Below are 65,000 nucleotides of genomic sequence, written 5' to 3'. Positions count from 1 at the left end.
TTAACTATTAGCCCCTTTTCACTCATTTTTGCTCCAGCCCTTATTCCTGACTATTCTCAGTGGGTTGTTTTGTTTTTTTGGTTGTATTTTAAAAAAAAAGAGAGAGAGAGAAATCACCTAAAAGAAAAAACTAGCTACATCAGAAGAACAGTATCTGAAATCTTTAATAAATAGGAAAAAATCCAGGCAAGACCTGACTTGGTACTTGAGAGCTGTATCTGGCCTTTCAGTTGGGCCATTTGATCTGTTTGCTTCATCAGAAATTGTGTCTGAGGAAGGGTGTCAGTCAAGAACCCATTCTTAAGGAAGGGAAGCAGTGAGAAAAGGCTGTCTGCTGGAGTGATGAATTCAAATTTTACATTTTTGATTCAAATCAGTGTCCGTACATATAGATGACATCAGAAGAGCGGTACAGCGGTGTGTGTCTAGAGCCATCTATAAACATGGAAGAGGCTCTATCATGGTCTGGGTCTGCATTTCAGTCTGTAGTGTTGGGGGTCTCATAATTGAGGGAATTATCAATGCAGAAAAGTACCATCAGATTTTGACCTAATATGCAATGCCATCTGGAAAATCTAACAGAAAACAGCTTAATTTTTCAGCATCACAAAGATCGTGGACGTACTGCCTTGGCAAAAAAAGCATACCTGGATAGGAAGACTCACACTGGAACACTCCCCAGAACCATGGTCCTGGGTCCTGCCCAGCATTTTGTGAGAGTTTTGTTATATCCTAATTTGTTTTGGTTTTCTAGTTCCCTTTGTCCCTGTCTCCCGTGCATCTGCGGTCTTGTGTCTGTTTTGTCCTTTTGTTGTGACCCTCACCTCCTGTGTGTTGCGTTGTCGCCTATGATTCCCACTGCTGTGTTACTGTCCAGGTCTGTTTTCTTATATTTAGTTCTGGCACCTGTTCATCCCAGTACAGCTGTGTTCTTTTGTCCTACCTCAATAAACACCCTTCCAGCTCAGTTTTGCCTGTGAGTCCTGCATTTTGGGGCCTACCTGCTTCTGCCACACAGCGTAACATGACAGTCTGGACCTCAATGCTTTTGAAGCAGTTTGGGATCAGCTTGACAGGGAACTGCACAAACGGCAGTCAACATCCAAAGAAGAACTGAAGACTACAGGAAACTTTTTTTATGCAAAATATAAATAAACAAGGGGTGGCTCAAGGCTTTTGCACAATACTGTATTGCCACATTATTATTATATATTTATTATTTTTCCCAAAAGGAAAATTTATTTTTTATGGCAGCCAAAAATGAAAGAGAACCTATAACAAAACAGATTAAATAAGTAAATGTCTAGGTCAATAAAACCAACAACATAAGTCAAATATGTCAGTAAAATTCTAAAAAAAAAAAAAAAAAATGCATAAAAAATCTAAATACAGTATAGAATAAAATGATTTGAACTTGACTATAGTACTAGTATATTCCTTTATACCAATAGCTGTTGTATATACCCTGTTCTGTAATCACTGCAATGTGCATTTGTATATTTAATTGCAACAAATACAAAAATGGCATTTCAAATGTCTAAATTGAGATTATTTATTTTTTCATTTTTTGCTCTATAATGAATATATGCTCATCTGTAATTTGTTGCCAGCAGCACGTGCCAAAACACTTGTTTGTGAAGGTCCCATTAATGCTAAGTGATTTATACATCTGAAGTTTCTGTGACCATTATAGCCTGCCATTTAGGTAAGGAATTGCTTGTTTCAGCAAGAAAATGCTAAGGGACGATTTACAAATATCAATGTTTAACAGAACGTACAAAGCATTTTTTCGTGCCATTTAATTTCACCTGTCTCTTTGGTATTGTAATTTAATAGTAAGTATTAAAACTGTGGAACCCCACAAGGGACATGGGAGAAAAAAAAAGATTTACTTTTGCACGATCTTAAAAAAAGTTTTAATTTTAGGCCATGTGCTTCCACGGTAATGTTGATATGTCAGTGTCTGTCAGGATGTTGAAAGGATCGGTGTGAGATTGCCAGCAAAAGTTGCCTTTAATTTATAATTCAGCGGTTCGTGTTGGCCGTAACCACACCGAAAGTGTACCAACTGAACTGACAGTTAGGACTGAACCTGACTGTCTCGCTCTCACATCGTGACTGCTTTACTCGATCGCCACAAACGCGCACAGTGCTGCGCAGCCCCTTCTCCTCTCAGCCACTCAGCTGATAAACAACCACAGTGATGGAGGACACACAAATATTTATATATATATTAGGGGTGGGACTTTAATTCATTAATTTTGATTAATTAATTATGGGGAAAATAACGAATTAAAATTTTTAACGCATTTTAATCGCACTTTGCACCGTGGAACGTTTCTCAGTGCACGAGTTCCACGCATATAGATTATATCGACGCACAATGTCCAAATTCAAGGGCTGCATTGTTCAAAGGACCCGGCCCATGTCCTCCGCAGCCCACGAAGACCATAGACATGTATATATGTCTATGACGAAGACCGCAAAGGCTGGAAGTGAACAGCTAGCCTTCATATCAGCATCGCCTGCCCTCACCTCTGCTTAGCTCATGTCGCCTAGCAACATGAGTGCGAAGCACAGCTGTGGAAAAGCAGCTGGTTAAACGGAGAATGAACTTTTGCTCCTTTTAGTGGTTTAATTTTAATTCTTTTATTCAAAATAAGCTGTTAAAACAAGCATGACACATTTTATATAAGTTAGACATTAATGTTGACTAAAACTATCCAGTTATGATGCTTAACTTTAATTTCAGGAGTTAATGTCTTACTTAATATAGTTGGAAATTAATCATTCGCTCAGCTGTATTCCCTGATGTTGAAATGTGTTATGCTTGTGCTTGTGTTAAGCAGCAAATACTACAATGAGATGTCTATGTATTAAGAGTCCAAGTGCTAAACTAAAGGCTCAAGAAGAGAGGGACCTTGTGATGGTATTGCATACTAGTGTACATAATTTTGGTATCGTATACTAGTGATGGGAATTCCGGATCTTTTCAGAGAGCCGGCTCTTTAGGCTTGGCTTCCAAATAAGAGCCGGTTCTTTCGGCTCCCAAATGGCTCCTTAGATTTAAATTTTTTTTTAAAAGTGTAAAATGAATTACTAATGTAAAAACATACATTAGGCCTATCTCAAACATTTCTTTATATACTCAACATATAATAGTGCTCCAAATACAAATTATTAAACAAAAGATTGGAAATCAGAAAAAACAAGGGTCTTTGAGGAGTTGATCCTGTTTCTCCTGCCTGATGACCTGCCCTGTTTTGTTCTTCTAATTGCACTGAGGGATGAATATTCATATATGCCTGTGCAGGTTGTTTGTGGAGCCTGCTCAATATCAAATTTTAAATTTGCAGTCTACACTCTGCCTATCACATTAATCCTTTAACGCCAGTTGGCCGCTGCTGAATCACGGGTTTCCTGACCTTACTAGCCACGAACAGCTGATTAAGACATAGGGTATCACTCCAGAGTCAGCTGGTCAAAGGAACTTGATTTTAAATTTCGTTGTGCAACTTCTGTGTACAATGACAATAAAGATTCTGATTCTGATCAGCTGGCTTTTTACTGTAACTCCGCGACCATTCACGCTATAGAAAAAATTCAAATGGTTCCTGAAAGCTCAGAAAGTGCACTTCACAGTCATGTAGTGGTATTACGGTATTTGTTGCCGGAAGTCTGCAAACGCTGGCACGTTTGAAGTACGCTGTGTCTGCTTCCACATGTTCGGAGGTATAAGGCTAAAATGTGTCCAGTCTTTACTATGTTTTCCGTCACTCATTTTCTGCACTGTTCCCGCGCAGTCTCTATGTAATGCACAACTTCCTTTAGCTCTTTCCTGTCTCCGAGCACATTTTGCAGGATCCCCTCCCTCTCTGGTGTTTGTTTACTTACTGCGCAGTGTGTCCATGGACCCTCCCCCTCCCGCTCAGTGTAGACAATCATATGCTACCATTCATCCTAGCCACTCACATGCGGCTTCCACCAAAAAAAAAAAAATTAAAAGAAAAAAGAAAGAGCTCACTATCGGGAGCCGGCACCCATCGTTCACTTTAAAGAGCCGACTCTTAGAGACCGACCCATCACTATCGTATACATTATGTGATGGGACCAGTGAAGCCGAAGAATACATAGATTAGCAACATATGCCGCCAAACAGTATTTTATAAGCAATTTATTTCTATTTTACTTGTTTATTTCAGCAAGATAATGACAAACCAAACTATCCATCCATCCATTCTCTTCCACTTATCCTGTTCAGGGTCGTGGGGGGGCCTGGAGCCTATCCCAGCTGACATAGGGTGAGAGGCAGGGTACACCCTGTACAGGTCACCAGCCTGTCGCAGGGCTAAGGCACTCACACCTATGGGCAATTTAGAATCATCAATTAACCTAACCCCAGTAACTGCATGTCTTTGGACTATGGGAGTAAACCCACACAGACACAGGGAGAACATGCAAATTCCACATATAGTTATATAGTGCCAGATCACAAAAACGATCAACTCAAGGCACTTTAAACCACAAATAACATTCTTCATAAGTCGCTATAACAACATAGCTGAATTGTAAAAGAGTCTGGGTGCTAAATTGACTTGTCACCCAATGACAGATTTGGAGCTTTATGAAACAAAACTGCACAAAGAAAGCCTCAAACTGAACTGTTGAGTGGAACTCTTGTGTCATAGGTTTTAAATTAGTCATTACCTTTTTGAAAAGTGGGTTATAAATTGATATGTTATTTCAAAGTGATCACAAAACAGGGTATAATGTAATGTAATGATTTTTTGTATACTGAAACATTTAAAGCCCATTTCCACCAGAATTAGAAGCCTTTGTAATCAGACACAGGTGTTTGACACAATTGTGACTAGCTATTTTGTGCTGAATTATTTGTCATTTGTTGTGCTGGTACCAACATGGAGCCTGCAGTGTAAAAATTCCTAGCAGACCTGTATGACTGATCCAGGATCAGCTAAACACATTTACTGAAGAACAACATCAGTATAGAGAGCTTTGAAGTCTCAGTGCCATGGCAATGTTTACCGGTGAGATCATTTCTGGGATTATTTGCTCCAGTAAACAAGACACAGACTTCAGAAAGTCTCCCAAACCTGCAACCAAGTGCTTACCTTCAACACAATTATGATTAGCTTGAGTCCTCAGCTGATACTGTTTTCATGCCTACATCAGATTTAATCTGTTTCCACCAGGAACTCACTATTCTGTAGACTTAGTAATTCAATTGGTTTTAGTATCTTTCCTCCTCTACCATTTTTCTCCCTATCTCCCTTGCTGTTTCATGGTATTCATGCCATGTCTCTTTGCATTAATTTCTTGTTTGCCTTGCATTCTCTGAAGCACAGTCATTTTCCCCCAGTTGTATAAATAGACACAAACCTTGTCACAAGCATTTTGTATTTATCTTCTGTGATTTACCTTGAGTAGGGCTTTTTCAGTCTCATGACACTCATGAACGTGGAAGCAATTTAAATTCATTCTTTTCACTTTGTAGCTGATGGCTTTTTGACACGTACAACATCTTGACAACATAAAGAGAGAGGAAATCACAGAAGTCTACCTGTTGTATGTCTCTATAGGCTTTTTTTTTTTGAGAAACATCTTATACCTGAATATGGCCAGGTATTACTTAAAGGCAGTGGAGATTTTTTTTTCATCAATATGCATATTCTCAGAATCTCTCTATATCTGTCTGTTCAGTCTTTGTGCTCATAGCTCGTATACTGAGATATAAGCAGAAAATAAATCACTTTCAAATGAAAGAATGTGTTTGCTATGTGTCATGTTTTAGTCTGTGCTGTTATACTGCCACTTCCCACATGGAATATGTAGCATTCCTAATGGTAAATGGACTAGTTCTTATTAGGGCTGCAACGATTCATCGATTAACTCGATTAAATTGATTCTAAAAAATTATCGACACAAATTTACTGTGTCGATGCTTCGTTTAAACTTTGCAGCGCTCAGCTGTCTCGGTGTAAGCGGCGCTCCTCACTAGCATTAGTGCTAGTGAGTCTTTTTGTGGGTTTATTGGTGGCTGGCAAACCAACATAGAACTGCATTACCGCCACCTACTGGACTGGAGTGTGAATCACGCGCACACACACACACACACACACACACAGATTCTAAAAAGCTCTCCGTCGCTGCGATGGATTTCCTTTAACACAGAGTGGATCATCACTAGAGTTGCCACCTGTCTCGTAAAATACAGAACCCCGTATGTTACGGGACTCCGCGGAATACGGCTCCGTAACATGCGGGGTTCCGTACTTTACCGGACGGGTGGCAACTATCGCTGACATGCCACCTGTCTGTCTCCAGCAGACACGCCTGTAGGGAAAATTTGTCTATCTGATCAGCGAAGAAATAACAGAGCTATAAGAACGTTATTTCTAGATAACCGCACAACACGACCGGCTGTTATTCCATACTGGAATGGGTTTGTGGATGGGATACCATGGAGAAAGGTGTGGCTTCTCCCAAATACATATCTGATTACAAATAAAGTTAAAGAAGTCTCTTTTAAAATTATCCATAAGATATATCCTGCTAAATCTTATGTAAAAAGCAGATTCAAGAAAGATATAGATACTAACTGTAGCTTTTGTGATACATGTCCTGAAACTGTTGTTCACCTGTTTTGGTATTGCCCATTTGTTAATGCATTTTGGCAAGAACTGTGTGACTTTATTCACAGTAACATAGAAAAAAACTTTGTCTTATCGTGGAAGGCAGTACTGTTTGGTCTTGTTAAAAACTGTACACAGAGAAATAACTCTGGCTACTTGATAAACCTTATGTTGTTAATGTCAAAATATCATATTCATTGTTGCAAATACTCTGGAAGGAAACCACTTTTTATTGCTTTTCACAATGAGGTCAAGCAATACATTCGGACAATCAAAGACTCAGACAAACAAAAGGCACTTCGAACCATTGAGGAATGTACTGCTTTGAATGTTTTCTTATGATCCTGAACCCCCCAGCATTCTCTTTTCTTTTTTGTTAAGTTAATTATCTCCTTGGACTGTGCAGTATGACTATTGTGTGTAGAATTGTTTTTTCTGATACTTACTGTATGCTATTTCTTTCTGTTTGTATCAGTAAACAGTCCGAATTAATTAAAAAAAAAAAAAAAATATATCGCTGACATGCATTTCCACGCCTCCACTGCTCTCTGTGTGTCTGTGTGTGTTGTGCTCGCTGACAATTTCAGCTGTTATTTTTGTCTTTACTTCAGCTGTAGCTAGCACAACTGGTTTGCTAGAGAGCGGGCCATTAGCACTAGCGATGGTTCGGTACCGGAAGGCCCGCCCCCCAGGACCGGGAGGCTCCGTCAAAATATATTTTTTTTAATCCCTTATTAGTGACTAAATATAGACCTGCAGTAGAAACGTATTTTTTGAGAATGCTTGTGAATACAAAGCATTACAACATTACTCACACATGCGCCATGGCTCCCGCAGCCACTAGTTTTTCAAAACACTCATAGCAGGCAGCGGTTTTAACTGCGCAAGCGCAAAGAGACGGTGAGCTCAAGTAGTGCAAAAGGAAATGTTTTTCCAGCGTCCAAAACAGCAGCTTTTTCTTTTAGTAACCACCATTAAAATCTTTACTGGGAAACAGCTGGAGGTCCTTCATCAAGCACCTGATCAGCAAGTGTTAAGGTGAAGAAAAGAGAACTTTGTAGCTGCTCCATCCACCGCTGTTTGTTCACACGGCGAAAAACTGCAGTATGGAAGTTAAAATATGCAGATAAACTGTTAATAAAAAAAGTATTTCTTATCCAATTACTCGATTAATCGATGGAATAATTGATAGAATACTCGATTACTAAAAAAATTGTTTTATGCAGCCCTAGTTCTTATAGAGCGCTTTTCTACTCTGAGCACTCAAAGCGCTTATTGCTGTTACCTTTAAATATTTCTGAGCTCCTTAAGAGTTGCATTATACCCCTATCTTGTTACATTTCCTAAGATGTGCAGCTCTGTAACAGTAGTGATTGTGGCAGGACAGTGACAGCACAGTGACTATGTACACTATATTGCCAGAAGTATGTGCTCATCTACCTTCACATGCATATAAACTTGAGTAAAATCTTAAGGGTTTAATATGATGTCAGCCCACCCTTTCCAGCTATAACTTCAACTCTTCTCGGAAGGCTTTATGAGTGTTTATGGGAACTTTGACCATTCTTCCAGAAGTGCATTTGTGAGGTCAGACACTGATGGTGGACGAGAAGGCCTGGCTCACAGTTTCTCTTCTAATTCATCCCAAAGGTGTTGTATCAAGTTGAGGTCAGGATTCTGTGTAGGCCAATCAAGTTCTTCCACACCAAATTCACTCATCCATGTCTTTATGGACTTTGCTTTGTACACTAGTGTGTAGTCATGTTGGAACAGGAGGGGGGCATCCCTAAACTGTTCCCAAAAAGTTGGGAGGATGAAATTGTCCAAGAGGTCTTGGTATGCTCAAGTATTAAGAGTTCCTATCACTGAAACTAAGGGACCTGAAAAGGAAATTGTCATTCCAAGTTGCTTCCACTTTGGATTAGGGCTGCAATGATTCTTCAAGATCAATGACGTCGACTACAAAAATGAGTCGACGTGGAATTTTAACGTTGATGTGTCATATTCTAAAACCCATACATCCATTTTCTTCCACTTATTTGATTTTGTAACTGAAATACACAATGGGAAGACATGGGGCAGTATTGCCTCCATTGTCTGCCAATAACAACAATACTAATGAAGAAGAATGTAACATGAACAACATAACAATGGTGGAACAGAGAGGAGGGTGGAGAACATGAAAGAAAATGGAGGCAGACTGTCAAAGGAGTGGGAGCATTTGACAGAATATAAAAATAAAGCTGAATGCAGACTGTGCAAAGCAGAACCTTCCTTCCATGGCAGCATCACTGCAATGCTGAGCGTTTAAAACGCCGGTACCCTGGAGGTGTGACGTCAGCTCTGATATTTATTGTGATGTCGCAATGTTAAAAATACATTTGATTAGTTTCAAACTTAGTTTTATTTTTATGGGTCATTTTAATTGTGAGAAGAGACAACAAGGTGATGTTAACAGGTGGGCAGGCTTGAACAGGTGAGGTAAGATTGAAATAATCGTTGATTAATCAACTAATTGATAAAATAATTGACAGATTAGTCAACTACCAAAATAATCTTTAGTTACAGCCCTGCTTTGGATGGGTGAGTAAATACCTTTCACAGTATAGTGTATATTTATTGTGAAGCCCAGGAAACTAGTTGTATATATTTGTCAGATGTCAGTGAAATCAGTAGCTTAGGTTCTGTGTTAATTTTACAAATTTATATGTAAACAACACTGATCACCAGATTTTGGTCCATTATGTAGACACAAGACTTTTATGTTTTAATTTATACCTGCTCTGTGGGCAGCTGCTAAATGAGGGGCCTGGGTGGTACTGTTTTGCCCTTGATTAAGTAGTTGACCTTCTGCAATTGTGTGAATAAGTTTCACAGTCTTTACAATCTGGGCATGCAGAGGGGCTTGGATCCCAGAGGGTGTCCAGATCAATGGATGCTCTCTCATTGCTGTTCAACTTGTGATAATTGTCTTTTGGCATGTCATGTCCATTTTACAGAGCATGTGGTCAGTTCAGGTTCCTGATTTCCATTTATTCTCTGTAATCCAAGCCCGTTATGTTCACACTGCAAGATTTTGAAAAAGTTCTTCAGAACCCAAAATTCATTGATCAGTGTAACACGTGAATACCAAAGTTATTTCTTCATTTTACAGCCATAAACTACATTTGCGAGTTAAAATACATTAGAAAATTATTTTTGGTACAAAAGGAATCACAGCTAGATGATGTGTATCAAAATGTAGGGCAAAACAAGACCTTTAATAATATAACTTGTTTTGACCAGCCACCCACATGATGATATGATCTTTGAAAGTTTACCCAATATGCATTTTTGAAGTTTTCTCCTGTGAATAATCAGAGAGTAGATATCAGAGCAAATATCTGGGGTACCAATGCTTGTTTCTGTTCCTCCATAACATAGACATAAACATTCAATTGGTGCAGTTTTACTAGTGAAACTATGATGCATCCCATGGTGATGGACAAAGAAGATTAAACATTAAATCACGCTGAGCAAAAATAAAATTTATGTTTTTTGATTGAAGTGGATATTAACTTGATTTGGTTCATAGCATCGCACGAGCCAGGGGACAGTGAACAGACCCAAAGCCCAGTAAAGGACACCAGCCAGTGCAACCAGGGCACCCAGGCACAGCTCCAGCAGCAGAGGCTGACCAGATCCACAGGATGCCCACCCAAGACCCCCCACACACACACCCCGCCCACCCCACCCCAGAGAGCCAGGGGCAGACCACGATCCTGCACCACACAGGCCAGCACAGCATGGGGGGGGGATAAAGGGAAGGATAGGGGAAAGGGAGAGTCACAAAGCCCAGCCAGGAAGACTACACTGTAAAACCCAATGAGTTAGTTCAACTCAAATTATTTGAGGAAACCGATTGCCTTGAATCAATTAAGTTCATTAACTCAAAAATTACTCATTATGAGTAAAAGTAACTCAGATATTTTGTGTTAAAGCAGCTTGGATGAATAAAGCCAAAAATGCTCTGATTTGATTAAAAGGAAACATAACATGGCTCACGAGTGCCTCTTTTTTAAAATCTAAAAATGTACTTATACAAACATTATTTGTTAAAATAGTGAATGTTCTGTGAATCAACTTAATTAATAGTTACTGATTTAATTATTCTATCTTTTTGATATGACCAACATCAAGTCTTTACACGTTGGGGATTGTTAACAATTATCTGCATAGATATTTTTGGTACTGTGTGATTATTTAAAAACTGAAATAGAAACAACAAATGAAAGATGAAGTCGTGGTTACATTTTTTTAATGATATAAGGTAAACTCCAAGAAAATGAGTCAGTAGAGCTAAGTGGAACTCAGTGGCGGATGCTGGTCTTTCAAGGAGGGGAAGCTCAATTTCGGCCTACATCATGAAATGTGTCGCTTTATTTATACAGCAGCACCCGCTGGACAGAAACTGCGATAGAAGTCAGAAAGAGTGATAGAAGTCAGTCTCCAAACAGAAGCAGCTACAAAAAAAACCCCACCAGAAATAGAAGCCCGATTTGTCTCTAGTCGTTTTTAACAAAGAAAATGCTGCTAAGAGGATTAGGAAAGTCAGAACAGAACGAAAATTTAAAAGTGCTCCCACGGATGTTTACACCAAAAGATCGCTGATTTGCTCATTTCGCTGTCAATCAAAAAGGGATTCAGCCTCAGACAGATCATCCAATCATCATGCAGAAGCTGAGCGTCCGGGCCAGCCGAGGCCAGCCCACTGCCCCATAGACCCCCAGAGACGCTGAGCGTCCGATGGGCGGGACAAAGCCCAGCATTTATCCAATGACTCGTCTCGTTTCGCTGCAGTCTTAGCTTCGCTATTGAACTCTGCGGACGCTCAGCGTCCACACTGTTTAAAGCACTGGGAAGCTGCGGGAATGAGTGAGAGGAAAGCCGCGTCGTTACCAGTGATAAGAAGCTGATTCTGAACAAAAGTTGAGCGCGTTGTAGCGCACATTTAGTCAATGACATGTACACACAACAGTATATATTTGACCACTTTTTTTTTTTTGACATTTTAGGGGAAGCTGAGCTTCCCTTGCAGTCTTAGAGCAATCGCCTCTGGTGGAACTATATTACCACAACTTAAATACTCAACAAATTTAAGTGTACTCAAAACAACTGAGTTAGAACTTCAACAATTCATTTTAATCCTATTTAATTCATGGAAATGAATGGCTACAACTTTTTCAGCAGATTAAGTTAAATGAAATTGCTTCTTTTATTACGATATACTGTTAGGTTTTACAGTGTACACAAGGTCTACACACGTGATAGAATGCGGCAAGGTCTCACAGTGGTTTCACCTGAAACCCCTAATGGTAATGACCCACGCCCTTTAATGTGATGATACACATGAACAATGGTGTTTAAGGGGTTTAAATACCTGGGACTCTCCACCATTTGGTTTTAGAACTGAAGAAGCCCCTTGGAGGAAAGAAGAAACGTCTTAAAAAAAGTCAAACCCCAGACTGACCTGGATGACTGAGAACCTACACAGATATGTGAGTGTCACTTTTTTTTTTTTAAACAATAACAACAATCAAAGCATGAAACCAACTAAAGCTGCAGCAGAAATATCTTTCCACGACTTTCTTTTTCTCTCTTAGGTTAAGCTGTCTACTCCCAGAAGTAGCTCTATCTCCCAACTTGTAAGGAGTATCGTGTTTATGTGTTTGCTTATGTATTTAATTATTTAATTTAACGCCGCATGTGGTCCTGATGCTGCATGCTCCCAGCCAGAAAAAGCCCCTTTGGAGTCTGAAGACCAATGACAGCGCTTATCAGACTTCCCATCCCGTCTCTCTGCGAAGCAACTGGCGCACTCTTTCACAACAGTCTCTCGACTCTCGCAGTCTTCTTCCTGCTTCTGACAGAAAGATGGCACCGTTCACAGAGCTTCCGACACGGGAACGAAAGCGTCCCTAATCGACTCTCAGCTGGACTTTTAAACTCATCATGCCGCGTTACACCAGGCTCCTGCTTATAGTTTTGTGTTTGATCCTCATCGGGGAATGCCGGAAACACAAAAGTAGAAAAAAGCGTTGGTCTGCACCGGTCGAGACTCACAAGCCAGGAAAGTAAGTCATCTTCGTTTTTGTTTTTAAAACAAACAAACAAAAAGCTTAAATTAAACAGCACTGTGACGTGTAGATATCGCTTAAGGAGAAAAATCTTGCACCACATCAAGGGAAATATTTCGTTTCAACCATTAACACCTGGAATAGACCACTAAGCACTCATATTAGTCTGACACCAAACAGTGGAAGGGCATTTAAGATTCAGTTGCGCTTATTAAGGAATATTTTAGATTTCCTCCGATTCCTTTCTAAGAATACATTGAATGACAGCATTAATGCGCAATTTCCCCGTGTCCAAACGCGTTTTTACCAATTTCCAGTCCAATTCATTTTTGAATGGCAACTAATGCAACAGACTAAATCACACTGCTATTCTGGGGGTTTCGGGTGTTATCGGAAACAAACCGTGCGTAAAAAGCAGTTAGAGCGCAGCAATCCGTTGTCCTTGAGCTGCATGAAATCATCTGCAGCAGAGCAAACCCATCCATCGAGATACAACGTGTCAGATGTTATTTTAGTTATCAGGACCGCTGTGAAGGGAGCAGGCAACACTCCAGAGGCACTGGGGGGAAACAGAATTTTCGGACTGATGTTTCAGCCTTTTGTTTGGCTGGTATTTCTTTGTCAGCTTTCTGCCATTCCCAACAACACTCCATGAATCCACAGTGTAGTGCAAGAAAAACCTGCATTTAATCTCTTTGGCTAACATGCTGAGCAAGTAGCAGACACTAATCACAGTCTCATGTTTCCTTTAGTTTCTTCAGCAATCATTCCGTTTTCTTGGTTATCTTTGATTTATTGCTGATTATTCCTCTTATCAGTGGGAATATTTCACAGGTAAATGAACACAAGTTTTGAATTCTAGTTTTACTGAAAGAGTATGGGGCTATTGTAGCAAAATTATCTGGTTTGTATCTCAATCCGCATGTGTATTTCAATTTATCAAAATCTGTGTGTATGTTCAGATCCGTGCACTCCAATTTGTAAATTTGTGCAGAGATTTGTGAATGTGAAGACAAAGCTGCAAATGTGCATTCAGAACGTGTATGTATCAGATTTGTAAATGTGTGAACACATCTGCAAGATAATAATGGTTGGAAAGTTTTGCTTGAATCATTGAAAATACACAGAAATACAGACATCAGTTACAAGGCACCCAGATTTTCAACTGGCTGTTTATTTTATTTATTTGTGGAGAAATTTGTCTGTAAGTCAGAGTTTGTTATCCCTGAACTCAGGCTCACAGGCCCAGGCTTTTTCCTATGCTCATTATGCACCACCAAGTGTCACAATTGTCAGCTGGTAATGGTGGTTGTGCTGGTGCAAGGCAAGCTCAGACAGACAAATCACAGTGGACTCACACATGCTTGCTGTCAGTAGTGTTTATGTTTGTTTGGTAGCACATATTGGAGCTGTGTAAAAATAAAATAAAATGTTATCTGTAACTGGAAACAGCTGTGATTTCTCAGCTTATGGTTCATCAACATGCTCTTAGATCAGCTGGCAGAAATGAACTAATTGAAGCAGTGAGCTAAAAAAACAAAACAAAACTGTATAGGCATCAGTGGAGGATTTGATCTTGAACTAGAAGACAGAATAATGGGCCTGAAACTGACAGTATAATCCTTACTGCAGAATACTGAAATTAATTTGAGTTGTCTTTGATGTGAACACCTCTGGCATATCATACAGCTGTAACAGCACGAATGGCAATAATAATAAAATAAATTTGCAGGCTACCTGGAACTACAAAAATAGATTAACTTATAGTAATTCTCTCTAACTACCGAGTTACCAGACTTTAATGTGAATAAGCAGAGTAACTATGTACGTACAAATACCTCTGTCTCCTAAGCCCATCACAGGAGGGGTGCCTCTCTGCAAGTCTGTTACCTCTTTCAGTAGTGACATGAGAATTTATTCAGTTATGAAAAATTACTAATAATACTCCAAAACTCCATTAAAAATATGAGTCTGACATTCAAAATCTACTTAAGTGTAAGTACGCATGTATTATCAGCAAAGTTTCAACAAGTAACCTTTATGAGTACTTGAGTATTTAGCAGCCTTATAATGTTACAACAGTGAATAGCACTGAATATGAAGTAAAAATGTGCATCTTGTTGATATAAATGATGGCTTTTTTTAAAGATATTTTTTGGCCTTTTTTAAATAGTGCACAGTGAAGAGAGACTAGAAAGTGGGGAGAGAGAGAGATAGGGGAAGACACGCAGAAAAAGGCCACAGGTTGAACACAAACCTGGGTTTCCTGCACAACAGGCACGTAGCATACATGGTCGCCTGCTCATCCACTGAGACACCCTGGCGCCTGATGGCTTAATTTTTAATGATCTGTTCCAAATCTCTTTCAGGTCTTTCTTAGGGAAAAATAAGTTTTGTAAACACACCACATCCATTATGCAGATTTTCCAGCTGCAGTTTGATTTCCTCAGTACTCCTGCAACTGTGAGCATGATCAGGTCAGATGTTTGTTTTCGTTTTCATAACTGTTTGACTTTAATGGTATTGCATGCACCAAGTTCACCTAACAAAGTTTTATCTTATCTTATCTTATCTTATCTTATCTTATCTTATCTTATCTTATCTTATCTTATGGCAAACACATTTTTCATAGTTTTCCCTTTATTTGTTTTCTGGTTTACATAAAATAACTTGTGTATACTTGTAGCACTAAAGTCAATTTTCACAGAATACATTTTGGCTTTGCACAGTTAAGAGATTGTTACATATTCTTTTAAATCAACCTGTACATTAACAGTTCTCTTCTTGTAAGTGGTTCTTGCATATGGCCTGCTGTTTTATATGACAAAAGGTACAGTCTGTTATGATATGAGCAAGTGCATCAGGACTTATTGTAGTAAAGGTTTCCATAAAAGTGTACTGTATCTGACCTGATCATGCTGAGCGCTTGACCTCCTTTTGAAGTGACGGTTGCAGGAGTAGGGAGGAAATCGAACAGCAGCTGGAATATCTACAAAATGTATTTTTTCCTAAGAAAGATCTGGAAGAAATTTGGGACAGATAATCAAAGATTAAGCAATAAATATGCCACTAATTACAAAAATGATCCTATTTTTGTACTTGGGAAGCTGGGAAATGGCAAACAGCTGACAATCAGGGAGAAATATCAGCCAGAAAACAGGCTGAAAGATCATTCCTAAAATCATTTCCCCAGTGCCTCCAGAGTCTTGCCTGCTCCCTTCACAGTGGTCCTAATGACTAAAAGTTGCTTAAAAATACTCATCAGAGTGCCAAATATTTATTATTTTGCAGCAAAAAATGAAGTGTCACACCCTATATAGGCGGCAGAAAGAAAAATCAACCAATTTATTAAATCCTAAAGTTAATGATACTAAGGGGATGTTGGGAGTACTTTTTGTCCATTCATACCACATCTGCCAGTGACTCTACAGTATCAAAGGTAGTCTGCGACAGCATTGCGATGTAAAATGTGTAATTTTGTTGCCAAAATTCAGAAATGTGCAGCCTTCAACCTTTGTATTGTACTTAACTGTGTGAACTTTCTATGGACAACTCTCTTCAACCTGGATAGATTCACCTTCTACAAGATTTCAGTGTAAAATCTCTTTTGAGTCAGACTTCTGTATTACTCAACACCTGTCTGTGTTGGTTAAAATCTTTTTTTTTTGTTGTTTTTGATCTATCCATCTACCACCAACCTTATCTTTATGTAGAGTTTGTGGCACTATAACTGTTTCCTGACTTCTTTCTTTGACTTTTACTAATGCATATGCCTCCTGAAGGTTTGTCATTTGAATGTAAATGTTTGTTTTTTAGGGAAATTGCTGGAAAGCCTGACACTGTTGCTGTTGGAAGGACAGCCTCAGAGACCAGGATGGTGGATGGGTGTGTAACACGTTTGCCTTTCATGCCAAGCATTTCAATTCTTTTACAATGTTACAATGTTGCAATTCATTCTTCACCTTTAACTGTGACTGCAATCTTTCCATAACTTAACCAGTAATTATTTATTATAATCACAAAAATACATTAGATATAATGTAGGAGTTCAGAATCATGAAAATACCAAAATGCCAACTCAATATGCTTCTGATATTTGTTAACAATAAACTATGAAATAACAAAAACTATGGAATAATAACCAGTAATTATCCTTTTAGGCTATATTTTATTGCCACAACAAGGTCACCATTTTTTAAGTCAGAAACTAGTGGGATACCCACATCAACATTCCCCTCTCAGGGTCTTATTCCTGATGCACTTTTAGTTATGGGTATCAAAATTCATAGTTAATATGAAACGTAAGCAGTATGAGAAAAGTCAAATGAAGATATAATGCAAGGAATTTTTAACATTTAATCTGGTCTTTGTTTCTTAGAACATTTACTGCATGTTGTTAATTTACAGCAAAATAAACTTAACTTTAGGTGTCCGATCAATTTTCAGTGATGAGTGAAAACATGATGTGAGTTAAACATGACAACCCCCAGTAGTCCTAATATGCTGTTTGTCTTTGATGTGCCCAACACTCTGTGGCCATTTAATCTTTTCTGTTCTTACCGGGAAAAGCACACATCTTTTCAAAGATTCTCCAGTCATCGTGCTATAACGGTTTGGCCCTTGTCACAGTTGTTCTTTTTTTTTTGCATTTTTGGCCACGGTGGCTTTTTGTGAGTGGAGAGAGACAGGAAATGGGGGAAAGATACAGGGGAAGACATGCAGGCAAGATGGCGACGGGGTTGGGACACGAGCCCGCGCCATCCGCACCACAACACGGCATATGTATGTGGTCGCTGGCTTCACCACTAAGCCACCGAGGCGCCCCACAATTGTTCACAGTTGTGTTGACCTGCTCCCATCCAACACATTTACTATAAAAAAAGAACTGTTCACTTACCATCTAATCAACAAGTACTTCAGCAAAATACTAATACACAATGTAACATAATTTTTCTTCATGTGTATTAAGTTTTATATCCTGATTACTTATGCCTCAAAGGTAAACATATATATTATTCTTTTTAAACCTTTATGACAAAATAATTGTATTTGTACATTTAATGACAAATTATTTACAAATTGATTATCAGTTACAAAAGCTACATCTGAAAAGATTAGTTGATCATTTTCTTTACATTTAAATAAAAAAAAACTTTTTTTCCCGATAGTGTAATAGTTGTTTGTTCCCACCAGAATGACCAATGTGAGCATTACTAAAACAAAATATACGAATGCCTGTCTTAGGAAACAGCACACAACTTTCAAACCGTGGTTCTAGTCTCATGTGGTGCTATTTTTTAAATTTCATGTTTACTCTCTGTTTACCTCGAGGACCAGGAGAATCATGCACACCAATATAAATAATTTTGTTTTTTTAATAATGAATAATGCATTGGTAAATTCATTTACCAAATATTTTCTTTTCTTTTACCTATGTAGACATTGGTAAAGTAATTTATCATTTGATCATTTAATGAACAATAAAAAAGTGAATTATAAATAAATATTTATAAATGAATATTTCAAATGGAAAATGGATTTAAAGAAAAAAAACATTAATCTCTCAATAAAAACCACATTTCAAAAGACAATTTTGAATCCCAAATTAAAAAAAAAAACAAAAACAAATTTCAATATCTAAAAAAATGCAATTTAAAAAGAGAAATGGATTCAAAAATTGGATTGGGAATACAGATTTATTTCTGACATTTAAAATGGCGATTCCAATTCTCCTTTTCAAGTAAATTTCCTCACTGCATTTATTTTCCTGCTATCTGTGGGATTAACTATCATATTAGCTGATGTATTAGCTTTGGGATTAACTACAGGATTATTTATGGATTAACTATCAGATTAGCTATCCCATTTTGCATTTCTGTGACTCTTTTGGTCCTTGGAGAAAAAGCAATTCAATGCAAGGGTCTCTCTGATTGGTTAGACAGACACAGGCTAGCACCTGAATTTTTTAACGTTACTGTTTGCAATAGGTTTCTGCTGCCAAGGAGACCTTTTTAAGAAGTGCTTATACAAAAGGCATTTTGCCTTGGTATCCGTACTCTATCCAACACGGATATATGAAGAATAAGGGACACTACAGTGAAATGGAGTGTGCACTTGTGGACTCTGGCTGACTACCTGTTGAAGGTAATGTGCTGACTTGGTTAATGCTAGTGCCACTGCATGTAGTCTCACTCTTTCAGGCTCAAGTTAGTTTGTGAAAATATCATGTCCCATTAGTTCTAGCTAGATACAATTTTTAGTAAGCTAACGTACGCTTCACAAATAGATTGATTTAGCTCAAATTGATAGAACAAACACCAAGCCTGCTTAGATTTATACAGTGTTAGAGCAATGTGGCTACAACCTACAGCCTTTACAATAATGATTAAAATGCTGTCTGTAAACATTATCAGTCCAGATGTTACCACATAACTTTATGAATTTTTACACTTGAGACAGGGTGATTAAAATGATAGCTGTCATTTCTGTAATGTTTTCTATTACAGCCCTCTGCCAAAACTAGAGATAAAATTACTGATTTAAGCTTATTTTTTTTAATTGCACAAGTACACATTTTTGGCCTCTTCAGAATCCTATATCTTAAATTGTTGAATCTAAACAGTGAATGCATTTAAAGCAGAACTGCACACAGCCATCAAAGGTTTGATAAAGTAACCTGAGCTCTGTAAAGTTTTGTAGGGTCCTTTTAAAAATTATTCATGCATCATATAACAACTGGCATATATATTTTGGTTTTATATATTACACCAGGGGTCTCAAACTCAAATGTCCTGGGGGCCACTGTTGCTTCTGTCATCTCAGCGGGGGGTCACTGTGTTATGTACTAACACAAGCACTTGTACTAATATATATACTATACCATATATATATATATATATATATATATATATATATATATATATATATATATATATATATATATATATATATATATATATATATATTAGGGGTGGGACTCGATTAAAAAAATTAATCGAATTAATTACAAGCTTTGTAATTAATTAATCGAAATTAATCGCATTTTAATCGCATTTCAATATTTGACATGAGAAATATTAATTTAAGTTTAGTTGATGAATGAATCAATATACATAAGCTTAAACTTCAAAATTTTGTTTATTTTCCCACCAGTCTACTACACAGACCAACGAAGGGTGGAAGTGCTCCTGTGATAAGCAAACTCCTGAAATTAAAGTTAAGCATCATAACTGGATAGTTTTATTCAACATTAATGTCTCACTTGTTATAGTTGGAAATTAATCATTCGCTCAGCTGTATTCCTTGATGTTGAAATGTGTTATGCTTGTTTTAACAGCTTATTTTGAATTAAAGACTTAAAATTAAACCTCAAAAAGGAGAAAAAGTTCGTTCTCCGTTTAACAGCTGCTTTTACACAGCTGTGCTTCGCACTCACGGTTGCTAGGCGACATGAGCTACGCAGAGGTGATGGCAGCTGATATGAAGGCTAGCCGCTCACTTCCGGCCTTTGCGGTCTTCGTGGGCTGCAAAAGACGTGGGCCTGGTCCTTCGCAGGATTCGGCCCCTAATTTGGACATTGTGTGTCAATATAATCTGTATGCCTGGAACTCGTGCACTGAGAAAAGTGTGATTAAAATGCGTTAAAATTTTTAACGCGTTAATTTCCCCGTAATTAATTAATCGAAATTAACGCGTTAAAGTCCCAGCACTAATATATATATATATATATATATATATATATATATACACACACTCTTACTTTATATATATATAATCAGTACAAGTGCTTGTGTGCTTGTGTACGTCTTTATTTGCACTTATTTACTTAAGTATAAATATGAAAGTAAAAAGTACAGGCTCTGAAATGTACTCAAAGTAAGAAGTGAAAGTAGCAGGTTGTATAAATGTTGAATTCACTGACTGAATCTCAGCATCAACAGCTTTGATTCAAGCTCTTTTCTGGTACACTGATGTAACCTGCAACTCTGACCATGAACACAGACACTGTGCACCAGTCCAACACAGAGCTTTACTGTAAATACAGTACAGCAAACTGACCTGTTTTCATACAATAGCTGAATTGCACAAAGTTAGCATACCTCAGTTTGTTTTGCCAGTCTTTACCTTTAAATCTAACCTCTTATTCCTCTCCTGTCCTCTTTCTTACATCTTTCTCTATCTGAGTGAACTTCTCTCTCTTTTCTTTCCCTGGAAATACAGCAGCTCTTCTTTTAGCTAGCAGACACACTGTGTAACATTGTATTATATTACTGTACTGTACTTTGACTGTATTTATTTTACTGTTCCTACATCACTGTTTATTCAGTGTATGGGTGCACGTTTCCCGCTATAAGTGCACATGTTGCTAAATGCAGTGATTTGATTGGTCAGATGTTTGTTTGCTTGTGAAAGTCAGAAAAATCAAACTTGATCCAAAAAATTAAATACCGCAAATTCGTCCTGTGAAATGACACAGTCGCTGTGAACGGCTGCATTGAAAACAGGTGAGTCCGAAAAATTTTTTTAACGCACGAAACATTTGCACAAAATTGGTACGGGAACCAGTGAAGATTGTGGCTTTAATTTTAGCAGCAACGTATCATGTGACCGAGACAAGGTTGTGACATGTGTCAAGAGTGAGTCACAGACGGATCTAACAGAGAGAATCCACCCAGTTTTCAAAATAAAACATCGTTAAGACTCATAATTAAAACAGAAATACCGTATTTTTCGGGCTATAAGGCGCACTTAAAATCGTTAAATTTTCTCAAAAATCAGCAGTGCGCCTTATAATCAAGTGCACCTTATGTATGAATTCTTGTTGCGCTTACTGACCTTGAACCAATTTTATGTGGTACACTACACTCAAAAATCTGTCAAAATGTTTTAGTGCAACTTCGGCACTAAAACAAGGGACGCTTAACAAATATCGACATTTTCCAGAGTGTACAACGCGTACACTCTGGAGGGGGGGGCAACACCCAGCATACACTTTTCAAATAGTTAGAAAATGTCGGTCAGTCTGTGTAATTTGAGCGCTGCCGTCTGACCGCCGATGGCCACAGCATCCGCACCACTGCACCATTGCGTGGTATGCAGCGATATGGCCTCAGGTCTGGTGGATCAGTTCAAAGGCCTCATTGAATTCTCTAAAATAGGCCATCATGGATTCACAAAATTACTCTATTGATGATATTAGACAGGAACAAGCTGTGAGTGCAGCGCAGCAGGTGTGGAAAGCAGCCAAAGCTGCCGGAGATAAATTCAACAAGAAGTGGAAGCATTGTTGCAAAAATAGAAACCATATGCAGTAAACCACAGAAAACGATGATGGATTTTATTCTACATGTTCCTGGACTATTTTCATCTATGCTGGCCCGGATATTTGTGCATAATCTTGCGATGGGCGGCCAGCACTGCTGCCAACTTTTGTGTAACAAAACTCCCTTTTGGCTGTCTCAAAAGTCGCTAGAAGTCCATAAAGGTTGAATCGAGGGCCGGGTGATGCCACAGCATATGAAGGGATGCAGAACGAGCGCTGTATGTACACAAAACACGGTGACAGTGGAGTTTTCATGTTTCCGATGTTGTGTCAAAAAGGGATGTCCTTTTTTTTTTTTTTTTAAATGTTTTTTTCTTTGCTTATATCGGTAAATATACTGGTGCACAGGATTTGTGAAGGGCTAATATATAAAATGGAGAAATGACTTGTTCTTACCCTCTTTAATAACGAATATATTGTAGCGTCTGTTAAGACGTTGAAGAAGATGGGGACAGATTACCAGCAAAAGTTGCCCTTTTTATTAACAATTAAAAGGTTGCTGTGTGCCGCAACCAAAACAAAACAGTAACAACCAGACTGACTGACAGACTGACTGATAATGACAGGAGGGAACCTGGAATGCTTGATGCCGAAATCACCCAACTGTTCAACTCAGACACTGAAGATGAGGAATTTGATGGATTTGTGGAAGATGAATTTGTTTCGTTCTACATAATGTTTTATCATGCGCCTTATAACTCGGTGCGCCTTATGTATGAAAATAGACCCATTCATTGATACTGCGCCTTATAATGCGGCGCGCCTTATGGTCTACAAAATACAGTAATTTATTTTTTCAGTGCAGCCCAGTACCAAATGACCTACGTGCTGGTACCTGGGGATATCTGATTTAAATTACATGACAAATGGTCTTAATTGAAGGGGAAAGGAAAAATTTAAAAAAGTAACTTAAAGGGCCAAATTGTATTATACTTTTGACATCAATTTGCGGGCCAGAAGCAGGGGGGGTTGGGGCAGGAAGTGGCCCTCGGGCCAGGAGTTTGAGACCCCTGTATCCCTCACGTCCATTCCGATAGTTTGAGCAGTCTCCCTCCAGGAATTTGCTGACATTTGTGAGTTCTTTTATTGATGGTTTGATTATCATTCCTGATTGTTATTATCTAAATGATAAAGTTGCTGGAAACGCACAAGGATGGAACAGGTTAATCACAACATTGCAGCTGTGTGGACCCGACAAGTAGTCACATTTCTCCAGAGGTGAACGTCAGGTTAGGTCAGTTCAGAGTAACTCTGCGGCTTTCTTGTGCACACGCACACACACAGCTGCCCAACGGTGCCCCCAGCTTAAACTTGGAGAGTGGAAAAATGATCAAACCACAAGGCTTTTAAATAAAATGGCAAATAAGAAAAGAAAGGTAATTTTATCTGTAATTTTAGTTAGTTTTAGTTAGTTTTTAAACTCACAATACAGTTTTAGTTAGTTATTGTTTTTTTTTCCTTTTAATTGTAGTTTTTATTTATTTCAGTTAACGACAATGTTTTTGCAATTTCAGTTTTCGTTATTTCGTTCGTTTTCGTTAACTATAATAACCCTGATGCCCACTAACAGGTGCCATGATAAAGCAATAATCAGTATTATTCAGTTCACCTCAGTGGTCATAATGTTATGCGTAATCGGTGTATACACACACACACACACACACACACAAATATACCTACACACACAGCAATAAGAAGTGAATGGGCTCTTTACAGCTTTACCACACAACACTCTAGTGGCCAAAATTGGTTTGTAATTACCTGTTGATCTGTTTTAAAAAATTTGCAATACATTTGAGATTTCAAGTACAACATAGTGTTAAAGTATTTAAAAAAACATACATTTGTGTGAATAACTTTACTTTTCTTAAATATAACTCATGAAACACAAAAAGCTGAAATGTATTACAGACGTTACAAACTTCCTTCTTAATAAGTTTACACAACTGTTTTGGAATGATTTTAATTGTGAGCTAAAGGAGAAAGAAATTAGCAGGTAAAGAGGATGCAGAGTCAAACATCCTTGAGGCAGCTTCTCTTGCATGAAGTCCAGGTTGCTGTTTTTTCTGTAGTGGTGCTTGGTAAACTGAGTCTGTAGATGAAAATCAAGTTAGTCTTGCTCTGGTGGCTTGTTTGTTAAACTTACTTGATATGGTTAAATAGTTCAACAACCACAGTTAAAACCAAGTTAATATATTGTAGTTGGTCACAAATGTTGGACAGAACAGAACAGTACATCATCCATCCATCCATCCATTTTTTTTCCCACTAAGCCTAAGCAGAGAAACCCAAACCTCAGTCTCCCCAGCCACCTCCTCCAGCTTATCAGGGGGGAACACCAAGGTGTTCTCAGACCAGCCGAAAGATGAGATATAATCTCTCCAGCCTGGATCTGCCCTGGGGCCTCCTCCCAGTAGGACATGCCCAGGACACCTCACCCAAGATGCATCCAGGAGGCATCCTAGAACCCAAACCAATCAACTGGTTCCTTTTGATGTGAAGGAGTAACGACTCTACTCTGAGCCCCTCTCGAATGACTGCACTCCTCACCCTATCTCTAAGACAAAGAGAGGTCAGCCACCCTTCAGAGGATGCTCATTTCCACTGCTTTAATCCGCCTTCTTGTTCTTTCAGTCACTGCCCAGAGTTCGTGACCATGGGCCCGTGGCCTCAGACTTAGAGATGCTAATTCTCATACCTACCACTTCACACTTGGCTGCGAATTGCTCCAAGTCCACAAAACACATGTAGACCAGATGGGCACACTCCCATGAACACTTGAATATCCTTTAGGGGATAAGGAGCTGGTCCAGCATTCTCTGACGGGACAAAAAAAATTAATTTTTCTTCTTAAATCCAAGGTTCGACTAACTGATAAACTTTCTTTTCTAGCACCCTGCCACAGGCTTTCCTGGAGAGGCTGAAGAGTATAATCCCCCAATGGTTAGAGCACACCCTCTGGTCTCCCTACTTGGAGATAGGAACCATCACCCCAGTTTGCCAATTCAGTGCACTGCCTCAGATCTCTACGCAACGTTGCAGATAGCCCTACAATATCCAGACCCTTCAGGAACTCAAGGCAAATCTCATCCACCCCAGGGGTCCTGCCCCCAAGGAGGTGTTTACCTATTTCAGTGACCTCGCCCCAGTCATGGGTGAGTCATCACCCATGTCCCCAGACTCTGCTTCCTCTACAGAGGGTGTGTCCGTGGAATTAAGGAGGTTGTTGAAGTATTCCTACTACCATCGACTATATCCTCAGTGGAAGTCAGCAGTGCCCCACCTGCGCTATATACCATGTGAGTATTTTTGTTTTTTGTTTTATTTTACCTTTATTTTACCAGGAAAATCCTATTCAAATTTAAAATCTCTTTTACAAGGGATTCCTGGCCAAGACTGGAAGGAATATACAGAGTTACATAAAAACAAACATAAAAACAGACATATACAATAACAGTTAACATAAAAGTGAATTAAAGTTGTTAGACTTGAAAAATTAAAATACATCCATATTTAACCAGAATATTCTATCAGTTAAGACACCTACAACCAGACATCTGTACCGCAACCTCTTTTTGGTCTTAAAAGCATTTAATGAGACCATCTCCTTCACATTCTGGTCAATTTGTAATTTATTCCATGAAGATGGAGCAGCAAACTGAAAAGATTTTTTCCCAAGCTCTGTCCAGACTTACTTACAGCAAACAAGATGTAGTCATTGGAGCAAAGAGAGTATCCTCCTGTGTATTTCTGATGGATGTATGTTAAAAGATAAGAATGGAGCAGACCCAGAACAGCCTTATACATAAGAATATGCCAGTGGACAAGGACAACAATTCAGCCCGGGCATACAACACACAGCGATGTGTCAAAGTTTTACAATTTGTGATAAAATGCACTGCTCCATGGTAGACAGAGAGTAGAGCATGACTTTCCCCTCCTGAGTCGCCTGACAGTTTGCCAGATTCACTTCAGTGAACTCCTCCCACCCCCGAGTTTTTGTTTTAGTCGCTGCCTGCGCTTCATTCTGTTTGGTCCACTGGTGCCCATCATCTGCCTCCTAAGTCTCACAGGCTAACCAAGCCCAAAAAGGACTTCTTCTTTAGCTTGATGGCTCTCTTCACCTCTGGTGTTCACCATCTGATTCTGGGATTATCACCACAACAGGCACCAACCACCATGCAGCTGTTGCTCACCACCAGGTGGTGAGCAGTTGACAGCTCAGCCTCTGTGTCCAGAACATACGGCTGAAGATCTGGTGATACAATTACAAAACTGTTCAACGACCTGAAACCTCGAGTGTCCTTGTGCCATATGCACCCATTCCCTGGCCCGAAGATGCAGGGAAACAACTCTCTTGTCCACCAGTGAACATTCAGATGTACAGGCAGCAAGCCGGCGGGATGCAAGGATACTCCCCTCCCTTGTTGCTACAGCCTCTGACGGGGACGGTCGCATTCTATCTCTCTCCCTGCCCTCCCTATCTTTCCTGCTTGCTGCTTGCTGTGAGAGCGTCTCTTGCACACTGTTCGAATAAGAATAAGATTGAGAGCAATATGGATTTGGCAAACTGGGCCTTCAAGACCACTGATCGAATTTTTTCCACTATGAGATCTGGGAAAGGGGAGCCTGCGTGTCCGAGTGGAACAGACCCGGTTGGATACGTCATCGATTCTTGGAGCTCGTGGAGACCTGTGTGCTTCTCGGCCCTTGAGGTGGAAGACGTGGAAGACGCTTACATATTTGGCTATCTGGTAGCGCTATCTTTTCTGTTTGGGCTCGGAGGATACCTGATTTACCGAGAAATCAAGAAAACCTGGATGGCAGTTCGACATCTGCAGAGGCTGCCGACCCAGGTGGATGGGCTGACCAGAACCGTACAGACTCAGACTCAAAGCCTGATGAACCTGAGCCGTAGACTTGGGGAGTAGCAGGTGAGAGGGGTTCGATCTGGAGATAAGGTACGGTTCTGCACAGTGAGGACGGTAACCAATGAATTTGGATTATTGGATTTATTGAATGGTTTCCCAGTGAGACTGAAGGCTGTTGAAAAAAACAAGCAGCCTGTTCCAAAACAACATCTGCATTATCAGAATTCGGCTCCCTAGCCGGCCTTGGCTGGCAATCATATCTCTCCAGAGCTATGCGTGACGGCCGCCCTCCCCCTCAGCCCTCTCTGTGATTTGTGAAGCTGGATCTGGTGTACCAAGGCCGCTGATGAACTTCCATCACTGTCAGCAAACTGTTTGGCTAGGAGCTGGCATCTGGGCTCCACAATGCCCCCCACCCTCTCGTCTCCGTCTGCATCCCCTCCTGACCCTGACCCTACCCACCATACTGCTATCCCGGCTTTATATGTGCAATATGCTTTTGCTGAGGTGTTTTTTGGAACCTCGTAAGGTGTTCTTTATGAACACAGTATGAGATGATTTTTTTGAACCTAACTATCCCAGTGTATCTCTTTCTGTCTTTCTGCTAAAGGTAGCGCCGTTGAGAAACAGCTGCATGACCTCAGACATCTGTCCCCCCCTGTCTGTGTTATGTTTATGCTTGTTTTGGATGGATGTTCTGTTAACTGCAATTTCCCCATTTGTGGGTCTAATAAAGGCATTCTTGATTCTCAGTCCACCGTTCTCAGTGAGGGCAACTGCAGACTGGACTCCAGCCCCTCTCCGGGAGAGGAGGTGACTCTGACTATATCTAGCTGGTATTTCTCAACCTCACGCACTAGCTCAGGCTCCTTTCCCACCAGAGAGGTGCTGTTCCATGTCCCAGTAGCCAGCCCATCAGTCCACCTGGGCTGCCCTTGGCTGTCATCCCACACACACTACAAGTGCTGGTCATAAAATTAGAATATCACGAACAAGTTGATTTATTTCAGTAATTCCGTTCAAAAAAGTAAACTTGTATATTATATTATATTAAATCATGATATATTTCAAATGTTTATTTCTTTTCATTTTGATGATCATAAGTGACAACTAATGAAAACCCCAAATTCAGTATCTCAGAAAATTAGTATATTACTTAAGACCAATACAAAAAAAGGGTTTTTAGAAATGTTGGTCAACTGAAAAGTATGAGCATGAAAAGTATGAGCATGTAGAGCACTAAATACTTAGTTGGGGCTCCTTCTGCCTGGATTACTGCAGCAATGCGACATGGCATGGAGGTACTGTGGCACTGCTCAGGTGTTATGAGAGCCCAGGTTGCTCTGATAGTGGCCTTCAGCTCTTCTGAATTGTTGGGTCTGGCGTATCGCATCTTCCTCTTCACAATACCCCATAGAAAATCTATGGGGTTAAGGTCAGGCGAGTTTGCTGGCCAATTAAGAACAGGGATACAATGGTCCTTAACCAGGTACTGGTAGCTTTGGCACTGTGTGTAGGTGCCAAGTCCTGTTGTAAAATGAAATCTGCATCTCCATAAAGTTGGTCAACAGCAGGAAGCATTGACGTGCTCTAAAACTTCCTGGAGATGGCTGCGTTGACCTTGGACCTCAGAAAACACAGTGGACCAACACCAGCAGATGACATGGCACCCCAAACCACTGACACTGACTGTGGAAACCTTACACTGGACCTCAAGCAATGTGGATTTTGTGCCTCTCCTCTCTTCCTCCAGACTCTGGGACCTTGATTTCCAAAGGAAATGCAAAATTTACTTTCATCAGAGAACATAACTTTGGAGCATTCAGCACCAGTCCAGTCCTTTTTGTCTTTAGCCCAGATGAGACGCTTCTGACGCCGTCTCTTGTTCAAGAGTGGCTTGACACAAGGACTGCAACAGCTGAAACCCATGTCTTGCATACATCTGTGCGTGATGTTCTTGAAGCACTGACTCCAGCTGCAGTCCACTCTTTGTGAATCTCCCCCACATTTTTGAATGGGTTTTGTTTCACAGTCCTCTCCAGGGTGTGGTTATCCCTATTGCTTGTACATGTTTTTCTACCACCTTTTTCTTCCCTTCGCCTCTCTATTAATGTGCTTGGACACAGAGCTCTGTGAACAGCCAGCCTCTTTAGCAATGACCTTTTGTGTCTTGCCCTCCTTGTGCAAGGTGTCAGTGGTCGTCTTTTGGACAACTGTCAAGTCAGCGGTCTTCCCCATGATTGTGTAGCCCACAGAACTAGACTGAGAGACCATTTAAAGGCCTTTGCAGGTGCTTTGAGTTAATTAGCTGATTGGAGTGTGGCACCAGGTGTTTTAAATATTGAACCTTTTTACAATATTCTACAATATTCTAATTTTCTGAGATACTGAATTTGGGGTTTTCATTAGTTGTCAGTTATAATCATCAAAATGAAAAGAAATAAACATTTGAAATATATCAGTCTGTGTGTAATGAATGAATATAACATACAAGTTTCACTTTTTGAATGGAGTAATTGAAATAAATCAACTTTATCATGATATTCAAGTGGTGGGCCTACAGGAGGGCAGGCTCATGTCACCTCTTTGTGCTTCATCTCTTGAGCATCTCCTGGCCTGGCCAAGAGATGCTCTCCCTCAAGCACTCTCCCCAGGCCTGGCTCCAGGGAGGGATCCCAGTAACCTTATCCCGGGAAGGGTGAACTGTTCCCTTGATCTTTCTTCCATAGGGATCATCTGAATCGCTTTTTGTCTGGTCCCTCACCCAGGACCAATTTGCCTTGGGCAACTTTTTGCCGCTGGACAACATTGCTCCTGGGATTATGGGGACACACAAACCCCTCCACCACAATAAGGTCACGATTCTTGGATGTGTACATCAATCATGTCTTAATCAAGACTGTTCAACCAGAAGTACAAAAAGGAGGGGGAGTCTGTACCTGAATTTAAAGGTGGCTCAAGCCAGTAATTTGGGATGAGTGTAACATCAGATGTGGGGGATAAGAAGTTCAGTCTTCTTTTGGATGTGTCAGCTGATGTCAGTGTCTGTGATTCAGTATTTCAGTGCCAAAAAAAAAGAACACTTGTGTTCACACTTTGGCGTAGTGGTAGGTGAATTTCTTGAGAAATGTAACCTTAAAAAAGAGAATCATCAGGGTATTGGCACTGATAATGCATCAGTGATGGCTGGGGTGCACAAGATTTTAAAGGAAGACTGTGCATTGCCCAGTTTGATACTCATCCACTGTGTGTCATTCATTATAATTGCATGTCAGTCCAGCATCCAAAGAAACCATCCCTGGGAGTGTTGAGTACTTGATCAGGAAAACCTCCAACCAACAGATTTTCAGTTTCCCCAAAAGGCAGTAGACGTACAATGCCAGTGTATGCCACCATTAATTGTGGCTAGAAACCCCTGTAGATGGTAAATGGTAAATGGACTAGCTCTTATATAGCGCTTTTCTACTCAGTATGAGCACTCAAAGCGCTATTACAACATAGATCACCAAAGTGTGTGCCCTACATTGGCTATTGATTGAACCTGCTGTAAAACCCTATGTTGAACCAGTGGGAAGAAACTGCACTTTTAGTTAGTTGACCAAGTTCAGTGAGCATTCCTACATGGCAGATGTACTCCACACCAACTATGTCTATCTGACATTCTTGAAATCAATCCTTTCTGATGTACAATACCAGTCAAATGTTTGGATGGGTGAGTGTGTCCAAACTTTTGATTGGTATTGTAAAGGTTGCAGTGAAGTCAATGAAAATAAATGGATCCTGTCAAGCTTCTGGACAATCTGGTACACCTCTTAACATCCATTTGCACCAGTGTAGTCAACCCTATGGCAAAAATTGATGTTCTGAAGAATCCTACTGTTGAACAGCTCAGTCCTTCACCATACCTCAGATACCTTTTCGAGAGCACAGTGCCACAACTCAGTCTTGTGCCACAGGATGAAAAAGTCATTCGGAGACAGTGACTTAGCTTCATTGTTGCTTTAAGCAAGAAGGTGCAATCTAGGCATCCAGGATATATGACACCTTGCTATTAGCTTGTACCTATAATTTTTACAACTGTTGTTAACCTGTTAGGTAGCATTTTAACTACCAATACATTGCTTAAAAGAGAGTTTTACCAGGTAATAAGAAAATAAAGCAAAAAAAAAGGTTTACACCTTGTCTAAATTGTTCAATAATCATACACATTGTTGGTGTGATACCTTGTTCTTACACTCAACTAAAATTTTTCACGTGTTTCTATATAACAAGAAAATATGAATTAAACAAACCCATGTTGTTTTGTGTTTAAAAATAAAAAAATATATGATCATAAAAACATGTTTTTATGATCATTTATTGGTTTGTTTTTATTTGTAAAATAAAGTAACAAATTTCAAATAATTTTGGGATGAGATGGCTGGTCAATTTGAGTAATGCCACTGTGTAATCTTCATCTACATAATGATACAGTTTTATGTATTTATGCAATGACATCATCACACAATGGCATCATGTCATTTAGCAACTTTTAGCAACAAGAAGACCCACCAGTAACAACAAGTTCTTTAGTAAATTAAACCAATAATAAAATAACACTGACTTCTGTGAGCATTTCTGTTTTATTAACAATGCCATGAAGACCCAACCAGGTAATCTAATATTTCAACAACAATATGAACATATTTTTTTAACTAATGTTAACAGCAATTTTTGAACCTTAAAATGTGATCAGTGTTTTTAGGGATAGGGATGTTTAATTTATTAATAAACTGAAAAAAAAAACTTAGAAAAATAATAATACCATTATCAATTTATTCTTTTAAGTTTTTTTAACTTTTGTTGTATTATATTTCGCTTCTGTGATACTTTCTGAGATATGCTCTGAAATTTGTCTCATAGTGTTGAACAATTTACAAACTTGTCATTGTTTTCTTTATAAAGGAGTGCTCGTGTGGAGCCTTTAATAGCTTTGCAAAACACAGCAGTGGGAGAAGTCTTCTATCAGAAACACTTCAAAATAGAAATGCTCACAGAAGTCAGTGTTATTTTATTTTTTCAATATTTTTCAGTAACGGTTTAGTCAGGTTTAGGTAACAGATCTACTGTCAGATTTGGGTTAAAATAGACTATCATAGATTAAAACCAGGTATTAGTACAGTTTTCTTTGTAAGCACAAGGTTTTATATATCAAACCTATTTAAGGGACATCCTCTCCCAACTGTGAACTAGTTTTACTAATTTTCAGGTTAGCTTTGGGTTAAGCATTTAGCATTTCTCCAGTCATGGTCCTGGAACAACATAAATTAGTATGTAGAAATTAAAAATTAGTAATCAATAAAAATATGGAATATGCAACAAAAATGAAACTTCAGTCATTATAGACCTTTTCTTGCACCTACCTCCACATATTCAGTGTTAATTATATTGTAATTTATGTATGGTTCTGCTGGTTGGTATCCAGAAACATTTACTGCATCATCTTATGAAATCCTATTTATTGTTAAAGTGTTTTTTCTTTGTGTTTTGCAAATTTTTTCAAAATAAAGTTTGTTTTTTAAGAAATGCTTGTATATTGTGTGCATTGCAATATTATGTTAGGCCAACTTGTTGTGAGAGAAAAATGAATAGGGCCAGCAACTGCATGAAACTGAACTAATTTCATATTTTGAATGGTGTAACTGCTGGGCCAACTGGATCCCAAAGACAAACATTAAATTGACCCAACAACTATAATACGGTGTGCTAAGTCAATAGTTCAACTAGGAGAAAAGTTGACCCAAGAAAAGTAATTAAGTTGAGCTAACTTTAAAGTTTGAATCCTAAAATTCAAATAATATTTTGAACAGTGTTTATGTTGTGTCAACTGGTAATGTAAAGTTCTGTGTCAATTATTTTTTTTAACAAAGTTTAGTAAATTTCATAACTTCTTTAGGTTGAACTACCAGATTTTTTTTTTTTTTAAACAGTGTATCTTTACCAGTCACTGGAGGTGCACTGAATGCTTAAATGCTACTCAATGCAATATACTGGAAATTGTCAGCTGCAGTAAGATTCAACTTTCTGTATTAGAAAGCACAGGATTTGATGAATTCAGCCAACATCCAACTATTGTATCTTAATTTCCAAATTGCATTAATAAAGACAGCCATCCTGTTAAAAACAAAAATACACACACAGTCCTTGATGATTATCTATTTCCAGTTCAGAGTGAATGTGTGCACTCGTGTAATTAAAACAGATGAACTTAAATTAAAAGCATCATCTGTAGTCTTTGCCTTGGCAGAGGGCTGTAATACAAGGAATGACTGAACTGAAAGCTATCATGGTAATCACCCTTAATCAAATGTTTCAGTTCTTTAAACTCTTAAGTATCAGGACATCTGGACTGATAGCATTTTAATCATTATTTTAAATGCTGTAGGTTGCAGCAATTACACTGTGTGGGTGGCAGTGGTGCAGTGCTCACCTCGCAACCAGAGGGTTACTGGTTCGAGTCCCCATCTGAGCGTGTGCTGTTGTTGTATCCCTGGGCAAGACACTTAACCCACATTGTGAATGTGGTTGGTGTTTGGTGGTGGTTGGAGGGGCCATAGGCACGAATTGGCAGCCACGCTTCTGTCAGACTGCCCCAGGGCAGCTGTGGCTACATTAGTAGCTTACAAAAACCAAGTATGATTGAGGTGTGAATGAATAGTGCATGAAATTGTAAAGTGTCTTTGAGTACCTTGAAAAGTGCTATATAAGTCTAATGCATTATTATTATTATTATTATTATTATTATTATTATTATTATTATTATTAAATGTAATAGGGCTGTTTTAACAGTATGAGCTGCTTCAAGGTTTATTTGTGAAGATCATATTTGCTTACTAATAACAGCATCTAGCTAGTACTGCTAGGATATAAAATTTTCACAAGCTAACATGAGCCTGAAAAAGTAGGCCTATATGCAGTTATGCTAGTGTTACCATGTTAGCACATTACCTTCAATAGGTGGTCAGTCCACAGGTGCAAGCTCGAGCTCCATTTCACTGCAATCCCTTAATTTTCTTCATATATCTGTGTAGGACAGAGGGTGAATACTGAGCCAAAATGCCCTTTGTGCAAGCATACTCACTTCTTAAAAAGGTCTTATTAGCAGCGCAAAGCTGTTGCCAAAATCCAAGCGGCCATCCTGTGTCTCTCTCTTTAACAATCAGATTGTCCATTAAATGATCAAATAAGGAATGACATTATTATTGTCTAAATAAATAAAGTACATTTAAAATTGATATGCATGACTCTCCTGGCCCTCCATAGTTTTTTGCTCACTGCCCAGTTAAGTTTTAGGCATCAAAAGGTAATTGGATAGGTTAAGGAAAGCTCATGGCTTAGGGTAAAATAGGATTACGATCTTGGCTTGTGCTGTGGATGTATGTGTGTATGTAAACCTGTGCTCTGTCCCCTTATTTCTTCTGTTTTCTCCCCTTTACCTTTTTTTTCTCTCTTGTTCTTACTCTTTTCTTCCTGCCTGTCAGACCTGGCAGTCATATTGTGTGGAGTTTCAGTAAAGTTGCAGTTTATAGGCTAACAGGGTGACAAGTTCATCCTACATATGCACTTATTCACATGTGGTAAGGTAATTTAATTTCAAATCATAAAGGCATAATAAGCGGTGGTTTTTCACAGGGTAGTCTCCTTGCAATTAGCTCAGGTGTAGATGTGTACCACTCTTTTCAGATATTCAACTTTGAATCATACAAAATTTGGAATGTATTTTGCACAGAATGAGGATTTTGGATTTGGGCACCACTGCTGATGTGAAAGAGCATTATGAAGGAATATCTTACTGACCAGTCTGAGTAAGAATGATTTGAGTAGTAAACCACATACCCCATGTTTAAATGGGCACCTGACAATTTTTTTTTTAACACAGGCTTGTGAAATGGTGAACTTATCTTTTAGTCCCCTCTTTTCTCTGTCTGCTTCCTGTCATCAGTCCTCTATCAAAGAAAGTTGTGGATGGAACTAAAACCCGAAAGGTAAAGACCAGCCACCTCCTACGCATTGATGAACATGATTTCACCATGAGGCCCGCATTTGCAGGTAAGCTCCATAACCTGCTAATAGTCAGCCATCATAATGAGAATAATATGTTCTTGTTTCTCTAAAGACGTGCTGTCTGTGAAATATAACACTGTTACAGAACAATAGGATATTTCAGCTCAGCACCCCACTGACAGTGTGTCAGCTTGTTTGTCTACAATTCACCTTTTGTTGAACCTGAAGTGAATGTTGATGCCACACTGACTAAAAAAGAAAAGCAAGTTTATTATTTTCACCTGTCAATGTTTTTGCTTGACTGGCATCCTTGTAGTTCTGAAGTTAAAAAAGAGAAAGAAAGACCAACATTCCATTTTCAGTTCAGTTCTTCTCATGTTCTTTAGTACAGACTTGTAAAAAGCTAAGCAGAGGCCACACTGCAGCACCTGTGCCTTCTTGTCATCCTCTGTTGCTATATAATTGTAGTTCAAGATAAGTTTACTCTCTGCCATATCTTTCTGAAGCCATCTCTAATTGTAATATTCCAACATTGACAATAATCAGTCATGTGTTAGCAGAGGCATTAGTCAAATTGAAGGTGTTGCAGTCAAGATAATGGCACTGTTACTCCCTATTTTTGCAAGACCAGGCCAGTTTTATTGCTACCTTTGCTCATATAATGATACCAAACAGGAAAAAAGGAAAAACCAAATGACCAAAATGACAAACAAACTAGCTGTTCCCAAAGAAGTGCTACCTAAACCCTATAGAAAACAAAACAAACAAAGACAAGCACCTAATCTTCACTCCCTAGCACCAAAAAACAGGAGAAAACAGTATAAAGAAAATGGCAGCTCACTCTGTTTCACAAACCAAAAGAAACTATTTACACAAAGATACACAGGGCTGTAAACACAGGTTTTGGAGGATGAGGCCAGAGCTGCCACACACAATGCTGCTGCTCAGATGCTGCCCCTCGAGTAACTGCCAGAGATGGACTTTTGAGCTGTCAGCTGACGCCAGGGACCAACCAGCAGTCAACATGTTGAAAACCAGTCTTCCAGTTCAGCCAGTCACCAAAGGGGGGAAAGACTTGCAGAGAACTCCCAGCTCCTTAAAGAGAAAACACTCAGACATAGCTGGCAAAAACAACAGCCAACAAACAGCTAGGGCCGTAACACCCCCTTCCCAAGACCAAACATATTCCCGTAAAGATGTTTGCTCAGGGAGAGGAAAAAACATGAGAGTGCTGTAACATTTTCTACTCCATTCCTGTGATGTATTTCTAAGTTAAAATCCTACACCAGGAGCTAACATCTCATGAGCCGTTAGTTGGAGTTTTGCATTCTGGCCTGTAACACAAGGGGGGTTATGGTCAGCGTACAGAAGCACAGAGGTGAACTAGAGCCAATGTATACCTCAAAGTGCTGCAGCGCAAACAGCAGGGAGAAGGCTTCTTTTTCAATAGTGCTGTATTTGAGTTGATGTGTGTTGAACTTTTTGGACAAATAAGATGATCTACACTGTGCTTGTCCTCCTGCAGCAGTACAGCACCTGCACCGCTGGTACTGGCACTCCAGTTTAAAGGGACTCACCTGTCCCTTTAAACTCAGGAGCAGACAGGACAGGGGCGCTGCAGAGGAAAGCTTTAGCAGACTGAAAGGCATGTTGACGTGTGGGTGACCAGACAAGCGGTTTTGACACCCTGGTAAGACTGGTGAGGGGCATAACTACATTGGCAAATTGTCTGCAGAAACCACGACAGTAGCCAGCCATTCCGAGGAAACGGCGACGCTCACACCTAGTGCAAGGCACAGGAAAGTCTACAATAGCCTGGATCTTGGCCTTGAGGGAGGGCAACTGACCTTGTCATACCTGCTTCCCTAGGTACATCACTGTGGTTTTACCAAAGTCCCATCTGGCAAGGTTTAAGGATAGGGATGCTCCCTTCAGCCATTCGAAAATGTGTTGGAGGGTCTCAATGTGTTCGGGCCAGGTACTGGAATATCCTATGATATCGAGGTACACTTCAGAATTCCTGACACCAGCTAAGACTATGTGCATAAGGTGCTGGAACATGGCAGGAGCATTCCGGAAACCAAAAGGCATACAGTATACAGTTAGTATACTGTAGTAAATGATCAGGGGTGATGAAAGCAGAGATCTTTGATGTACATGATGTTAGGGGAACCTGCCAGTAACCCTTTAATAAATCAAGCTTTGTGACAAAGCTAGCAGAACCAACACAATCTTCCATCCGAAGCAGAGGATAAGTGTAGGTAACACTATTCACCTTTTGGAAATCTGCACAAAAACAAGGCATTTTGTCAACTTTTGGCACAAGAAGATACGGAGAACTCCACGCACTGGACCTAGGAACAGCTAGGCCTTTTCCAGCATGTAAGCAACCTCTTGCTGATGTAGGTGATCCACTACATCAATGTCATGTTCCAGGACATCAGTGCGAGATGGAGTGTTGGCAAACAGAGAAAGGTTGTTTTTTAATCAAGTGGCACACATCTTGTTGCGCAGATTCATGCAAATGTATCAAATGAGATTTAAGATCTTTTAATATCTCAGCATTTCAGAGGCGGGAACAAGGCTCAGCACAAGCAAAATGCAAGCCATCACTTTCTGGGATATACTGAGACAGAGGTGCCGGTGCAGCATTAGACACAGCTAACGGCTCTGCGAAAGACAAAGAGGGTTTGCACCTGCATGCCATTAATGTGGCATGCACAAGATTTTCTCCTGCATTCTGGGGTGCCTACAACATAATCAGTGTCACTCAGTTTCTCTTTCACAATGTAGGGCCCAATTTTGTCACAATTCTGCCTGGAGACAAGATCCAGGGACAGGAAGGAGAGTCAAAACACTGGCAGTAATCACTCATGTGTTAGCAGAGGCATTACTCAACCTGACTAAGATAATGGCACAGCTGCAGGGATTTGGTGAGCCAATTAAAAATAATCTTATTTTTCTTGAACTAAAGATTCCTGGTATGTAAATGGACTAGTTCTTATATAGCGCTTTTCTACTCAGTATGAGCACTCAAAGCGCTTATACAACACGTTTTACATTCACCCATGCACTCCCATTCATACAAGCACTTCCATGTTTACTAAGCTAAGTGCTTTTAATTAGCTAACATTCACACACATTCATACTCCAACGGGACGGTCGGAGAGCAACTTGGGGTTAAGTATCTTGCCCAAGGATACACTGGCATGTAGCCCGGAGTAGCCAGGAATCGAACCACTGACCTTCCGATCAGTAGGTGACCTGCTCTACCCACTGAGCTACAGCCACCCCATATGTAGAATGTTTAAGCACAGGAGGTGCTGGCAAGTTAAAAGAAATGTCCCATGGTGAATTTCATGCTGCCACTCAGGATGAACTTATGCCATTTTTTTCCTGGATTATGGAGAAGGAGAAGTAGAAGAAGAATGTGATTTTATTATTCAAACATCAAAAAAAGCTAAGTTGTGCTAGCACTTCACTGATGCCAGTGTGAGGCTGCCATGCAATCACTTAGCTGAGGAAGAAGTCCGACTGTGCACCAGCTGCTGTAGTTCCTCCTGGCTTCAAAAGCAGTCACTGAAGTGTTTCTAAGGAAAGTCTCCTTTACACCTAATTCCTTGTGTGGTGTGGGAATGATTTTGAGAACGATATCTCTTGTAAGGAATTTCCAAGTCACAATAAGAGAAATGATGATTGAGGCACAGTTTATTATCAAAAAGCACACAACTATCTGCTTTGTTTGGATGCCATATCCCAAAGAACAAAGAGATTGAGTTGAAAAAGTGTTTATTGTTTGGTTACCAGTCTTCTGCTTCTATAGTGTACATCAGAGTGTATGACAATGCATGACGTTTATAGTGTTCAAGAACAGCTGTATTGATAAGTTTTCTGTGCTCATAATTCGAGCACCTACACTGCTCCCATTGGAATGTGGCCAGATAAATTCATCAGCTAAACAAGAGCAGACAGTTTGGATTAAATATTTATCATCACATCAAATTGTAATTTTTAAAAATTTATTTTTTGGATGCATCTGTATATGGAGCTCCTTCTTCATGACTGCCTCTGATTAAAAAACAGGGTGAATACACTTGCCATGGATTAGTCATATTTGCATTAAAGAGTTTTACGTCCCACGGGTCTGGGGGACATGGATGCAACATACGATCAAGGAAAAAGAAAACAAGAAAAGTAAAATAGTCAGTAAATAAAATAAGGTTTTTATTATAAAAGAAACAATGCCTTCTAAAATTCAACCAGAACACAAAACATTATCCAAATGGGAGACACCACTTGTCCTATAAGGGGAAAAGAAGATATAACACTAAACCAACTATCAAACACAACCCCCACAAACTAAATGCACTCCTCTGGGAACCCAGAGCACGCCTGTTGTCTGCCAACAGACAATTTACCCCCCACGGCGGGAGTAACACCACATTGTGCCCAATAGCTAGCACACTTCCACACAAGCACAGCTCTGCTTCAATTCCCTCTCTGGTGTCTCATTTCTTTATACCAAGTGCCCTAAATTGGCAATGGAAACACCCTCAATGATAGCACCTGCTGAGGAGAGAGAGAGAACACAGAGCAATCCCACGCACACAGAACACAATACAGCATATAGCCGTAACAGGAGCCAGCATGATGTTTTATGTGACCGGTCTTCAATAGGTTTTCTTTCTGGCATTATTGTATGTTATAGTTTCCTTGGCTGTGAGTCTGCTAAGGTCCCCTCAGGCCCAAGTAGCATAAACGTCATCATTAGATAGTGAGCAGGAGGTTCATGGTTCAGGAAGCGATTACATCCACATACATGACAATTTTTTGTGACTGTGCGAACCCATCAGCAGAAGTTTATATTACACACCGCATGCACTAACTATGCAGTATAACAGGAATGACCACTCTGTGGTATTTCCAGCTGTCTGTGTTGATGGTCACAGCAGAGTATAATCACCGCTTAATGCAAGGGGGCTAGCTGTCTAATCTAAGCACAGTCAACCAACAGTGGATTTACAGTTGATAATCCATTCAAAGTTCAGCATGGAATGGACAAAGTGTTTTCTCCCTCTATTCTGCTGAAGTGACATGAGAACAATTCAATCTCTGAAAGCTGAGGCTGACTGGGAAAAATACTAAATGAACCTCCTCACAAAATGCAGCTGAGATATTTGACTCTGTAAAAGCAAATGATTAGTATTTCAAAATGAACTCATGTTTCAGAATCAGCTGCATTATGTGTGTAAGGAGACAGCACTTAAAATCAAACTGTGCAGTATTTGAAAGGACAACAAGAAGGGAAAGAATATGGAATTGTTGTTGGGTTTTTTTGGGGTTTTTTTTTTATTCCTAAAATAATTAAAGTGAAATGAAGTATCAAAAACTTAACATCTCGCCCACCACTGGAATGAGGTTGCCTACTTTTTAACTATGCTAAAAAAAGAGTCACTAGAATATTAGTACATATTAGTAATATATGGTTGCTATCAGGCCCATAATTCTGCTCCAGAATGAGCAAACCTCCTACTGATTGACTAGATTTTCCATATCCTTTATCAACAGAAAGTAAGCAAAATTACATTTTTCCATAATTCCAATCTAACAGCAATTGAACTTAAATTAAACTTAAACTTAAATTAACAGACAATACAAACCCTGGTCCCCTTGGTGAAAGCTCCACTGCCGACATCTTTAAATGTGTGATCTACCAAAGCCCTTTTAATGAAAACAGCCCACAAAACCAACCAGAAAGGAAGGCCTACCGGTAAGAACTGACAACAGCCACACTCATGTCTTGACAAAGTAAAACAAAAACCATCAAACAAATATCATAAAGCCATATCAAACTGACCATTTAAAATCTGTCTGGAGTGTGTGTGTGCATGCGCGTGTGTGTGTGTGCGCACATGTGTGTGTGTTCGCTTTTTTGCTTTTTATGCTGTCTGAAGAACACAAAGTTTGATTAGATTTAGCATGCAGTAGTAAATGCACATCGTCACAAACAAAAAATATCTAAATATGTGCATAAACCCAAAAGTGCCACCTCAAGTGAGATATTCTTCTATTGCCTAATTCAAACCTTAATAATATGCCTGCTGGTTCACATCAAAATAACAAAAGAGCCTTCATTAACATCAGTGTCCTCTATTTCATAGATTAATGATCATTATGTAGCTGACAAGTGTAACTTTAGATAGAGCAGAAGTGCAATGGACACAGAATGCAAAACTATACATATATAACAGTGATAAAAACAAAATAAATAAAATATATAAATGTAGGTAAAGAAGAGTAAGACTGACATTGTCCATTAACAATTTCCATTAATAAATAATATGTACACTAGGAATCTGAAGGACAGGTGCAAGAAGATATTAGGGACACTCTGAACAGTAAATGGACTAGCTCTTTTATAGCGCTTTTCTACTCTGTCTGAGCACTCAAAGCGCTTATACAACATTTGCATTTACCCATGCATACAAGCACTTCCATGATTAATTAAGCTAAGTGGTTTTATTATCTAACATTCGCACACATACATACTCCGACAGTTGCGTCGGAGAGCAACTTGGGGTTAAGTATCTTGCCCAAGGATACATTGGCATGTAGCCTGGAGTAGCCAGGAATCGAACCGCTGAACTTCCGAACAGTAGGTGATCCGCTCTACCTACTGAGCTACAGCCACCCACTGGTACTATATTTGCCTCCTTCCCGGCCCTGTGTGTAAAAGTAATTGCCCCCACCCACTCCATACTTGATAGATCATTTAACTGTGATTAAACACTTTTTTTTGGAAAACTGAATTTAATTTCACTACCCACACCCAGCCCTGATTATTGCCAGACCCTTTGAATCAAGAAATCACTGAAATAGAAGCTATCGTCAAAGTGAAGTAGGCTAAAAAATCTTAAAAGCATCACGCCACGATCTAACGAAATTCAAGAACAGATGAGAAACAAAGTCACTGACATCTATCAATCTGGAAAGGGATGGAAAGCCAAGGTTTTGGGACTCTAGCAAACTATGATGCGCATCATTATCCACAAATGGAGAAAACTTGGAACAGTTATCGACCTTCTCAGGAATGGCTGACCTATCAAAATTACTGCAAGAGCTCATCAGTAATTCATGCACGTGGTCTCAAATGAACCTAGAACAACATCTAAAGAACAACAGGCCTCACTTGCCTCAGTTAGGGACAGTATTTGTGATTCAACAGTGTGATTCAGCACTGGGCAAAAATGGTATCCAGAGAGTTCCAAGGTGAAAACCACTACTGGTCAAAAAAAAAAAAAAAACACACAGACACAGAGGCTCCTCTCACAGTTGCCAGTAAACATCTGAATGGTCACCAAAACCTTTGGGAAAATATTCTGTGCACCGTCAAGACAACAAAAGGTTTGCATCCCAGTGCATCTGACTCAAAACTAACACAGCATTTCATAAAAAGAATATCACATGACCAGCCAGTCATGGTGGTGGTAGGGTAATGTCTGGGGCCATTTTGCTGGTTCATTATCTGGATGACTTGCGATAATTCAATTCAAATCAGTTTTGCTATGAATTCTGCTCTCTACCAGAAAATCCTGAAGGAGAATGTCTGGCCATCAGTTCATGCCTTGAAGCTCAGTGCACTTGGGTTATGTAGCAGGACAATGATCTCAAACACACCAGCAAGTTCACCAATGAATGGCTCTCAAAAGCCAAAATGAAGGTTTTGGAGTGGCCTAGTGAAAGTCTAGATGTAAATCCCATTAAGATGCTTTGGCATGACCTCAAACAGGCCATTGTGCTTGAAAACCTTCCAGTGTGGCTGAATTAAATCAAGTCTGCAAAGAAGAGTGAACCAAAATTCCTCCACAGCAATGTGAAGGACTCAGTGCAATATATTGTAAATGCTTGATTGCAGTTCTTGCTGCCAAGGGTGGTACAACCAGTTATTCAGTTTGGGAAGCAATTACTTTTTTACACAGGGGCAGATAGCTTTTTTCCCCCTTAATAAGGGAAATTATCGCTTAAAGATTGCATTTTGTATTTATTCCAGTTGTGTTTCTCTTATTTTAAAATGTGTCTAATTATCTGAAACATGTAAGTGTAAGAGATATGCAAAAAAAATAAAATAAATAATAATAATAATCAGGAGAGGGGCAAATACTTTTTCACAGTACCGTATGTGACAATATCAATGTATATGGATTATGTCCTTTTGTTTTGATGAAAATTCAATTTAAAAGAGAAATGCTCTTGAGAAAGCAGAAACTATCAACATGACTGAACTGCCAGCAACATGTGCCCACAAAGGAGCTACTTTGTAATTTCATTTTTACATAGTGTTTGCTCCACTGTGATGTTACACAAGGAAGTGCTACTAGGGGCTAAAAGGGCTAACAGAAACTATGGAATAGAGTATTCATGTAACACATTCATGGCTTTCATCTGATAATCAGTATCATAGAATTATTTTGTGATGTTGTCAGCTCAAGATAGAACAAGGAAATCTTTTGGCAAAACCACACAAGACATTTCGTCCAATTGTCTTTTCAGCCTGTAAATATTTGGAAGAAACAGAGACACCTGGCTTACATACTTAGTAATTTAAAGAACATGTGCAGCTATATCCCTCCACTGGATAGACCTGTTTTAAGCACTGCTATTTCCTTGCCATACTGCTAAGCTCAAAATGGGCTCTGGTTGTAGCCAGAAATCACAGATTATCCTGCTCCAAAAGCACCACAAGCCGAGGCTTCTTTCTCAGCAGGCATCTGGTGCTATGTCCACTGAAGGGGGTGTGTCAACAGCAGGAGCTGTAGTTAGTCTGGAACGTGACATGTGGCATATGATGTGAGAAAGACAGGGTAGAACATTGATGACAGCTGGAGCTGGGCATGAGTCACTATCTGTTCTTCCAGGTAGTAGCTTTGCTGTGCCACCAGTTATGTAAGGCTGACTCCCTCACTGCTGCAGAGATTAACAATGCCACAGCAGCCAATGTGACTTTAATACAGAAATGACAGACGGCTGTGTGAATTTGTTTCTTTCAATGATGAGGCTACTAGGATACTCTTCCATATCCCTCTAAATCCCAAACTGGCCTTAAATATAATAATCTCAACAGCTAAACAAGTCAAAGAAACAAATATGAGAATATTGTGTTCTGCTTAACTCAACCTCTCATGTGAAATGATCAGAATTATTACTCATGGTTTTAGCAGGGTACCCCAGCTTGTTATTTTAGGACTGTGTAAGAGAATGCACTGAAAACAAGATCATAACAGTGACTGCATCACAACTGACATCACATTTCTACTTAAATCAAAGAACATACCTATTTTTGGTCATTAGAAAAACAAACAGTGAGACACCTGCCAACACACATTTTTCAGGAATAAAACAGCAGTAATCAACATCTGATCAGGAGGGAGGGCTTCTGGTAAAACAAAATACATATTGAAATGTTGAAAACCAAATGTTTAACCATTCTTGCTTATTATAGAATTTCAGCTCCTCAAGAGTTTGGGATTTCCCTGGCTGGAATTTTTTATTTAAAAATGTACCCGGGGTTTTTAGTGAGAACTATAGGCAATCATGCTCTTTTGAGCCACGTTATCCAGTTTGTCATCCTTTGAAACTGAAATAACTGAAATAAGCATGAAAATAAATGACCTATAAATACTCCAGTTTTATGGTTACCAAAGTGTTGTGCATTAGGGTACCATAGGCCATACCTCTGAGGACTTGCCTTTGATTTTCAAAAAGTATTCTAGTATTTTTACTGGTCAAACCACAGTTCCACAGATGACCAATAGAAAAACATTTTCAGGATAGTGTTGCACTTTGGGCTCTTGTTTTATATATGGTTTTCTCTAGTGAAGTGTGAACTTGCAATTGTGCACATTGTGACAAACTATGTTCACAATCATTAGTTGTCAGAAGAGTTCCGGAGCCAGTGTACAACTGTGCCTGTTTGCCAGCCAGTCCATTAACCTCAATATATGTCAAGGTATTAAAAAAAAAAAAAAAAAAAAACATTGCATGTTTTTGGACTTGTTGCCCCTGTCTCAGCATCTGGAAGTAGAAACATGTTGCCATTAAATTCAAAAGGAACAGATATTTTTCAAAAGTCATTGAAATCTTTTTACCATTTCAGCTAAATATATAGAGTTTAAACAATTTGTTCCTGTTTTTACTTGTAGTTTGCGCAGTGTTCCAACAAATGGTTTAAATTTCAATTTCAATTTTAATAGGTTTTTTCATTATTATTATTCATTTTTAATCACCTTTTCAGGAGTGTGGTTCACATGCACATTTCCTTGTGCAATAAAGACTAAAGACTACAACTAAAACAACACTGCTTTAGGTTCTACTTGTTGTCTTTGTCTTATTTCCAGTGTTGTAATGCGCAGTATTTTTCTATCTGCAGGTCCAGCTGTCCCTGTTGGAGTGGATGTTCAGGTGGAGAGTTTGGACAGCATATCAGAGGTTGATATGGTAAGTATTTAGAATGTATAAAATGTTACATATTACACACAATGTCGGTTAACAGATATGTAGCTGTAAAAAAGTCCTTGCTGTACATACTGACAATAATGGTAATTAAAATATGTTTAGTTGGGCTGGGGAAAAAAATAGTATTACTTGGAATATTTAGTTTCTTTAACTTAATATTCAACCTATGCTTTGTGATTAGTGGTAGATTTTACTACAGAATAAATGAACTTACATGCTTCAGCACATGGGGAAGGAGCAGAGCAGCTAATGAGGTAGCACAGTAACAGTCTTCATTAACAGCATGGGAATGCACACATGACTAAGACTGTTAACACTTTTCTCCTCAGTCTAACTCTGGATGCACTAGATATGAGCCTTACCATAATTTCAACAGGACATCCTGACCCTGTGTCAAATAGCTTTGTTGGGTCATTGGCAATGGAGGGGTTCTATATGAGTGTATCGTTTTAGTCATGCAGATGTTTGTTGGCTCAGTGGCTGGAATTGTTGATTTTGCTCAAAGTCAGACTGAATGCAACACTGAGTAATGTAATCAACCTTCTGTTCTGGAACCATAAATTGGATGCAAAACAGTCACCCTGATGTTGTGTAAGCTCCTGTTTGCAAGGGCAGTAGAGGATTACATTTAATTTGAATCCCAGGGCTGTGTATTTAATTGTTTTGCAACAGAAGGAAAGAAAAAAAAATAATGATTCCAGACAACTGATCTTTATTGATATTGTGACTTACTGTATCGTAAAGCTGCAGGATGTTAAACAGTTATACTCCAAATGATCTTTTACTGTGCCTTTCAGCAGTTTAGAAAACACAAGATTTTAAGGCATAAAATTTATTTTTGTCAACAAAATCACATGAGAAGACCTGGACCCAGAATTGATGCTTTTTCCTAGCCTGTCAATAGGCTGTTACTGCGGAAATTTGAGTCTCTCACACAAGACCCAAAACCCAGTCTCTTGGGTAAAAGTAATGTGTTTGTGTCACCACAACCCCACTGCTCTGTTGTCAGTTACAACATTAAATCTTACATATGCCAAAATATCAGCTCAAACTCCCATTTTAACAAGGTGGACATAGATCTGCTCTTTAATAAAGTTTTTATCACAGAGTCAATAGCAGCTCAAAGGACACTTTACAAAAATGTTGCAGTAAGAACAGGGCACATTTTTGTTGTGAATAAAATGGTTTTATAAGATTTGCAAATCAGTGCATTTTGTTTTTCATTTACATTTTACACCTCGTCCCAATTTTTTTTGGAATTGGGTTTGTAAAAGAAAGGGTTCTTCATTTATATAATGTTATATATACAGTGCAATAGTGTGTTCTTTTAGAGCTGGAAAACCATCAGCTACCATTGGCTAGCAAAAACCAGGCTAAAAACAAGATGTGCTCATTAGAAAAACCAAACAGTGGGAGTTTTTTTAATGCCAAACACTGAAAAATGTGAAAGAGCACCCACCTGTCGTTAAAATGGGTGTTTAAAGATACAGTCAGCCATTTTGTTGAGTTTATTTTATAGAAAAATTCATTTGTACTCATAAATATACTTTGATTACTGTGTAATTATGTCTTCCAACAAGATTATGCGTTCTCACAAAATTGGAATTAATCCATTAAAGACACACAGGAGGGGACACCGGTTTGTGGATGCCACCATGTTACTCTGCCATCTTGAATACAGTGGCAGAGATGAACATTGCCATTCTGCCTAATCATGTTTTTAGAAAGAAAGAAAGTTTCAGAAAGAAAGAATATTTCACTAATAATAAACAGTAACTAACAGATGCTAACAACAGCTAACAGCGGCAAAAACAGCAGCGCTTACCAACAGAGAAGTTCAAATTCACTTCAGTATTGCTGTCATTGCGCAGACGTTCACTGACTCATTGACTTGTACTGGACTCCCTTCACAAAGTTTTACAGCATCCCCTAGACTCTAGAGTAAATAGATGTGGACCTGTATTGACAGCTGAGGTAAACAGCAGATTGACAGCTTACACTCACTACAGATGAACAGCAGCCAGAGCCGTTTGTCTGACAGGAGCCACTGTAGCTATGATTATGCATTTGAATTGGGAGGGGTAAGAAAACAGAATTTAGTTGACTGCAATCTGCAACCTATTGTCATCTAGTAGTGAGATTTTACAAACTGTTGTTTTAAATTGTATTAAGACTTTAAGTTTTAATACAATTTAAACAAGTATAAAGACTAACCCCTTAGTTTATTTTCATGAATAGAGAAATTACTTACAGAGGCTAGAATCATTTCTACAAGTCTGTACACAGGATTATTTCTGCTCTATTGACCATTTATGCTAGTCTTTTAGGATCAAACCAGATTACAAGTGGTCACACTGTTGATAGGTTCAGATCATTTTAAAAACTCAGAGAACAAACACACAACTCTTTTGAACTTGCGCAAGGAGGAGAGATCCGTTCCTTGAACTCAGCTCGCGGCTGAGCGGAAGTTATCTGTCCTGAAGGACCGCTTCCTGCGCAGCGCTTTTATTCGGATTTTCACAATAAGATCACGTGGGTTACATCAAACACAGTTTACAGCATGTAATAAACAACATTCTTGGCTTTTTCCTTACCATATATGGTCGTAAGCATACTGTGACATGTGCGCATGTAACATGGCGTATACGAGACACGTATCCTGTATGTGTTCTCTGCAGGCTGAGAACAGCCTGCAGGTAACTACAACTTCCTTTGTAAGAAATACCACCACGTGTTCCCATTTCAAACATAAAAACAACAGTATCATATGTACATAGAACAACTTATAGAAAATATACAAACAGAAGATATGATAAGTTATAATAAACAGAATGGAATTTATACCATAACTCCAACACTGTATCTGTGTGGGCCTAAGTTTTCAGGCTCATGTCTTGCAATTTAAGCAAGACATAGCAAGACATAGCTAAGGTTTGCTAATATTAGCCTCTGTCAATTTCTGTTTTATTGCATAGTTGCTGAAGTCACAGTTTTAATGAAGCGAGGCATTGTAGATACACAGCAGTAGTTTGCTTAAAGGTCAGGAATTCAATTTAATTGAATTCAATTAAGTTTTCTTTATATAGTGCCAAGTCACAACAAACAGTCACCTCAAGGCACTTTATATTGTAAGGTACAGACCCTAAAATAAGTAGTACTCAGTATTCAGTAGTCAGTTTTATAGCAATGACATATGGGATATGAACATTAATATTTAGTAGCTTAAAGGAAGCCATAGTAGAGTCATAATATCAGTGAACCAATTCAGCATATTCTGTTATACAACAGAAGATACTACATGCTATATATTTCTTGCCATAGTTTGCTAGTCATTGCTTGCAGACAGAAAACATGCTCAGTAATTCTCCATTTTTTTGTCTAAAACTCATTATTAGATAGCATTAGCCACTACAATTATGCCAGAACAAAACCCCTGACCACAGAGTGCAGTGACCTGAGAAAATGTGGCATTTTTTTTGTTATAATAAATACAACTTGTAATTTGTAAAAGACAGAAAATGCCACTGATTCATGCAAAGCAGCTTTTGCTGCTGTTTACAGAGACATAAAAATGTAAAAGTAAATTAACCAATATGCCAATAGGTTTTGGTAACATTCAAGGACACATACTTTAGATTTCTAAAGATGAAATCATGTCTCATTTGTACACATAAGTTATTACTCATGTGGGGGATTCAGACATGCCCCTAAACTTGTCTTATGCAACATAAAAGGTACTTGTTTGTTTGGTGCCAAGAGTACGTGTTGCCAAATGATCTGTTGTTATGTAATACTACTAGGAGAATAGGACAGAAGATGATCTGTGGTGTGGAGGGGGCATGCATGAGGGGGCATCCTCCATTTCTCTGCTCCTGCCTGCATAGCAACATAGAGGAAGGAGGAGAGAAAAAGAGGGTAATCTAGGCCCAATGGAGGTTAGGGGCTGTACTTAGTTACTGTTCAGAACTTTGGATGACAGTGTACATTTAGCCATTAACAATCCCAATAATCCAGCAGCTGCTGCAGCACTATAATACCAGAGGAATTCAATAAATCAGTGGTAGCAAGTCCTAAGTGAGACTTTTTAATCTTGAGGCTGTTTCTGATGCTGTCCCCCTTCCCCCACTCCCTCAGGACTTCACCATGACTCTATACCTGAGGCACTACTGGAAAGATGAAAGGCTTGCCTTCCCAAGCTCCACAAACAAAAGCATGACCTTTGATGGCCGCCTGGTGAAGAAAATATGGGTGCCTGATGTGTTTTTTGTCCATTCTAAAAGGTCCTTCATCCACGACACCACCACTGACAACATCATGTTAAGAGTCTTCCCAGATGGTCACGTTCTGTACAGCCTGAGGTGAGGGCAAGAAACAACTGGCTTACTTGGCAGTGCCCAGTCTAGCCTGTGCAGAGCTAGTGAGGTTTATATTCTGTTTTTAATTCTACAGGGTTACCGTTACTGCAGCTTGCAACATGGATTTCAGTCGTTTCCCTCTGGACTCACAGACATGTACATTGGAGCTGGAGAGCTGTAAGTATTTTTCAACCATGATATTCCATTCTTTTCTCACGAAATGATGCACTGCTATATATTAAAGGTTGAATGCATTTTGATAGAATGTTCCCTCAGCCAACAGCACACTGACTAAAATAAATAACTGAATATAAGCTGTATTTTCTCAGTAAGAAGCTGGTGATTGTATAAATTATTCCAAAGTCCTTTTAGAAGCAAGTCTTGCCAATCTGGGCAGATATTTTAGCAGTTAACACTAATTATATATATATATATATATATATATATATATATATATATATATATATATATATATATATATATATATATATATGAGCAAGAACCACTTTAATTCTCTCCCCATAACAGCATAACAGCATTTAACAAATTTATTAGACCACCAGGTTTATCCCACATCTGCCCTAAACTAACAGTATTGGTAATTATGAAAATCATTTTTTTATGTTTTTGTGATGGTTAATCCACTAGTATATGCATGGACTTTAATCAGAATTATATATTTTTTTCTGTTTATTATTTTCACAAAAAGAAAAACAAATATAATCCATATCCAGTATATTTATGATACAGACTAAATGTGCAGAACTATAAAAAAAACCAAACAAACAAAAAAAGAAACATGAGTCAAAAAATTATTAGGTATTATTATTTCTAATTATTTCTATTTATGTAGGTCAGAATGTAGATCACTGGGCAGATAATCCATCAGGGGCTGCCAAGTTCTTATAGCTTTCAGTTTTGCCACTTACTTTTGCACTTAGGCTTTCCATTGCAATTATTCCAGATATTTTTTTATACCACTGAGTCACTGTAGGAGGTTTATGATGAATCCAGTTTTGCAGAATGCAAAAATAATAGTTTATTAGTCAGCTCAGGTTTTTTACCTTTTAATCCTTTATCTGGGGAAGGCAGCCCCAATAGACACTGCCCTGGATCTTTACAAACTTTACTCTGTACAATTGCACTTATCTCTTTAGTTATACAATTCCAGAATTTGTATATGTATTTAAAGATATTCAATATAAGATAATGCATAGACAACATAGGACACCATATTTTCTTAAAAAAAAAAAAAAATCCTAACTGATCAATATGGTGTAAGACAAGTGTTGGAACATATATAAATCTTTTGTGGGAATGTGCTTACATAACCAAAAATTGTTTAAAAAAAATTAATGATAAAAGATCATTACTGTTGTTATCCATTAATTTTCAGATTTACAGTTTGACATAAAAGTTGAAAAATTGTAAAATACATTGATTAAGATGCCAGATTACAGTAATGTATTTGGAGCCCTGAAGAGAAAATTTTGTTTTACTGGTTGAATGTTATGCTTGATTAATCTCCAGCGTACCAGCTCAAATTTGGGTATAAAAATCTTAATTTGGCCCAAGCCTAATTAAGATTAAGGTATATTTATTACACCCTGCTTCAATCACATGTTCAGAGCAAATTTTATTCCACTATTTGACAAAATTAAGCTAGACCTTGAATGTTGGAATTACCTTCCCATATCTTGGTTAGGCAGAATTTCACTTCTTAAAATGACTATTCTCCCTGGCTTAGAATGATTCCTATCCTATTTACTCAGAAGTGGACCCAAAAACTACAAGGCTGGTTTAGTTCCTTTATCTGGAGCAAAAAATGGCCTTCATAAAAATGTCAACACTACAGCTTCCAAGATATATGGGAGGCTTAGACCTTCCAGATCTCAAAAAATATCAACTGTGTTCTCTTCTCTTATATACTTGGGAGTGGATATTTGGAAATCCATCCACAGTGTGGCTGGATATAGAGGCCTCACTATGCAGCTGCCCTCTTAAAAGTCTGCTTTTTCTTAAAAATATGAAAATGATAAATAAATGCTGTAACAATCCAATTACTGTTAATACAGTCAAGGCTTGGAGAGCAGCTCAACATATTGAGGGGAGATCTGGAAAAACATCCCCCTTTACCCCCTTTGTCCATAACCCTGACTTTGTTCCGGGTATGCTGGATCCAGGTTTTGGGGAATGGGTGGCTAAAGGTATTTCCTCTTTTGGTTGTCTCTTCAAAGAGGGGACTCTTATGTCATTTAATCAAGTTGTAGAAGCCTTTGGAATAGGAAAAAATAATCTCTTACACTTTTTTCAGATAAGAGATTTTGTTAAAAAAGAAACAGCTTTACTTGAGGACACTGAGATCTCGGGCATTAAAAAGATGTTTTTTGGAATTCATCAAGTGTCACTAAGTATGTGTTACAAAACATTAAAATGTTATAAATCTGACTCATTAATAATTCTGGCTCAGACCTGGGGAGAAGAACTGGATACTGAGATCACAGAAGAAATGTGGAGCAGTATTTGGAACTCTGCCAGAAAAATTTCCATTTGTAATCGTTCCTGGGCTTTACAACTTAAATTACTGCATAGAGCACACTTGGCCCCAAACCGGGTATCTAAGTTTAAACCGGGTTCCTCTCCACAGTGCCCTAAATGTAAAATACATGAAGGTAGCCTCACACACTGTCTCTGGTCATGTCCTAAGATCCAAGAATATTGGGAATCCGTTCTGGTCGAAATTAGGAAAATTTTGAAAATTAACATCAGTCTCGATCCAGTGTCTCTTCTCCTCGGTCCACAAGAGTAAGTTGGATAACATTTTAACTTACTGCAATGGATTTCTAATAAGTTGCCTACTGTTTTTGGGTGAAGGAAGCTTATTTTGGAATACATCCCACTTGACATTTTAACATGCCTTGTCCAGTCTAAGACTGACATCTTAACCCTTCCTGGACTATACTGAAGGACATGTGTATACCATCTTGTCTTGAGCATTTATTACCTCTTAAGATTTGGATTTAAAAAATAATGGAAAAATATGTAAGCTCCCCTAAATTTCTTTGGTGTCTTTTTTAATTTCCATTCTTTTTATTATTTTTTTTTTCCTTCTTAATTTTTTTTTTAACTTTCTTATTTTTGTTTGTTTGTTTGTTTGTTTTTTAATTATTATAATTTATTTATTTTTCTATAGAATGTAAGGCTGTCTTTGGGTTGTGTTTTGTTCTAAAAAATGAAAATTAATAAATATATTTGGGGAAAAAAAAGGCTGATGGCAATATGTATACAAATACTGTACATACCTATTTTACATATATATTTCGTTTACTATTTGCTGTCTTCATTAGTGACTCTCCTTTATTAGTTTGGTTCTTGAGATTCAGCCATCAGCAGAATGCAGGCTTTTATTTTAGAATTTGCTCTATTTACTTATCACAGCTATTGCCATTTACGCTAACTCTGTACTTCCATTCCTACTTTCTGTTCTGCAGATGCTTACACAGATGAGGACCTGATGCTTTATTGGAAAAGTGGTGATGAGTCCCTGAGCACAGATGACAGGATTTCTCTGTCTCAGTTCCTGATTCAGAAGTTTCACACTACCTCCAGGCTGGCTTTCTACAGCAGCACAGGTTGAGAGCCGAAACAAACCCTGAGTTCACTTACACATACATATCTTGTGTAAGGCTAGATTGCTCAGTTGAAGAAAATGACAACTGCTCTTAAGTTTCACGAAGACCACAGATTTTTGTGAAATAATTTTAAGTCCCTGGATTATTGAGGGGCCATGTGTCAAAACCCTGTTTTAGCATTAATATATTAGTCAACATTATGATTACTCAAGTATTCAATAATGAAACAATCCATCCTAATTTTTGTGTCTCAATGAAGTAAGTTTTGCCCTCTCAGATAGAAAAAGATACTAGTTAACTAAATGTACATTAGTCTTTCAAAGAGTCCTGTTGAGGTCACATGCAAAAAAAACAGTAATAATACAAGGTGACAGATGTCTCAACCTGTAGCTGGTGTTACATATAATGATGTGACAGTTCGCTTTATGTTTCATCTATGGAAGCAGGACACCTGTCAATCCATTCCTTAAGTCCAGAAAAAAAAAAAAACACTGGTATCATCCCATCCACAGTAAGACAGATTGTATACCGTCCCCAGATGGGGTGGAAAAATACCACTCCATACTCACAGAGTATTACATGCAATGCATGTAATACATGCAATGCATGTAATACTCTGTGAGGTCACAAATGTTTGTTTCTTCATCTAAAGGCCCATTAAATTATGTTAAAGTTCATTAGTCTAGTTTCAAGAGAACACTGAACAGTAATGTAGTGTATGGCAGGGCTACAGCTTTCAAAAAAAAAATACTGCTACCCATCTGAGGTTTGATAAACGTCTTGTGGATGAGACCAAAGGCTGTTTGAACAATGTTTTTTGTGGGTGAATGACACCAAAATGGCACTTTTTAGTTTTTAATATGAGTCATTGTGTTTGAAGAAAGGAAACAACTGCATTCCAGCACTAAAATCTAATCCCACCTGTAAAATATAGTGATGTTAGTCTGTGTTAAATGGTTTTGGGCCATGAACCATGATTGTTGTCGTTGCTGGATTAAATAATTTTGCATTATACCAGGAAATTCTCAAGGAAAACGTCAGGGCATCTTGTCCTTAAATTGAATCTCAAGTGAATGTGGATCATGCAGCAAGACAATGGCACAGACCACAAAAACTGTTCTTGCAAAAAATGGACAAGAAATAAGTAAAGATGCTGTTTTGGAATGTTAACTGAAGTTTCAGACATTAATCCAATAGAAACGTTGTCAAAAGAATCAAGAATCATCATCAAAACATTTTCCAACCAGAAGCCGTGGGTGGATAAAATGATTCAGGACACTTTGAACTCTTGTACTGCCTACAATGCAGGGCTCATCAGTGGGAACATGGACAACCACAAAGCCACAACACCGCAGAGCGGTGACAGAGGCAAAATGTCGCTACAGGAAGAACTAGAGTCTCAATTCCAACAAAGCAACTCTAGATTCCTGTGGCAGGGATGATCACAGACCACAAGAGCACAACCTCTGGACTGATGAGCACAGATGAGTCTCTAGCAAACGAACTTAACAACTTCTATGCTCGCTTTGAAGCTGCAACCAGCGGCGCTAACTGTGCTAGTGCTGGTGCTAATGTTGGCGCTGGTGCTAACGGTGTAAATAGCATTGAAGACACAGCTGACAGAACGTGAGCAGAGCCCACCAGAGGACAGTGCTCTTTCACCATTACAGAGAGGGATGTGAGGAGAGTGTTCAAGAAGGTGAATACCAGGAAGGCGGCGGGACCAGACGGAATCTCTGACAGAGTCCTCAAAGCCTGCACAGACCAGCTGGCTCCAGTATTCACAGACATCGTAAACCTCTCCCTGACCCACGGCATCATCCCATCATGCTTCAAGAAAGCACCATCATCCCTGTCCCAAAGAAACCTCAGCCAACCTGCCTCAATGACTATCGCCCTGTTGCCCTCACATTTGTCTTGATGAAGTGCTTTGAAAAGCTGGTCAGACACTTCATCACTTCTTCACTGGCAGACTTCATGGACCCTATTCAGTTTGCATATCATCACAACCATTCCACTTACACATCTGCTTCACACCACACTGACCCACCTAGAGATTAGGAGGGGTAATTATGTTAAAATGCTGTTTATGAATTACAGTTCAGCTTTTAACACTATTATCCCTTCCATACTCACCACCAAGTTGGATGATCTAGGACTCCATCCATTCCTGTGTTACTGGATCTCCAACTTTCAAACTGACAGACCACAAATAGTGCGGGTGAGGAATCATGTCTCATCCACCCTCCCCCACTGGTGCCCCCCCAGAGCTGTGTCTTGAGCCCCCTGCTTTACTCACTATACATTCATGACTGCGTGGCCACTTCCAGCTCTACACCATTGTGAAGTTTGCTGATGACACCGTAGTGGTGAGCCTGATCTCAGATAATGATGGCACCTGGAAAACTGGTGCCAGAACAACAACCTTTTGTTCAATGTCAGCAAGACAAAGACAGCAAAAAAGGAGTGTTGCTATCAGCCTGTTCAGATCAATGCAGCAGAAAGAGTAGAAAGCTTCAAGTACCTTGGAGTACACATCTCGCAGTACCTGTCGTGGTCTTGCCACGCCAGCTCCATAGCAAAGAAGGCTCACCAACATCTCTACACCTGCACCATCGAAAGCATCCTCAAGGGGAATAGCAACAAGCAGGACAGACAAGTTCTTCAAAGAGTGGTGCGTTCAGCAGAGTGCATCATTTGAACGGAACTTCCTGACCTGCAGACCATCTACTACAGGCGGTGCTAGACCAAAGGCAGAAAGATCGTGAAATACCCCAGCCACCCCAACTATGGACTCTTCTCTGTTGAGGTCAAGGAAGCCCTTTCGCTCCCTGAAGACTAACACAGAGAGGCTGAGGAGGAGCTTCTTTCCGCAGGCTATCAGAGCCCTGAATCAGGACAGCTGACAGACTACACCCCACACACACACACACACACACACACACACACACACACACACACGCACACCACTCATAATTCACTGCCTCTCCCACTGACCCGGACAATCATGTTATGCTATTTACACTGCATTATTTGCACTGGACTATTTGCGCTGTATTATGCCCCCCCACCCCACCCCCCACCCCCACACACACACACACACACACCATACCCTGTATGTATATATATTATTTTTGTGTAAATATTTGTTATGTATAGTATGTATAGTAGTAAGTAGTATGTATATTCTAGTGTATGTATTTTGTTATATTTTATATAGAGTTTGTTACTTTTATATATATTTTGTTTTTGACTATATTTTTTGACCTCCATTGTGTACATTTTGATTATATTCTTTAAAATCATTTATATATTTATCTCGTGCTATAGCGTAAGGGTAGTTGTCAAAGCATTTCACTGCTAGTTGTACCTTGTATGACCATGCATGTGACAAATAAACTGAAAAAAAAGACCTGAACTGAGCAGTTCATGAGAGAAAAACTTCCAACATCCTAAAGCTGAAGCTGTGTGGAGGAATAAGCTAGAATCTCACTAAGCTGATGTGGCGGGCTGATCAATAGTAACTAGGAATCCTTTGTTGTAGCTAGAGAGAAGACTTGGCTAAAGCAAAGATTCTCATAATTTTTCCTCCCACATGTAGGAATTACATGTGCTTATGTTATCGACTTCTAGGAATTATGTTTAAAAAATGGTGATCTAGTCACAGGTCATTTTCATGTACAAATATAAAAATATTTTAGGCTCTAATAAACTTTTTTTTTCTGGAACCATTTTCCACAACTAAAATAGTGTTTTCTTGTACCTGTTTTCACTTCACTACTGTCATACTGTTGATCCAAGAGCACTGGATAACAGAATCTCTTGCATTACTCTGGGTTTGTTACATACATCCCTTCAATTTTCTAGCATCTGTGAACAAATTAATTGTTAATTTCACCATGTTTTATTATTTTAAAATAATAGAACATGGTGAAAATTTTTGTTTTAGCTCTTGCACATAAAACAAAAAATCTATTGTGTTTGACTTGTTCCACATCTCCAGGTTGGTACAACCGTCTGTACATCAACTTCACTCTGCGGCGTCACATCTTCTTTTTCCTGCTGCAGACCTACTTCCCTGCCACTCTAATGGTCATGCTGTCCTGGGTGTCCTTTTGGATTGACCGCAGGGCTGTCCCTGCCAGAGTCTCATTAGGTACTGTAAGAGGATATGCATCACTGAAACTGTTGCCTGTTAAACGGAATGCCTTTCCTAAGCTCATCAAAGTGATGTGAAAATATAAGCTAGTTAGCTATTTGTTTGATGTAAAAAAGCAATGAAATGAAATTCTGTCATAGTTCCTAAATAGATAGCTGTGCTAACGAGAGGTTCCTAAATAGATAGCTGTGCTAACAAGAGGTTGTATGTTATGTGTTTCAGGTATAACTACAGTGCTCACCATGTCCACCATCATCACTGGAGTGAATGCTTCTATGCCCAGGGTCTCCTACATCAAAGCTGTGGATATTTACCTTTGGGTCAGTTTTGTCTTTGTCTTCCTTTCTGTGCTTGAATACGCTGCTGTCAACTACCTGACAACTTTGAGGGATGGTAAAGACCGCAAGCTCAGAGAAAAAGACAAGGAACAGGTACAAACACCTTTCACACAATGTACACGTCTCCAAACATTGCTAAAAACATCTTACACATTCACAATTCCTTTTGTCTATGTCACCCAATCCCAGACACTCCCCTGTACCTGTGGCATTCCCCACACCAAGACCATGATGCTAGATGGAACATACAGTGAGGCAGATGCCAACAGCCTGGCAGGGTATACCAGAGCCTCCATGGTCACTGAGGATACATCAGATAAACAGGAGCAGATAGTAGTGCATCTGTCCTTGGACAACGAGTCCACTGGCACCAAGAAAAAGGGCATCCGCGGCTTCCGGATCATTCAGAACACCCATGCCATCGACACATACTCTCGCATGATCTTTCCAGGCGCGTACATCCTCTTCAACTTGATCTACTGGTGTGTGTACTGCTGAGAATTTTAGCTGAAACTATAGCAGTGAAAGAAAATTATGGTGAATTCATTCTGTTGATCTCAAGGTATAAGGTATACTTATGCAAGTAAAGTTTGGTGGGATGACCTAGAATTATCAAAAGCTTCTGGGTATGAATATCTCCACATCTGCCTAACTTCACTGCTGGATTGGATATTGAATATAAATTATAGACCATTTTTTCCTGTCTCAGAGTCTAATATGTACCCTAGTGACACTCAGAACAACCTCATGGGGCTGGTTGCATATTCAATCTAAAAAAAAAAAAAAGTCTAATCCTAAAAAGTTTGCCACAACATTCCCAGGGTAAATGTACCCTTGACTTGCTCACAGAGGTGACTGCCAGATATTTTTTAAATGGTAAATGGACTAGTTCTTATATAATGCTTTTCTACTCAGTCTGAGCACTCAAAGCACTTATACAGCATGTTTTACATTTACCCATGCACACCCATTCATACAAGCACTTCCACAATAAACTTAGAGCTTCAATTAACTAACATTCACACACATTCACACTCCACACCAACGGTTGCTTCGGAGAGCAACTTGGGGTTAAGTATCTTGCCCAAGGAGTAGCCAGGAATTGAACCGCTGACCTTCCGATCAGTAGGTGACCTGCTTTACCTCCTGAGCTACAGCCACCCTAGATACTCTGGTTCTGTGTTTACTTCAGCAGAAAAGTCTGTCTTTCATGTCTTGTCCCTAAATTTTATCTTTGTTAATTCTTCAGCGGTATAGATTTTCACCTCAATAAATAGAACTTAGCAGTTTAGCTCAATTTCCAGGTTCTTTATTCACTACAAAATCTAAGTGGTTCATTCCAGCTCAAATGTCCATTCAAAGAGATGTTTGGACTTTTTGTAACAGACCTGCATTGTAATGATCCACTAGAAAAAGGACCCAACTGAGGCCACAGAAGGTAAAAGGTCTCAGAAGTTTTTTTTTTTACACTTGGTCAAGGAATGATTACAAAAGACAGTCCAGGGCTTAGGCAGGTCAGTGGGGAGTGGTGGGCAGCTCACACAAATGCTTGTAATTCCATAACAGCCTGGGCTCTGCATACAAACAAACCTTATTACGCACATAAAGGTGAGCACGGGCAAGTCATTAATTGCTGATGCAATGATCCAACAAAGACTGAAGATTTTCCTCAGCTTAAATACCAGTCAGGAGAGAGTTCATGAAGAACAGGTGAGTGATTAGTAATTTCTGGCAGGTGTGAGTCACTGCCGGGTGTGGCAGATCCATGGGCGGGATAACCAGAGGACCTGCCCTGGAGAATGAGACACCCACAACTACAGCAAAGAGATTAAAAACAAATGGGAGGAAACCAGCCTGGAGAGAGCAGAGACCATGGCGTGCATAATATGCCAGACATCACAGCAGACATTTTGGCTTGTTGAATAAGCACGGGTGTAACTGATAATATAACAAAAAAAAATATTTCCATTCCATTTAGGCGAGCAAGCTTCAGAGCCCTGCTGTTCATGTTGGCTCACATGTCAAGCTTTAATCAACTACCTCATGGAACTGCACCATCTGCAGTTCACTTACTTTCACCTATGTTTATCACACATGTCAAAATGTCTGTCATGAGTAAAGTCTGCTGGATTACTTTTATTGTATTCATTCAGTCTGACATGCATGTTAGATAGTAGCGAGGGCCCATCCCTTTTTTCCAAGTCAACATGGTAACTGAGGTAACTCTTGCTCAGATTTGTTAAAAAATTTTTTAACAATCATTGCATTTGTAAGCTGATAACTCATAATAACCCATTTAATAATCATTGTATTTGCAAGCTGACAATAATTCATAACTTTTTTCACACTTGAATTGATGTCATCATTGCTGCCATTTTTCTAGTTATCATCTTATGATGTCCCCATTCTTATCTTGTCACCAAAACAAACACTGAACAATTGTCTATACAAACAGGGAAACAGTGAGCACATACCACAAAGAGTTGCCTTGCCACATAAATCTGAACATGTGGGTGGCACAAGTAGAAATTTCCTTTTTTGTTACAGTCAGCATGACTTTTAAATTAATATATTTCTGTTGGGATAATTAGAAGTTCCCCACTCAAGAGTTTTTTTAAAGATTTTTCTTCTGGCAAGATTTGTCACTCTGGCAGTGAAGGAAATAGAGGGGCAAGCAGTGGGTGAAAGGGTGTATTTTGACCATGGTGTATATATAAAAAAGGGACGTAGCCACCAGTGGTGTCATCCATTAGTTTTGGGTTCTGAATTTTAAAGACTCAACTTTAGGAACTCAACTTTCATTCGCTAGAGACTCATCCGTGCTCATCAGTCCAGAGGTTGTGCTCTCGTGATCTGTGATCATCCCTGCCACAGGAATCTAGAGTTGCTTTGTTGGAATTGAGACTCTAGTTCTTCCTGTAGCGACATTTTGCCTCTGTCACTTTAACTTTTGGTCGCAGCCATGTTAGTATTTTGGAACCAGAAGTTTTCATATATGTACAACAAGGTGGAGTAATAAATTATCAGCTAAGGCTAGCAGACTTAGATAACAAGCTGCATTCATAAACTGGATGGGTCCAACAAACACACACATATTGTGGAACTAGTAGAACAGATAATTCATGGAATTTCACTCACTAAAACTGAATCACAAACTCTCTGGACAAACTACCTCACAACAAGCCATATTATTTAGTACATTGTTATTATTCAAACATGATTAAGAGGCCCAGGTCAGTGATTCCAATTAGCAACGGTCATATCTAACAAAAAGCTATTCCCTACAATGCCCTCAGATCAGTCAATTAAAGCACCACACACCAATTTTAAGCCACTTGACTTTCATTTGTAGTAGTAGAGAGACGGGAAATGGAGGAAAGATACAGGGGAAGACATGCGGGCAAACTGGCAACAGGCTGGGACTCAAACCTGCGCCGCCCGAACTGTAACATCATTCAGCCCCCCCTCAATTAATTAATGGCACTGACTGGGGAATCAGTGAGCAGCTGCTTATGTTGGGGAACTAGCGCCCAATATTTACATGTCATTGGTGTACAAAAACAGGCATTTATTTCTACTTTCTAGTGATTTGCTGCAGTTGCTCCATATATGGATCAAAATCCAATCTGTAAATTTGTCACCATGAGCAACACAGTTTTGCAAAACAAAGTACAATTGGACTGATAGATCTAGTCCAGGGGTTGGCAACCTGTAATCCAGAAAGAGCCATTTGAACCCGGTTTCCACGGAAAACAGAACAGTGAAAGCCGCAAATACTAGCGGAAGCCGGTAGCCGCTACCGCGAGTGACGCATATATTGAGAAACAAAAATAAATAAATAGATAAATAAAATGATTTTATTTTAATATTTCAAGATCACAATAATATTCCAATTTAAAACTACAACAAAAACCAAACTGACAAAAATAAAATGCACTTCAACTGGATACTTATAATTTACTTCCGCGAGCCACACAGAGCCGCAGATTAAGCCTTATTCAGGCTTAATCTGCGGCTCTGTGTGGCTCGCGGAAGCTCGCATGCGGCTCCGGAGCCACGGGTTGCCGACCCCTGATCTAGTCGTCTTTATGTAACCAGCCTCTGTCCAGGTTTCCTGAAACAACACTCTCCAATCTCAAGTTTTCAATCTTTGTGAATAAAATAACAAGAGCATATAATTTGGATACTACTGCCTCTGCAGACTTTGGAACTGATTGAGTCATGTATATCTGAATGTATCCACAGCAGATGGCTAATAAGGCAGTGAGTGAACTTAATACCTGGCTTTCTTCCTTTAACAGCACTCTGACTACAGTGCCAGCATTTCAATTAAAGTGATTGAAGTAAATGTAGCTGTCCGGTATTCCTCATGGACTACTGTTGGCATTTCATAATAAAGCTATCCATTAAGATAGTACTAAACAAGGATGTTGCTACTGCATGAGGTTTAAAGCACCACTCATTACTGAATATTGCTTTTTAATTTGCTTTTTAACTCACCAAGTTTTATTTATTTAATATGTATTTATTTATTTATTTACAACAGTAATGGATCCATGTGCCATTATACCAAAAGTTGGCTAAAGTGCAAGAAACAGGGCTTATACAGAAACAGCTTGATGCATGTTGCAAGACATGCAATATGTCTTTCTAGATTTATTTTTCTTAAAAACATAGAAAACTTTAACAGTGATGTAATCAATGTGAACTGCCTTAACTGTTTTTTCTTTTCTTCATACAGCAAAATATTTTAATGGCTGCATTATTTTTGCTTTATTTATTTTGCATTTTATTGATTTCAGCACCATGCAACTGCAGAGTATTTCAATTTTATTCAACCTTTAATCATGTAATAATAATATTTAATCATATAAAATACACTACAAGCTAACTGCAGAGTGATTATGCTATGATCTGCAGGATTTCATCCATCACAAGCACTACAGTTTTATTTCAGGTTTATAGGTATTTTAAAAGGGAATAGTGCCTACAAAAATATACATTTTTAAAAGGAACAGTTTAAGAAATTACCTTTTTTGCTGATGTAGTTGGTTTAGCTTAGCATAAAGCTAAGAAAAAGGAAATAGCAAGCCTAATTCAGAGTTAGTGTTTGTGTTTTTTTAATCTGGGACTCCACTAGTTGTATATGTGTGAATTTTTCTTAATTCACACATTAGGAAAAATTATACTGGTACTTTATGTAGCCCTTCAGTTCATCCTGTGTTTTTAACACTTTTTCATTCCTGTCCCTTGAAACCTGAGCATTTGATCCACAGGGATTGCTTTTGCATATACTTAACTCATTATTTTAAACTTTTGCCATTTTTTATTTGAACATCTAGCATTTTAAATAATATATATTGCTCACAATAAAAAGAAACATATGAATAGTATGAACTAAACTTGTACAGAGACTGGTTATAACCTGTCCATTTTATTTAACTTATTTTGTTCAGCTTGACATTATATTGGTGAGTTTTGTCTGGGATGGGATTCACTTCAGTTAGTTTTACTTTTAAAAGTCTGTAGGGAGTGCACTGCTTTCTGCCAACCTCAACTTTAGTCTACATGGTCAATTTCTCAATGTTTTTGTCAGTAGTGGAAGAAGTTTTACTTTGGCAAAAGTAGCAGTACCTCACTTTAAAATCGAATTTACTAATAAAAATCAATCATTTCTAATTTCAAAGTAATAAAATTAACCAAAGTACTTGTAGACTTTCAATAAGAGACTGTTTTATTAATGTACTTTACATTTCAAAATGTTTGAAAGACCAAAAAAGTAAGCTTAAATAGTGTTGAATAGTTAAAAATTGCAGTACACCTTTTCACAACATGGTTGTGTGTTTTAACCTTAAATTTGATATTTTAAACAGCATTGGTTTTCAGGTGAATGTACTGAAATAAATATTGGAATGAATATTTTTGTTTATTAAAACTTGAGGTGACAGCATAAAGTGGCAGGGAGAAAAATTACAACTATCTGAGAACTGTGGTTAAGTACAGAACTTGAATAAATTACTATTAGACAATGTAACACAGATCCTGTTGCTCCATTTGCACAATGTCACACTTACTTGACACCTAGACTAATTATATCCAAATGCTTCCAGATTTAATGCAAAACTAGGTACATTTTCAGAAAGGTCAGACTACTGCTTTGAACCATAGACCTCAGTCTGATCTTTCCTATGGCCAACACTGCTCATTTTCAGTTCAATTGCAGGAACTGTTTGCCAAGACTGTTTTTCTTTTTGTTTGTTTGTTTTTTTATATTATGGATATCAATGCTGGACAACATTTTTGATCAAAACTACTTAGTTGCAGAAAAGAAAAGAAAAGAAAAGAAAAGAAAAGAAAAGAAAAGAAAAGAAAAAAGAAAAGCACACTTACAGATCCACCAACTTCCAAACTGACACTTGTTCCTTGATCTTTAGAAAACTGTTTAGAATGTAATTCTTTTGCAGGACATTTCATAAATAAAGTCTTTCTTTTACACATTTCACTGAGTCCTGATTTACAGGTATGGGGAATCCATCTGAACAACAGTTAGAGGACTGCCACACTGCTGTCAAGTTCCTTAACTCTGTGTTGCCTGAGAAGAACTAAGAAGTAGTTTTACTAAAAACAGGCATAACCTCCAAGAATAATGTATAAGACACAATCTTATGAGGAACATTGAACTTTAATCCTGTTTTCGGAGAATATTCCATGCTTACCTAATCCTCCAATGAACAAATCACATTAGATTTACCCTTGCTACCACTAGTTAAATCACAGTTCTGAAGTAATGTGATGTTTATTAATGTAGCTACTGCTTGGGGGTAATACTGACTTATGATCCACAGTGTCTGGCTATGCTTGATACCTACTGGCAGAGCCTTAAGGACTTATTGTCCTAGAGGACATCTGTGCTGTGTCTGGAATACATTTGCAAACATTTACACACACACACACAGGGGGAGAGAGAGAGAGAGAAAGAGAGAAAGAGAGAGAGAGAGA

General features: G+C 38.8%; 2 protein-coding genes across 3 annotated transcripts in view; both read left to right on the top strand.

The window, feature by feature from the left end:
- ube2j1 (ubiquitin-conjugating enzyme E2, J1) overlaps window positions 1-1,370 on the top strand; it is a 40,058-nt gene extending 38,688 nt beyond the window's left edge. Inside the window, exon 8 of the mRNA XM_030722348.1 lies at window positions 1-1,370. This exon is cut by the window's left edge and continues 1,120 nt beyond it. The gene's annotated coding sequence lies outside the window, so the exon portion shown is untranslated.
- Window positions 1,371-12,562: 11,192 nt separating this feature from the next.
- On the top strand, window positions 12,563-58,973 carry LOC115774860 (gamma-aminobutyric acid receptor subunit rho-2-like). 2 transcript variants are annotated; one of them, XM_030722321.1, is made up of 10 exons: window positions 12,563-12,766; window positions 16,586-16,654; window positions 34,944-35,050; window positions 45,432-45,499; window positions 49,652-49,875; window positions 49,967-50,049; window positions 53,364-53,504; window positions 57,508-57,660; window positions 57,886-58,094; window positions 58,191-58,973. In XM_030722321.1, exons 1-10 carry the CDS (start codon window positions 12,645-12,647, stop codon window positions 58,497-58,499), a joined length of 1,485 nt encoding a protein of 494 aa, XP_030578181.1. In that variant the 5' UTR covers window positions 12,563-12,644; the 3' UTR covers window positions 58,500-58,973. The 2 variants fall into 2 exon arrangements, with proteins under 2 accessions (XP_030578181.1, XP_030578182.1); XM_030722322.1 differs by lacking the exons at window positions 12,563-12,766; window positions 16,586-16,654 and adding an exon at window positions 25,300-25,390.
- The last annotated feature ends 6,027 nt before the right edge of the window (window positions 58,974-65,000 follow it).

The sequence above is a fragment of the Archocentrus centrarchus genome, chromosome 24 (genome assembly GCF_007364275.1).
Source record: "Archocentrus centrarchus isolate MPI-CPG fArcCen1 chromosome 24, fArcCen1, whole genome shotgun sequence".
Classification (NCBI taxonomy): domain Eukaryota; kingdom Metazoa; phylum Chordata; class Actinopteri; order Cichliformes; family Cichlidae; genus Archocentrus; species Archocentrus centrarchus.
The sequence above is the reverse complement of the archived record's forward strand: the minus strand, read 5'-3'. Positions and strand labels throughout refer to the sequence as shown.

Coding starts and splice junctions, on each gene's coding strand:
- LOC115774860 (XM_030722321.1), top strand. CDS start 12,645: ATGCCGCGTTACACCAGGCTCCTGCTTATAGTTTTGTGTTTGATCCTC. Junction 50,050..53,363: donor TACATTGGAGCTGGAGAGCT/GTAAGTATTTTT, acceptor TCTGTTCTGCAG/ATGCTTACACAGATGAGGAC. Junction 57,661..57,885: donor CCCTGCCAGAGTCTCATTAG/GTACTGTAAGAG, acceptor TATGTGTTTCAG/GTATAACTACAGTGCTCACC.